We start from the raw sequence: 72,089 nt of genomic DNA on the forward strand, positions 1-72,089 counted from the left end.
CTCCCCTACCTGACTCGCTCCCCGTCTGTTCTGTCCCGGCGCGCGCGGCCCCGCTCCCTAGGGCGCGCGCGCGCCGGGTCTCTGCGATTTAAAGGGCCACTGCGCCGCTGATTGGCGCAGTGGTTCCAATTAGGGTTTTCACCTGTGCACTTCCCTATATTACCTCACTTCCCTTGCACTCCCTTGCCGGATCTTGTTGCCTTAGTGCCAGTGAAAGCGTTCCTTGTGTGTTCCTTGCCAGTGTTTCCAGACCTTCTGCCGTTGCCCCTGACTACGATCCTTGCTGCCTGCCCCGACCTTCTGCTACGTCCGACCTTGCTTCTGCCTACTCCCTTGTACCGCGCCTATCTTCAGCAGCCAGAGAGGTGAGCCGTTGCTAGTGGATACGACCTGGTCACTACCGCCGCAGCAAGACCATCCCGCTTTGCGGCGGGCTCTGGTGAAAACCAGTAGTGGCTTAGAACCGGTCCACTAGCACGGTCCACGCCAATCCCTCTCTGGCACAGAGGGTCCACTACCTGCCAGCCGGCATCGTGACAGCACCTTTATTTACTTTTTTATTACACTTTTAATTTAGCTCACTAGTCTGAATTCCTCTCAAAGGGAGGGGGCGTGGCCTCACTGTGCAGGTCTCCGCCCCCTCCCTCAGTATGCGGTCTGCTCACATCTCCTCTAGCATTAGCAAAACTACAACTCCCAGCTTGTCCTCACTGACAGTAGCAGGACACAAGCTGACAGTGGGAGGATTTTTCCTCCAGCTCTGAGCCCTGCGCTCACATCTGTCAATCAAGGAAGTGTGTCCATGACATAGGTGATGACGCATGGACACAGCAGGACTAGTATGTGTCCAAGCAGACAGGGGGGGCAGTTGTTGGAATGGCTTTTTCAGTATGAAATACTGAAAATATTCTAATGAAAGCAATTACAAAACCTATTGGTTATACATGCTTTACAATATATCAAAAGTTTTTGTATCTGACAGTGCCCATTTAAGGGGTTAAGGCCAAAATGGGCTGGGTCCTTAAGTGGTTAAAAATGAAAGAATTAATCTGATTGGTTGCTATGGGCAACTGCTCCACTCTTCCTCTACACAGGTTTTGATAAATCTCCCACAGTCCCACAACCTAATCACTGTAATCACTGTGAATAGAGAATATAGGGAAAACACAAGTAGTGGGAAAAGTGGAATTCAAACATAGAAGTGTTCCTGCAAAATGAATTCCACCTTGGCAATATAACTCTATATGCAAATGGACATATTTGTCTATCCTGGCAAGGAAGTACAGAAACACAACATAAACATAAATGCACTGGTGTGGTGGATGTAACAATGACATTAGCTAACCCTCAAAACTGATGTAAAATTGAGACATTAGCCAGTATATCCTTATATGAAGGACATACCTGAGCCCGCACACCACGCCAAGGTTTCTCAAGTGATGCGGGACCTAACCTAAACCTGCCTGTGCATGATAAGCAAGAAAACAGGGGCAAATGCGCAATTACAAAAGCTTTTGGTCCGACTTACAGACTGCTCCCAGTGTCAACTCCAGTGTGTGGTCACACAAACAATGGGAGGGAGGAAGCAGGCTATAAGCCCCACCTAAGTAGGCTGATGAGTTGCCGGCCTCACAGGTGCATCTAAATGCTACCTATACATGATAATAAAGGCGCATTGGTATATTCTTACAAAACAAACACAACAAGAACGTGGTCTCAAATGTCAGGAAGTGCTCGAGCCCAAATGCTGGTGTGCATTTATAGGGAATAACAAGTCCTGCACTTGTGGTCCGTTGCTATGGGCAATCCCCAGCAAAAAATGCATACAATGGAGGATGTCTGCAACCAACCACAAGGACCAACATAATTCATCCTTACCCGATGAATGGGTGTGGAGGAAGGAATTCAGAAGCTGCATGTTTATTGTAGAAACTCTTTCTATTCTCTGAATGGAGCTTGCAGAAATTCATGTGTCTGACACTGACGGAAAACAGAGCTATTTTTTCCAAAAACAGCACCACCCCTGTCCTCAGGTTGTGTGTGATATTACAACTTGGCTTCATTTACTTTAATTGAACTGAGCTGCAATATCACCCACAGTCAAAGGTGGTGCTGTTATTTAAAAGAAATTAGCTCTGTTTTACTATTCCATGGATAACCTCTATATAGGGAGAGATTTATCAAAACCTGTCCAGAGGAAAAGTTACTGAGTTGCCCATAGCAACCAATCAGTTCGCTTCTTTCATTTTGCAGAGGCCTTTTCAAAACTGAAAGAAGAGATCTGATTGGTTGCTATGGGCAACTCAGCAACTTTTCCTCTGGACGGGTTTAGATAAATCTCCCCCTATACATAGTAAACCTGTGTTGTATACCGAAATGATTGTGCATTACCAATGTCTCTAAGCAGAATGACGCATCATTAGACAATGAGATGGAAGCTAATTTTAACGAAGCAGGATTATCAAACAGTAAATGCAGTCTGTGTCCTATTACAGCTCATGGAAAACTATTGTGTAATTGTAGAACTACTACTTGCACCTTCTCAAAATACAAGCTATATTTAGAGCTTAGTTGTAATATGCGCTGCTGGCAATTTGCCTTGGACGGGAACAATTCTTCCTGTGCATAGCAGAAGGACGTGTTCCATCACAGAACATGTGAAGTCACATGCTAAAAAAACAAAAAGACATGACACACTTTCCGTTCTTCCCTCCAAAAAGGGGATGTGGAATATAGAATGAGGTTGTGGAGATTTTATAAAAAGAACATCACAGTGATACATTCCATTCAGTGCCTCTCTCAAATAAAGTGGTTACTGTCACAATGACAAATCACTACTGGGGCGTCATCCTCCCCCCCATCCTGCCAAATGCTTCCCTAGGAGAGAATATAATGGAAACAGTGACAACTTAGGCTGCGTTCACATGACGATTTCTCCATCCGACTTGAGTAAATGATCTTATAACTTAAAAATCGTATGAAATTTTATATAAAGTCGGATCCATTGACCTCCATAAAAAAATCGGATCCATTACACACATCCTATTTGATCCGCATCTGATTTCACACGATTTTTGTTCAGCTCTGAAATCGTGTTCAAACCCGATTTTAGACCCGAACAAATATCGTGTGAAATCGGATGCGGATCAAATCGGATGTGTGTAATGGATCCGATTTTTTTATGGAGGTCAATGGATCCGACTTTATATACGATGTCATACGATTTTTAAGTTATAAGATCGTGTACTCAAGTCGGATGGAGAAATCGTGATGTGAACGCAGCCTAAGACTTGTCAATTTTAGATACTGTAGTTGTATTCTAGCACTAGAGGAACCACACATTGAGAACAATATGGTGTAACCCTGTGATACAAACGCCCAATGGTGGAGGTCTGCCACATTTTAACTAAAAGAACTTGGCCCTGATTTCTGCTGGGCATCAAAGGTATCGAAGATTTCTTTGTTAAAGGGGTATTCTGGCTTTATACATCTTATTCCCTGTAAGATGTATAAAGCCGGAATACCCCTTTAAACCCTTTACTCAACAGCCTGTTTTGACCTTAAAGGGGTACGCCGGTGGATTTTTTTTTTTAATCAACCGGTGCCAGAAAGTTAAACAGATTTGTAAATTACTTCTATTAAAAAATCTTAATCCTTCCAGTACTTATTAGCTGCTGAATACTACAGAGGAAATTATTTTCTTTTTGAAACACAGAGCTCTCTTCTGACATCATGACCACAGTGCTCTCTGCTGACATCTCTGTCCTTTTTAAGAACTTTCCAGGGTAGGAGAAAATCCCTATGGCAAAAAATATGCTGCTCTAGACAGTTCCTAAAATGGACAGAGATGTCGGCAGAGAGCACTGTGGTCATGAGGTCAGCAGAGAGCACTGTGTTCCAAAAAGAAAATAATTTCCTCTGTAGTATTCAGCAACTAATAAGTACTGGAAGGATTAAGATTTTTTAATAGAAGTAATTTACAAATCTGGAACAACCAAAGAACATGCAAAGCAGAGACTGTCGGGTATGGAAGTCAGATGACGGGACGCCGGGTCACGGCATAGGTGCTGGTGAAATGTCGTGCTCTGAGCTCCCTCCCTCTGTTGCCCTAATAGACGCTGCGGTCTTAGTGACCGCAGCGCCTACAGGGTTAACCCAGGATTGATCCTGAGTGCCCACGAGTGGCCTCCTCCAATGGGGCCCCCAGTGAAGCAACGGAGAAGAGGAGGAAGGAGGAGACCCGCACCAGATCCCTGCTATTGGTCCGTCTGTACTGACGGACCAATAACAGCAATCGCCGGCTGGGAAACACAGCGATTGGTCCCTGGCCGAGCTCAATAAACTGTCACAGCACCCGGCGGCGCTGTGAAAGTTTATTCTCATCAGATACATGTACGTGGTGTTGCGGGAAGTCGTCCCTAATCACCACGTACATGTACCTGATTTTGCGGGAAGGGATTGAGGTTTAGTATCTATATCTGAAATAGGAATAACAAAAATTGGATAATTTTTCTTTTAATCCCAAATCTACATGTTACTATTCAGGATCTCTATCACTCCGAACCTGAATATTGATATCATAGAATGTCATGGGCCTCTGCTGTAGAGAATCTGTAAGAAAGAGAATTGTGACATGCTCTGTAATCTATCATAGATTCTAGAGTATTATAAAAGCTTTGCTTCTAGTGGAGAATACTGTACCTAGAGGTGAACAAGTCAGTTTGGAATTAATCAAATTTGTTCCAAATTTTACAAAAAATGTTGGATTTGCCTGAATCCGTTTTGACTTTCACTATGTCAAAGACAGTAATCCATGCTCCTGAATTTCCTGTACTTACTCAGCAGTGAGGCATACACTGCGGGCCTGCTGCTTAGTACACATTCCCTGGGCCTGGCTCAGTAAATGTGTGTTGCCTGGAGGAAAATGGTGGTGCTCTGAGCCCTGTGTCCAACCCAGCGAGTGTTCACTAAGCAAGAGGCACTGTATGCCTCCTGTCCAGTACACAGTTTCTATAGCACCTGACACTGTATTGCCTTGCTGCTCAGCTAAACAGCTAGTAAATTAATTAAGCATCAATGGCTGCAAGAACTTCCACTACAGCTGCCAGTTCCAGCCACTAGACTTATTCCGGCTCCATTAACTCACAGAGAAACAGAACATGGCCGCACATCCACAACTTGTCCAGCTCCATTAAGCTTTAGTGACTTCTGGTCACAATTACTACCCCCTAAACTGAGCAGTGTCATATACACCTTGTGCCTTACTGCTTAGAAGGTAGCTTTCAAGGTACTATGGAAACTACGGAGACAGCAGGGACTCCTGTTCCCATTAATTAAATGGAACTGAGCTGCAATACCACATACAAACAGTGGACAAGAGGGGCACTGTTTCTGGAAGAAAGCAGGTATGTTTTCTAATCTTGGATAATCTCTTTAACTCATTATCCTCCCTGCTCCTGTACACTATACGTCAAAGCCACTAAGTTAACATTTAATGGAGCTCTATGAATGTGCGCGCCTGCTGTTTGCATTGCTGCACACTCACTACATTTTTACCAGTGAATGTTGGCTGAGCAGCTGCAACTTCACCAAAGCTTGTTAAATTAGTGGTACGGCATACAGTGTATGTCTCGCTACTTGGTGTACAGGAGAAGGGGCTGCTGACTTTGAAAGGAGTCCTTGCTCCTGTACATATTTTCCTTGGGGTCGGGTGCCACAGAATATACATATAGTAGCAGAGACTCCTTTCAAATACAGGAGTCCCGTATCCTGTACACTGAGTAGCCCGGACATAAATGGTGATGCTGTATGAAATGACACCAGTGGCCGCAGAGGTCACCCGAGAAGGGAAAAAGGCGATAAAGGAAGAGCCAGAGGCTACGGGACCTTATGGTGAGTAGCTTAGATGGCACCCCAATGTTTGATTCACAGCTGAAATCGCTTATTAAAGCTGTATAATGTTTTACATGCTGTTGTTGTTTCTTAAGTTGTACTATAGAGAGAAACCTGTGTGGTTTGCACAGTGTATGGTAGACACCATAGCAGATAGTCTTCACCCACTACCTGAGAGGAAACAGAAAAGTTAAGATGAGCCTGCTGTGGAGAAAACCAGTGAAAATACCATATACAAGTTATATAATGGCCAGAAATATTGCTAATCCTCATGTACACACACTTATTCTGAAAAGTTACCTGAAATGACAGGTTTTCTTATTTGTAGCATCCTTCCATCATACAGTCATACTCGTAAACACAACAGTGACCCCCATGTTATCATGACATCTTATAGTAACTTATGTACCAAGAGAGAGAGAGCTTTTCTGTTCACCCTTCTTGTCACTACATCCTAATGTACAGTACACGGAGTACAGTTCTCCATCCTCTTACAATGTGCAGAGCTGCTGAGTTACAGAGAATGACAGCCAAAACAAACATAAACCTGGCGCTAACCCAGTCTACCCAGCCAACAACCGGCAGCACTGTATGTACTGGAAGCGCAGTACCTCCAGAAACATCAGCACAGGTGAAAGGAACTATTTAAAGAGTTTACAGTGTGAAGTCATCTACATATCTCCCCCTTTGATGAAATTGTATCTATTACTCTCGGAATGTTCTGTGTCACTGTTTGCCATGCCACTATATAATTGCCACATTGTATTAAATGCAGTATGGGTGTAACTTATTATTGCCAGCTTGGAGGAGGAGGAGATGTAAAGTGTGAAGGTGGGCCCACGTAGAGCCTGATGCTGAAGCCCTAGAGCAGTGGTTCTCAACTTTTTGGCGACTGTACTCCCAAAGGATGAAAGTATGTCCGCGAAATTTACGCGTGAGGGGTACCCACGGACAAAAGGCATATATATATTTAAACATACAAAAACCCTCCCTCCGTCCCATACCCATATATTTAACTTTTTTTTCACTTTACCAGTCCTCCTGCGGTCCCGTGTGGCCTGTCCTTGGATTGACGTGTGACGTCCGCCTGCGCTGTGTGGCACCTCCGCACAACATCTCCCTGGCAACCATGCAGCTCCCTTACAGTACAGCGCTGAAAAATATTGGCTAGTGCATGGCCGGTATTTGTTAGCGCATTTGCGTACCCCCAAACAACCGGTGGAGTAAAAGATTTAGGTGCAGTCAAACAATTCCAGAACAATAGGGACGGGTTTCAAAAATCCAACCCACCTAATCCTTCTCTCCACTGACATATCTGTTGGTGGAGAGTTGGCCAAACTTGGCCGGCAATTGTGGCTGACTTTAGTCTACGATGTACGGGCACCTTTACTACTGTGCAGCAGTGCCTAACTGAGAATACTTGTACATCAGCCAAGCAGCTGCTAAAGAGACAGGGAGACTCTGGCAGCCATTTGTCGGGTTGATTTGGACTGTGGAGTTCAGCAACCAGCTGTTACTAAGCAAATGGCAGCCCTGAGGTCTGTTGGTGGCCTGTTTATCCAAGTTCACTTAAAGGGGTACTCCACTGGCCAGCATTCGGAACATTTAGTTCTGAAGGTTCTATGCGCGCTGCGGGGGCTGATCACGCCCCCTCCCATAGACTTGCATTGAGGGGACGTGGCGTGACATCCCAAGGGGGCGTGGTCAACCCCCACAGTGCACACACAGCGTTTGGAACTAAATGTTCCAAACGCTGGCCAGTGGAGTACCCCTTTAAGCGAATGGACTGGTGGGCAATGAGAATTGGTATTGTTATAAGTGATACAAGTTCAAGTTTTAGTGAGTTATCTCTTCTCCTGTGTAACAAAGCGAAGGTTCAAGTGTAACACAGTGTTGTACAAGCAAACATTAGTAATGTGTCTCTTCAGGAATGTGAACTGGCTGCTCCACCTTCTTGTGTCCTGATGGATCTCTGTATAAATGTCACTCATGCTGCAGATGATTTACGGCCGTATGTTATTATAACCTAACAAATCTGTTATTATAACATGGAAGTAGTCAGGGACAGAATGTCACAACCCCTCCTCTAGGTCAAAATCAAGAAGACGTTTGGGACCGCATTGCCTGCTGTAAACCACAAAATGCCTGGAATATCAGCCAGATGGACCCAATCCAGAAGTTCAATTGACAAAGAGTACGACGTCCAGCATTCTTATAAATTAGTCTTGTTTATTGCAACAACGTACAGTGACGTGAAGCAACATTTCAACCCTGACATGTGGGTCTCTGTCAAATCTCCAAAGCTTGTCAGTCCCTCCTGGTGTCAGCTGAACGCTGCAAAATAGCAAAGATATTTTCAGAATGCCACAAAGCAAATCAAGTAAAGATCATTTAACAAAGTGATAAATAATGGCTCCAGTAAGTGGCATTACAACTCTATTTCCTGAGTTGTGTTGATTTTTGATGAAGTATCCCTTAGCCTGCAGATGAACTCCATTGCAAGTCAATAGAAAGGTTAACGCTGGTTACTGAGCCCCAATGGGGGGTTACAATAGGGCCAATTCACAATACCAGCCAGGCACATAGACATTGATGACACTTAGGGTGCTTTCACACTACGATTGTAGTGTACGGTTGCTGGATCCGGTTGGGAGGGGCGAAAACCGGCTGCACCCGTATCCCAGCCGGATCCAGCCCGAACCCCATTCCTTTCAATGAGCCGACCGGAGTCTAACGCTGACTCCGGTTGCCTCATTTTTCCCCGAATACTGTTTTCTGACCGGACCTAGAACCGTGGTATATAACGGTTTTAGGTCCGGCCAGAAAACTGTATACGGGGCAAAAATGAGACAACCGGAGTCAGCGTTCGGGACGGTTTTCGCCCCTCCCAACTGGATCCAGCAACCGTACACTACAAATGTAGTGTGAAAGCACCCTTACTGCAGTGATACAGTGGAGGAGTGGTGCAGCTCAGAGTCCCTCTGTGAACTATGTTTTAGCAGATCATTTTGACTTTGGGTGCATTCTTGTACTTGTACTTTTGTAGACGTAGTCAAATGTGTGACTCTCCCATGCAGAAGCTTTGTATTCTTATTACGTGAGCCAAATGAGTAAGGATTCACATAAAGAAACATGGTCAGACTAAAGGTGAAATATCCAGGCCAGAGCAGCACCTGAAGAGGCCTTATATACCCTCCCTGTGCTGAAGGGCTGAAAGCATTAAAGGGGTTGTCCAGGAATTGAAAAACAGACCTATTTTCCTTCAAAGACCACTCCCTGTCTGTCTCCACTTTGGGTGTGATATTACAACTTGGCTGTATTCACTTCAATGGAACTGAGCTGCAGAACCACACCCAACCTGGAGACAGACAGGGATCGGTCTTTGAAAGAAATTGTCTCTTTTTTCCATTCCTGGACTGTAACCCCTTAAGGACCAAGACAGTTTTCACTGTAGGACTAGAGAGTTTTTTGCACATCTGACCACTGTCACTTTAAGCATTAATAACTCTGGGATGTTTTTACTTTTTATTCTGATTCCGAGAATTGTTATTTGTGACACATTCTACTTTATGTTAGTGGTAAAAATTTTGTCGATACTTGCATCATTTCTTCGTGAAAAATTCAATTTTTTTAATGAAAAATAGAAAATTTAGCATTTTTCTAACTTTGAAGCTCTATGCTTGTAAGGAAAATAGACATTCCAAATAAATTATATTTTGATTCACAAATACAATATGTCTACTTCATGTTTGCATCATAAAGTTGCCATGTTTTTACTTTTGGAAGACATCAGAGGGCTTCAAAGTTCAGCAGCAATTTTCCAATTTTTCACAAAATTTTCAAAATCGGAATTTTTCAGGGACCAGTACTGGTTTTAAGTGCATTTGAAGGGCTTTCTTATTAGAAATACCCCATAAATGATCTCATAATAAAAACTGCACCCATCAAAGTATTCAAAATGACATTCAGTAAGTGTGTTAACCCTTTAGGTGTTTTACAGGAATAGCAGCAAAGTGAAGGAGAAAATTCAAAATCTTTATTTTTTAAAATCGCATGTTCTTGTAGACCCAGTTTTTGAATTTTTACAAGGTAAAAGGAGAAAATCCTCACAAAATTTGTAACACAATTTCTCTCGAGTAAGGAAATACCTCATATGTGTATGTCAAGTGTTCGGCGGGTGCAGTAGAGGGCTCAGAAGGGAAGGAGCGACAATGGGATTTTGGAGAGTGAGTTTTTCTGAAATGGTTTTTGGGGGGCATGTCACATTTAGGAAGCCCCTATGGTGCCAGAACAACAGAAAACCCCCAACATGGCATACCATTTTAGAAACTACACCCCTGAAGGCAAGTTTCAAGGGGTCCAGTGAGCCTTAATACCCCACAGGTGTTTGACGACTTTTCGTTAAATTCGGATGTGTAAATGAAAAAAAAGTTTTTTGCCTAAAGTGCAGTTTTTTCCCCAAATTTACAATTTTTACAAAGGGTAATGGAAGAAAATGCCCCCTAAAATGTGTAACCCCATCTCTTCTGAGTATGCAAATACCCCATGTTAGGACGTAAAATGCTCTGCGGGCGAACTACAATGCTCAGAAGAGGAGCCACATTTGGCTTTTGGAAAGCAAATTTTGCTGAAATGGTTTTTGGGGGGCATGTCGCATTTAGGAAGCCCCTATGGTGCAAGAACAGTAAAAAAAAAAACACATGGCATACTATTTTGGAAACTACACCCCTCAAGGAACGTAACAAGGGGTACAGAGAGCCTTAACACCTCACAGGTGTTTGACAACTTTTTGCTAAAGTTGGATGTGTAAATGAAAATTTTTTTTTTAACTTAAATGCTGTTTTTTCCCCAAATTTTACATTTTTACATGGGGTAATTGGAGAAAATTACCCCCAAAATTTGTAACCCCATTTCTTCTGATGTAAATACGCATGTGTGGACATCAAGTCCTCTGTTGGCACACTACAATGCTCAGAAGAGGAGGAGCGCCATTGAGCTTTTGGGAAGAGAATTTGTTTGGAATGGAAGTCAGGGGCCATGTGTGTTTACAAAGCCCCCCGTGGTGCCAGAACAGTGGACCCCCCCCCCATATGTGACCGCATTTTGGAAACTACACCCCTCACAAAATGTAATAAGGGGTGCAGTGAGTAATTACACCCCACTGGTGTTTGACAGATCTCTGGAACAGTGGGCTGTGCAAATGAAAAATAAAATTTTTCATTTTCACAGACCACTGTTCCAAAAATCTGTCAGACACCTGTGGGGCGTAAATGCTCACTGTACCCCTTATTACATTACATGAGGGGTGTAGTTTCCAAAATGGGGTCACATGTGGGGGAGGTCCATTGTTCAGGCACTATGGGGGCTTTGTAAACACACGTGACCTTCAATTCTGGACAAATTTTCTCTCCAAAAGCTCAATGGCGATTCTTCTCTTCTGAGCATTGTAGTGTGCCAGCAGAGCACTTTACATCCACATATGGGGTATGTTCTTACTCAGAAGAAATGGGGTTACAAATTTTGGGGAGCTTTTTTCCTATTTTCTCTTGTGAAAATGAAAAAGGTTGGGTAACACCAGCATTTTAATGAAAAAAATACCAGTGGGGTGTTAAAGCTAACTGTACCCCTTGTTATGTTCCGTGAGGGGTGTAGTTTCCAAAATGGGTTAACATGTGGGTATTTATTTTTTTGCGCTTATGTCAGTGCTTCTGACTGTAAAATCAGCCACCCCTGTGCAAATCACCAATTTAGGCCTCAAATGTACATGGTGCGCTCTCACTCCTGAGCCTTGTTTTGCACCCGCAGAGCATTTTACGCCCACAGATGTTGCAAAACTACAAATCACAGCATGCCCAACAGCAAACTGCTGATTGGCATGCTAGGAGTTGTAGTTTTGCAAGATCTAGAGGGCCACAGTTTAGAGATCACTACACAGTGATCTCCAAACTGTGACCATCCAGCTGTTGCAAAACTGCAAATCCCAGCATGCCCAAACAGCAAACAGCTGTCTGGGCATGCTGGGAGTTGTAGTTTTGCAACTTATGGAGGACTACAGTTTAGAGACCACTGTATAGTGGTCTCAAACTGTAGCCCTCCAGATGTTGCCAGGCAACTCACTGGCCTCCGTAGGATCCAGGGAGCCGCATCACCGTCCTCTTCTGCCGCCGATCCCCGTGGTCCTCCTCAGTTTCCCCATTCTGCCCCGCCTATTGTGGGTGGGCAGAACGGGGAAACCGAAGGTTTACCCCCCCGCCCCGATCTGCTATTGGTCATCCCTTATAGACGACCAATATCAGGGATAGGAGGGGTGGCACCCCTGCCACCTCACTCCTATCCCTTCAAGGGGATCAAGGGTGTCTTGGAAAACCTTGATCCCCCTTATTTTCTGGCGCAAATCGTCGCAAATCGCTGGTGTGAATTCGCCGACATGGGGGGGTCTAATGATCCCCCTGGGCATTTGCGCGGGGTGCCGTCACGCCCCCTCCCAAAGACTTGCATTGAGGGGGCGGGGCGTGATGTCCAGCGCTTCCGAAGCAGGAACAGGTGGGTGCTGCGTGCTATATTACGGGGTTCCCCAGCGGCGGGACCCCAGCAATCAGACATCTTATCCCCATCCTTTGGATAGGCGATAAGATGTCTAGGGGTGGAGTACCCCTTTAAATCAGCAAACAAAGGGTAGTCAGGTTGAATGCAGGAATCGGGTACACAGGTCAGGTCAGATTATCAGAAGCTAGTGATCAAAATAAACCTCTATCATGGGCACAGGTTCGCAATCCACCTCTGGAAGGTGTGAACACCAGCGCTAAGTTGATTTGTCTGGTGCTCCTATTTCCTGATAGATGGGCCCACACATCACTTATTGACGAAAAGCCCTGCAATGGACAGGGCTGATGACCAGGGAAGCTGTTGGGCATGCCAAGAAGAGAATGGACGCAGTGCTGGTGCCAGACTAGGTACGTCCTATGTCATTAACCCCTTAATGACATAGGACGTAAATGTACGTCCTGATACCCTGGTACTTAACGCACCAGGATGTTCATTTACGTTCTATACATGACACGAGCACTGGAGCTCGCATCATGCATGGCAGGTCCCGGCTTCTCTCAGCGATTGTGCTGATGTCCACCATTAACCCCTCAGATGCCGTGATTAATACAGATCATGGCATCTGCAGCAATGCAAATGTTTAAATGGATGATCGGTTCGCCCGCGGCGGATCCGATCATCTATAATGGCGGACGGAGGTCCCCTCACCTGCGTCCATTCATCTCCTGGGGTCTTCTGCTCTGGTCTGAAATTGAACAGACCAGAGCAGAATATCTCCGATAATACTGTTCAGTGCTATGCCCCATGCATAGCACTGAACAGTATTAGCAATCAAATGCTCTCTGCTGACATCTCCATTTAGGAACTGTCCAGAACAGCATATGTTTGCTATGGGGATTGTCTCCTACTCTGGACAGTTCTTAAAATGGCCAGAGATGTCAGCAGAGAGCACTGGGCTCATGATGTCAGCAGAGAGCTCTGTGTTCCAAAAATAAAAGAATTTCCTCTGTAGTATTCAGCAGCTAATAAGTACTGCAAGGATTAAGATTTTTTAATAGAAGTAATTTACAAATCTGTTTAACTTTCTGGCACCAGTTGATTTAAAAAAAAAAAGTTTTCCACCGGAGTACCCCTTTAAAAAGTTTGCGATTTTTTTTAGCGGTACAATAATAGAAAAGAATGTAGTCATGGGTATCATTTTAATCGTATTGACCCACAAAATAAATAAAACATGTAATTTTTTACCGTACAGTGTACAGCACGAAAACGAGACCTCCCAAAATTGCGGTTATTTTTACATTTCCCCACACAAATAATATTTTTTGGGTTGCGCCATACATTTATGGTAAAATAAGTGATCAGTCATTACAAAGGACAACTGGTCGCACATAAAAACAAGCCCTCCTATGGGCTGTGGATGAAAATATAAAAGAGTTATGACTTTTAGAAGGCGAGGAGGAAAAAACAAAAATGAAAGAATAAAATGGGCTGTGTCCTTAAAGGGGTACTCCACCTCTAGACATCTTATCCCCTATCCAAAGGATAGGGGATAAGATGTCTGATCACGGGGGTCCCACCGCTGGGGACCCCCGCAATATAGCATGCGGCACCCACCTGTTTCTTGTCCCTCAATGCAAGTCTATGGGAGGGGGCGTGACGGCCGTCACGCCCCCTCCCATAAACTTGCATTGAGGGGACGGGGCGTGACGTCACACGGGGGCCGAGTCGTGATGTCACAGACTTCCGTTCCCATGGTCACGACCCAGACCCTCCAGCGCTTGGGGACAAGAAACAGGTGGGTGCCGCATGCTATATTGCGGGGGTCCCCAGTGGCGGGACCCCCGCGATCTGACATCTGATCCCCTATCCTTTGGATAGGGGATAAGATGTCTAGGGGTGGAGTACCCCCTTTAAGGGGTTAAAATTCTGAAGTTCTCGGGATATCACTTTTACATAAGCATTGGTCGCAGGTTATCCCACGACCTACTGCTCAGCTGCTTACATCCTAAAGCCCCAAGTCTTTATGGTAGAATTGCTGCTGACAGACTGTATTTGCACCCTTGTACAGTATTCTAAAGATGCTTTATGCTATTTTTTATGGAAAAACACAAACATTCCTGTCTTCAAGAAAAGATAAAAAATACATTGCACTCCTCTTATGTAAAGGCACATTATTGATCATCATTTGCAGAGAGCAACTGATAGGTACCTATAGAGTTCTGTGAACACATTATGCTGCTTCCCAGGCATTTGTGAAGTGCAGACAAGGCACTTCCTCTGTCCTAATGCCTGCCCTGCATAGCTTTGCCTTGAGAGCCCATTAATCCAACATGTCAATAAAAACATAAAATGCCTTTCTGATTGATCATTATTGCTTACATAAAAATAACTGTTTAGATCCATTAAACAATCCCGAGGTGGTAGAGAAGGCAAAATATTCCAGGGGAGAATTTAATTGAAATAAATATACCATGCAGGTTTGAGCGCTGGAAGTCAAAGTGGTTAAAAGAAGTATGGAGTTACCTGCAGCTAGAGCCGGTGCTACAGGAGTTTTAGCTCAATCCAATGACCTACATATTAAACAAATAGGAACTGCTAGGCTGAATCAATAGCTGTCAGGACACATTACTTATTATCAAAGGATCCTTTCCAAGGATACAGTTAAAGGGGTACTCCGCTGCTCAGCGTTTGGAACAAAACAGTTCCGAAGGCTGGAGGCGGGAGCTCGTGACGTCATAGCCCCACCCACTCATGATGTCATGTCCCACCCCCTCAATGCCAGTCTATGGGAGGGGGTGTGAAAGCCGTCATGCCCCCTCCCATAGACTTGCATCGAGGGGGTGGGTCATGACATCATGAGAGGGCGGGGCTATGACATCATAAGTGCCCGGCTCCAGCCTTCGGAACTGTTTTGTTCCAAACGCTGAGCAGAGGAGTACCCCTTTAATGTAGTTATAAAACAACAAAAAGCAGAATTCTACACTCTATAGATTCTTGTCCTGTGTTGACTCTACAAGCGTTTGTGTTATGGCTGCTTTACCCAGTCATGCTTTATTAACATCCACCATGGTGTGTCAGAATGCAGTTTGTCACGTGAAGAATACAGGATAGAGAAGAACATATTTGACAGCTATCAATTTGTTTCTGTTTCTTTAAAAAATAAAAAATAAAATAGAAGACTAGTCATTAAGATTATGCTAGGCTAAATTTTGGGCAAACATTTTACCTGTATCAGTGGCTCTGTTCAGGAGATATATCATTCTCATTTCATTAGGCAGGCTTGAAAAGTGCCCGTACAACTAAAGGCGTCAGAACCCACTATTGCTGTGGCTTACCCCTCCCCATAGAGAACACATGAACCTTCAGCCGTGCTGAACATTCATCTGTATATGGAGATTGGGAAAAATGTATGTCTCCTATACATAGCAGTTCATTTAAGAGTTAATAAAAGTATATGACCAGCTTAACAACCCCTTCATGCACCACCCCCTTTATGGCTTGTATTTTCTGTACAACTGAGGACGAGGGGGGTGCAGAACATGGTGATACTAGTGGTGGTGTTGTCTGGGGCCCAGGAAAACCAGCAGCCAATACTCATTGCTGGACTTTAATCCAACCATTACCTACAATTGGTACACGAGAGCTATGAAGTTTCATTTATAAAGGGAAAAGTATTTTTTTAATGGGCAATAAGATGCAAACTTAGTTCCCAGTACAGTTCCCTTCTTTTTGCAGGTACCGGTTATTATTCTGTTTTTTACTGCCCCATGAAAATGAAGATTCATTAATGATATAGACAGTTTCGGGCTTTGACCATTTGCCTGTATGAGGCTCGGATATTTTTGATGGCTCTCTTTCATCAGAATGTACATCCTTTCAAAATGTGAAGATTAAAGGGTGTAAAAAAATAAATAAAATTCTGGCGCCTGAAAGTTAAACAGATCTGTAAATTACACTCCAAGGAGAAGAAAAAGAGACTGTGGCACTCACCAAGGATGCTTCAAACGACTTTAATCACCGGGTGACACTGCAGGGAGACAACGGAAAGAACGAACAGGGGTGCTTCTGGACAACGGAACTGTTTCACGTACTCTGACGCTTCAACTGGTCCTGTTCGTTCTTTCCGTTGTCTCCCTGCAGTGTCACCCGGTGATTAAAGTCGTTTGAAGCATCCTTGGTGAGTGCCATGGTCTCTTTTTCTTCTCCTTGGAGTGTGTTCAGACTTTGCTTCAGACCTGTGTTGCACCGCTCTGCTGCGGACTGTTAAGCCGGTGTAGGAATCAGCTGCTTTCTAATTGATTCCTGAGGTGTGTCTGCAGTGCCGAGGTTGTTCTTATGCTGTGAGATTTGTAAATTACTTCTATTAAAAAATCTTAATCCTTCCAGTTCTTATCAGCTGCTGTATACTACAGGGAAAGTTCTTTCCTTTTTGAATTTCTTTTCTGTCTGACCACAGTGCTCTCTGCTGACACATCTGTTCATGTCAGGAACTGTACAGAGCAGGAACAAATGCCCATAGCAAACCTCTCCTGCTCTGGACAGTTCCTGATACAGACAGGGGTGTCAGCAGAGAGCACTGTGGTCAGACTGGAAAGAAACACAAAAAGAAAATAACTTCCTCTGTAGTATACTGCAGCTGATATACTGGAAGGATTAAGATTTTTTAATAGGAGTAATTTACAAATCTGTTTAACTTTCTGGCACCAGTTGCTTTAAATATATATATATATATATATATATATATATGTTTTCCACCAGAGCACCCCTTTAAGTTGATCAGCTGAGCATCCTGGTTCTCACTCCTGACACCCCAAGGACATTTATGGAGAGCTTCAAAAAGACCTGCAATTAGTAAGTAATGTTGTCTCAAAGAAACAGTATTTAGTGAGTAAAATGGTGACATGTTCAATACTTATTTCACTCGCTGTAGGTGGGATTCAGGCAGTCCTCCCCAGTGAGAATATAGTAAAAAAGAAAACTTGAGCTTTTTCTGGGTGCTGGTTCTCCAAAATTGGCAGTGGGACACAGTTTCATGTCCAAAAGATATTTATTGCACTAAAATAATGCGTTTCCGGTCCGGACAGGACACTTCATCAGGTGCTTACCTGAGGAAGGGTCTAGTCCGGACCGGAAACGCGTTGTTTTAGTGCAATAAATATCTTTTGGACATGAAACCGTGTCCCACTGCCTAATTTGGAGAACCAGCGCCCAGAAAAAGCTCTTTTTTTTTTTTTTTAAACTATATTGCTTTTCTATCGGCACAGCGGAGCTAAAGACCAGACGAGCTGAGGCTGCAGGCTCCACATCTCTATCTAGACGTCTTCTGAGGTGTTGTGCTCTGAGCGCAACACCATCTGGTAAGTGGTTTTCCAGTTACCTCCCGCATATTACTGTGACGTACTTCACCAGGGGGCGCGTATCGCTTTTTCTTTTTCTCTCTTGTCTGCTCCCCAGTGAGAAGACAGGAAAACCGGTTGCTGAAATTTCGAATGCCCCCCTAGCTATGTGTGAAGACATGGGCAAGAAAACACCATTGGTCGAATGAAAAGTTTCTATGAACTAGTAAAGGCAGATCATAATGGTATTACAGAAGAAGCCTAAAGTTACTTTGAGGTCAGTTGGGAAGTCTTCATGCAGTCAGCCAGTGTAGATCTGTTAGTTTTACTGCTGTCAGGAGCATCTGTCCTCATACATCACATCCCCAGTGATGCAAGACAGTTTTGTAATAGCACCGAGAGGCTAAACTTAACCCTCCACCACTAATACACTAAGGAAAGTCTCTTCACTTGCATGAAACTAAGCAGCCAAAAGCTTTCCTTACAATATTGACAACACAAATAGTACTGCCTGGAAGCTGGAGGCTCGAGGGTTTCTGCATTTGTCAGAAGCTTTCCTTATACTGACCTCTCTGGTGAGTTTGTGTCATTGCATGATTGAGGTTTCATTTGTACAAGTAGGTGTATTGAGTCAACATAAATCATTATACTTCTGTATGTATAACTTAATACTTCAAGCAGACATAAACTAAGACGTAAACCAAGGATAAACGCTCTCAGATATCAGTATATTTTTACATGAGCAAAAGTCATCCGTGAAGCTAAGATTACTACGACTGCAATGTGAAAATATGTCCTGCAGATATGTGTGTGTATATATATATATATATATATATATATATTTATAATAAAAAAATTGGAGGGCACTGCTTTAATGTCCTTTTGTGTGATGTACTACTGAATATAGGAGGGTAATAGCGGTGTCAGTGGCCGTAGCTGCTATTATTTCCTTTTCCTGCCGGGGTGCTAAGTGATCTAAAGTAGTAGACAATGGTATACTTGCAAACAAGAAAATTCACTTGCACTCACCGGGCTAGTGGAAGTCTGTGTTATGGATGATCCATTGAGCTGGGAGAACGCTGGTTGAGGGTGCTTAAAGGCTAACAGCCGTTTTCGCACACAGCCGTGCGCTTCTTCCGGCCGGAAGAAGCGCACAACGGATCATCCGTACAACGGATCATCCGTAACACAGACTTCCAGTAGACCGGTGAGTGCAAGTGAATTTTCTTGTTTGCAAATACATGTATATATATATATATATGTGTGTGTATATATATATATATATATATGTGCAGAGGAGAGCGCGGGAGATGAGCACCCACCGGCAGTTTTCCAACGCCAGGCCTACTGCGGCCGTACAGAGCCGCCATTCATATAACAGAACCTGAGGAGCATCACAACAGTCGAATGTAAAAGTTTCCTTAGGAGACGAGAATCTTCAAATAAAGAAATAAGAAGTTGTTACCTGCAACCAACCTAGTGCCGGACCTTGTTCTTTCCTTTACAAGTGAGTAGCCGGAGGCGGTACCGGCCGGTCTGCGGCACAGGTGGTGAGGTGGGCGTGCACAAGGTGAGCGACTCACAATCCAGCCTTCTGATATATATATATATATATTTATATATGCAGTCAATACTGTTCACAGATAACAGTATGAGCTAATAGGAAAATCGAATATTAACATGAAAAACAAATAGAAAAATAAAATGGATATATTCTTAAAAGCTAAAGATTATTTTAATTATTACAGCAGTAGATATAATAATAATTTTTGTTGTTGTTATTATTATTATTATTATTATGTGAGATACTGTTAATCTTGAAGAAAAGTTCTTTACTTTGCTAGGGATAGGGTAATAAAAATAAGTACTAAAATATGTACTATACTTTCTGTCCCAAAACTTTAAAGTCAGTTTTTTTGGAATACTGTCACTGCAGTTTTTCAGCCGAAGCCAGAAATGTATTCAAAAGGAATAGGAAATATAAAGGAAGGACTTATACTTCTCCTTCCTTATGGATCCACTTCTGGCATTGACTCAAAAACTGCAATAGCAGATATTCTAAAAAGCTGCCAGGTGGGAACAAAGCATAAATTTTTTGTGGCCTAAAGCCAGTATTGGTACTTTATTTACAGATCAACTAATCTAACCATGGCATAGTAATGCTACATCCACAATCCAGGCATAGTAATGCTACATCCACAACAGCGCTAAGATTCTTTCTCTATGAACCGTCTCATAGACGGCAATGCATTTCCATGCGGACTCGGCAGAAAAAATGAGACATTTAGACATTAGTAATCTATTCTTTCTGCGGACTCCTGGTTCGAGATTTCCATGCCAGAAACATCTGCCATGGAAATTCTGTCCTGTGCACAGTGCAGCAGAATCCTATTGAAATCAATGGGACTCTGCTGCACCGGAATGTCCGTGCAGAATTCATGTGCAGAATTTCAAATGGAAATTCTATCTTTTGAACATGGCCTAAGGGTAGTATAATCCCTGTTCGGCCAATACTCGCCGTATGTAGTAGGGCCCCAAAGGTGTTTTCTGAGATTCACTGTAGTCTAGGCATTCCAATATGATAGAACAGTGGTTCTCTACATGACAGGCATCTTTAACCCCTTAAATGACCTAGGGCATACAGTTACGCCCTGGCTCCCTGGGACTTAAGGACCCAGGGCGTACCTGTACGCCTGTGGGAATTTCGGTACCCGCCACGTGGCGGGGACCATAACGGGATGCCTGCTGAAATCATTTAGCAGGCATCCCGTGACAACGTTGAGGGGTGTCCTGAGAACCCCCACGTTGGCGATTGACGCAGATCGCAGGTGAATTCACACCGGCGATCTGCAGCGATTCCGGTCATACGGGTCACGTGTGACCCAATGACCCGGAATTAGAAGGTGATCGGCGGTGTACTATACACCGCCAAACATCTCCTGCTGCTGGGGGGAGGTGGCGATCCTGTCACCTCCCCAGGAGCACTGCTATAGGTCAGATGATCATCCGACCAATAGCAGCCAGCAGAGGAGGGGTTAATGTCCCCTTCTCTCAGAAAAAATATTTTTATTCCCCCCACCTGACCCCCTAATAGGTCCTCAAGGGTTGCCACAGATTTTGCAGCATGACCCTGGCCCTATTAGGGTTTCAGGGTGCTGCATTTCCCCCCCCCCCTTATTTTTTTTGGGGCCGCAGCGTTTTTTTTTTTTTATAACGGTGTGTGATTTCTAATCACATACCGTTATAAATAAGTTACACATACACTACACACTTCCCCGCAACCCCCAACACAGAAATGTGACACTTGCCCCGATCATCCAGGCCTCTGCATTAAAAACTGCTTCAGGGAGTATCACACTTCCATGCAGTACAAAATTTTCCCTATTCATTTTAATTTCCCATAATTTTACCCCAATGTACCAAGTCCAGAGTACATTCCAAATTTTAATCCCATAAACTACTAAATTGCCCAAAACATCTTTCATAAAAAAAAAAAAAACAAGAAAACAAAAAAAAAAAAAAAACCTGATAAAACCTCTGGGGGTATTTTTTCCAAAAATGGGTCAAGGGTCACTGAGTCGCTATCATCAGGGACTTTTTTATGTTACCTCAAATGCGCAGCGCTCTCTCTCCACCTGAGCGGGGTGCGCATTTGAGGCAACAGGTTAGGGACGGCCACACACATCAGATTCCCAGAATGATGATTCAGAGCATAGGGTTTGGGGTGGGCATATTTTTTAGTTTTGGCTATGCTCTGGGTCAACATTCTGGGAACATAGCCTATTTCATCCTTTTACGGCCCACTGTACCCCACTTTAATAACTTAGTGTACCCAATGTTCCTTATGGGGGGGTCCTGCTGTCCTTGCTCCATGTAAATGCTCAAGGCTTTTGACTGCGCTCCTGCTCTTCCGGGACCTAGTGTGCACCCGCAGAGCTGTTTACATCCCAATATGAGGTATGTCCTTACTCCAAAGAAATGTATTTACAAATTAACGGTGACATTTTTTCCTGTTACCACTTGTGAAAATGACAAATTTGGAGTAACCCCAGCATTTTAGTGGAAATAATCAATTTTTCCTTTTCACATCCTACTTTTATCAAACACCTGTGGGGTATTAAGGCTCACTGTGCCCCTTGTCACGTTCCTTGAAGGGCGTAGTTTCCAAATATGTATGCCAAGGGTTTTTTTTTTTTGCTGTTCTGGCACCATAGGGGCTTCCTAAATGCGAAATGCCCCCTCCATTTCAGCGAAATTTGCAAATGTGACTCCTTCTCTTCTGAGCATTGTAGTGCACCCGCAGTGCACTTGACATCCACACATGAGGTATTTCCATACTCAGAAGAGATGGGATTACACATTTTGGGGGGCATTTTATCCTCTTACCCCTTGTAAAAATGTAAAATTTGGGGAAAAACTAGCATTTTAGTGAAAGAAATAAAATCGTTTACACGTCCAACTTTAACGAAAAGCCGTCAAACACCTGTGGGGTATTAAGGCTCACTGTACCCCTTGTTACATTCCTTGAGGGGTGTAGTTTCCAAAATAGTATGCCATGTGTTTTTTTTTGCTGTTCTGGCACCTTAGGGGCTTCCTAAATGCAACATTCCCCTCCCCCCCAAAAAAAAACAATTTCAGCAAAATTTGCTTTCCAAAAGCCAAATCTGACTCCTTCTCTTCTGAGCATTGTAGTGCGCCCGCAGTGCACTTGATGTCCACACATGGGGTATATCCATACTCAGAAGACATTGGGTTACAAATTTTGGGGGGTATTTTCTCCTATTACCCCTTGTAAAAATGTACAATTTGGGGGGAAACCAACATTTTAGTGAAAAGAAAATTCATTTACACATCCAACTTTAACGAAAAGTTGTCATACACCTGTGGGGTGTTAAGGCTCACTGTACCCCTTGTTATGTTCCTTGAGGGGTGTAGTTTCCAAAATAGTATGCCATGTGAGGTTTTTTGTTTGTTTTTTTGCTGTTCTGGCACCATAGGGGCTTTCTAAATGTGACATGCCCCGCAAAAACCATTTCAGAAAAACTCCCTCTCCAAAATCCCATTGTCCGTTCTAAGCCCTTTACTGCGCCCACCGAACACTTTATATACATATATCAGGTATTTCCTTTTTGGGGGGATTTCTCTCCTTTTACCCCTTGTAAAAATTCAAAAACTGGGTCTACAAGAACATTCCAGTGTAAAAAAATGAAGATTTTGAATTCCCTTCACTTTGCTGCTATTCCTGTGAAACACCTAAAGGGTTAACACACTTACTGAATGTCATTTTGAATACTTTGAGGGGTGTAGTTTTTATAATGGGGTGATTTGTGGGGTATTTCTAATATGAAGGCCCTTCAAATCCACTTCAAAACTGAACAGGTCCATGAAAAATTCCAATTTAGAAAATATAGTGAAAAATTGGAAAATTGCTGCTGAACTTTGAAGCCCTCTGATGTCTTCCAAAAGTTAAAACATGATACAAGCATAAAGTAGACATATTGTATATGTCAATCAATATATAATTTAAGGAAGATGTCCATTTTTCTTATAAGCAGAGAGTTTCAAAGTTACAAAAATGCAAAATTTTCACATTTTTCATCAAATTTTGGAATTTTTCACCAAGAAATTATGCAAGTATCGGCAAAAATTTACCACTAACATAAAAAAAGGATGTTTTCAGATCAACTGGTGCCAAAAAGATCTGTAGATTGCTTCTGTTTGAGAATCTTAATCCAGCCAGTGCTTATTGGCTGCTGTATGCTACACAGGAAGCTCTTTTCTTTTTGAATTTTTGAAAAAAACTATCTCGGAATCAGAATGAAAAGTAAAAGCTTCCCAGAGTTATTAATGTTTAAAGTGACAGTGTTCAGATGTGCTCGGGTCCTTAAAGTGAAAATGGGCTGTGTCCTTAAGGGGTTAAAAGGGTTAATTAGAATCCACACCCTTTCAAAATGTGGTTATTAAAGGGGTACTTTTAAAACAAAAACAAAAAAACTGGCGCCAGAAAGTTAAACAGATTTGTAAATGACTTCTATTAAAAAATCGTAATCCCTCCAGTACTTATCAGCTGCTGTACACTACAGGGGAAGTTCTCTTCTTTTTAATCTATTTTCTGCCTGACCACACTGCTCTCTGCTGACACCTCTGTCCATGTCAGGAACTGTCCAGAGCAGGAACGAATCCCCATAGCAAACCTCTCCTGCTCTGGACAGTGCCCTTTCTGAGCTCTTGCTCATGTATAATATATCACTTCCGGACGAAGCGGGGCAAAACGTGTTGGAGTGTGAGGTGGGGGAACAACGAAGTAAGTCACGCTACTTTCTGTGGTTGGTATCACTTCCTATTGAGCATTATTATTTGTTATTTGCATACTAGTGTGGTGTAAGTTTCTCTAATATCATTTATATTGGCACATGCTTAAGAATTGTGGGGGAGATTTATCGTTGCTTTTAGAGAATTTTTTTGTCTATGTTTTGGCGCAGTTCAGGCGCAAGCAGCATATTTAGCGACTTTTATGCGTCTTTTGATATACACAGTTTCACTCTTTTTGCCTACCCGTAGAACTTTTTCTTTTTGACCATGCAGTGGTCACGTATTTATCATTTGCAACTTTTGTCAAAAGTTGCTATTTTGTGCGCAATGGTACTTTTTTAGGCGCAAAGCTAAACCACCTACCAGTAGGCGTGAGAATCACTTCTACCTTCCGCAATTCAACCTTTAACCTTTTGTGGACGACAGCGTCCCACTCCCCTTCTATGACGCACTCAGGAGCTGAGCGCGGGTCATAGCTGGGTGATCCAGGACCCATCTCTAATGCCAGACATTACCGATCACGGTGATTCCCGGCTTTAACCCCTTAGACACCGCAATCAAATTTGATTCTAGCATCTAAAATGCAAATAAAAATGTCCCGGCAGCTCTGTGAAAGTAAGTAAAGACACCTAACCTGCCAAATTCAGGACCTGGAAAAGTACTTCCCTCCCTCACAAGCGTCTAGAAAAAGTGTATGTGGTAGAGCTTTTCCCACCACAGCAGAACTGCGCAAAATTCATCATCCTGCTGCACCTTCTTGATAAATAAGATGCACGCTAGTCAAACCCACCACCCAAATAAATGTAGGAAAATTGCTTTACTGTAGACATTCATTGATAAATCTGGGCCATTATACTTTGCATATATGCACATCTGCACTTCATCTGGTACCAACGATTTATCTAGTAATTGACTATCTAGTGTTGCCACAGTTTACTATATTGCACATAGGGAGATACCTTATAGGTATCCGTTGTGGGCCTATACTACTTATACATTATTTATATACTCAGTGTTCCCCCACTGCATGTTTTTAATTCTGTCTATGTTTTTAGGGGTGGGATTCTGTTGTTGTTGTTCCTGTATTATCATGTGTATATTTAATTAAATGTATTTTTTGGAATATAATGTGTGCTTATTTTTTCTTCAATTTAAGGGTAAGGTTATTGTAGGTTGATATTGCTTTTGCTTCCTTTGCCTTGGTTAAACTATTTTCATGCATTGGTGGTCATACTATGTAGGTTTTTGTCATGTATAATATAAACTGCTCCTCCCAAAAAAGAGACAATATGATCACAAAAATAATTACACCTTTATTAACCCCTTAAGGACAAAGCGGGTTTGGCCTTGAGAGCACAGCCAATTAAAATTTTAGCATTTATGTTTTTTTTCTACGGCGAAGCAAAATACGATATTATTTTGGGAAGGGGGAACTGAAAAACACAATTTTCTAACTTTTGGGGGGATTCGTTCGAATATTTAATTTATTTCAATACATATTTACACACCTTTTATGAATTTTTTCCTTATATATGATGTGACCAAAAGTTTTAAACATTACACTATTCCCCATATGACATTATGTTGTAATAGTCTGTACATTTTCACACTTATATTAGAGGAGGAACTTTTTTTTTTATATTTAAAAAAACATAATTTTGTATTATTTTATCTACACTTAATGCCCATAGGGTACTTTAGCAATCATTAGCTTTTACTAGCATTACTCAGTGTTATTGGCAATCTCCTGATGGAGCAGGTTAGGGGACCTCTTGGTGGGCGTGGAGGGGGGGGGGCACTTAAACTGATCAGGCAGGGGGAAAGTCATTGCAGCTCTTAGTGCTGTGATCACGGCACTTAAGGGGTTAATAACGGATATCGGTAGGATCGCCAATGTCCATCATTGACTGCGATTGCACTGATGCTTATAGCTGCCTTCACTCACAGTCTATAAAGTAAGACCAACTAAGAGGACTAATTGGTGTAATACATCAATATAACATGGACCAACAAACTTTAAAAAATTAAAACCACTTAAAGAGTTATCCAGGAAAAAACTTTTTTTTATATATATATATATCAACTGGCTTCAGAAAGTTAAACAGATTTGTAATTGACTTCTATTAAAAAATCTTAATCCTTTCAATACTTTTAAGCTGCCTCAGTTGAGTTGTTCTTTTCTGTCTAAGTGCTCTCTGATGACACGTGTCTCTGGAACTGTCCAAAGTAGAAGCAAATCCCCATACCAAAACTCTTCTACTCTGTGCAGTTCCCGAGACAAGCAGAGATGTCAGCAGAGAGCACTGTTGCCTGACAGAAAACAGCAACTCAACTTCAGCAGCTGATAATTATTGGAAGGATTAAGATTTTTTAATAGAAGTCAATTACAAATCTGTTTAACTTTCTGAAGACAGTTGATATATATATATATATAAAAATAAAAAAAAGTTTTTTCCTGGAATACCCCTTTAAAAAGTACAATAAGTATGCCATATTTTCGTATAACCCTAGATGGGTTCAAGACACCCACTCACTGGACTGGACCATTATGTATAACCATACGCAATTGCTTACAAACTAAGATATGACAAAACAATGTGGTCCAGATGAAAGAAGGACTAGTACCGACTTCTACTGAAAGAGAGGAGTGTCGGGTGAAGAAATGATATGTTAGTAACCACATGTTTGCAGAGATGCTGGAGTGGGTTGAGTTTTATAAATTATATTATTTTATTTAAAGGGAATCTGTCAGCTCATAGCAACACCCACACTGTTTGGACTCCTCACATATGGTAACACCTTTACAATGGCTGATATTGTTAATGGGTAAACTCTTTGGCTATCAATGTTTATTGGACATTATTTATGGGGCGTACTGACACTATTTTGTGTGGTCACTCTTTATGTAGTCATGGGCAATCTTTATGGAGCACTCTTGCATCATATTTTGCCAATATTTTTGGGGGGCACTGTCTATTGGGCGATGTGGTATTGATTATGGGGGAGTTGTTGTAATATAGACATGGATAGTACAATACTCTATATCTAAACTTTATAAAAGAATTCTTAAACATTGCTGCAAAGGCATCATTCCAGAAATAAAATCACAGTACTGCGTAGAGTCCTTAAACTCTCGTCTTTGTGGAATATTAAGGCTTTGTTTATACACCACAGACACATGATTCTGCCTTTGTATGTACCGTATATTCCTTTTTAGCCGAAACTGGTCATAGGATTTTTAATCTTTTTTTTTGTATTAATAAAGACCATTTGACTTGATTAAAAATGTATTTTTTTCTGTTGTTCTGTTTCAGTTTATTATGTGATCTCCTTGGCCCCCTGCACGGACCTGGCCTTTCTTCCCATTTAAAACCAAAGTACTGCAATATTTATCATGAAATTATAGAAATATAATTTTTTTTTTACATTTTTCATTATTTTGTATAACAATCTAAAGTCATTGGGGGAGATTTATCAAAACCTGTGCAGAGGAAGAGTGGTGCAGTTGCCCATAGCAACCAATCAGATTGCTTCTTTCATTTTCCACAGGCCTCTTTAGAGGCCTGTGGAAAATGAAAGAAGCAATCTGATTGGTTGCTATGGGCAACTGCACCACTCTTCCTCTGCACAGGTTTTGATAAATCTCCCCCATTGACCTCACTCAGGGTACCATCTCAGTTTATTTGGGAATATTTTTTTATTTCATATTTTTGTATTTTAAACAATAGTCGGCGCCAAGAACCATGAATCTGAATTAGGTATCGGTCAGGTATAAGCAATTTAAATGTTGCTAGAGCTTTCAATTTAAAATAGTCATTGTAACAGATCTTGTACAACTGCGCAAAATATTCTTGTCAGATGAACTGATCACATTTGTAAGTCAATGTGCTCCTCGTCCATCATCTTCCCTTTTTGGGTGATTAATATATATTTGCTTCTTTCCTTGTCTTCTCTTTTTTTTTATGAAAAGGGGGAAACTGATTTCAATTATTTTATAAAAAATCCTAACAGCCCTTGATGTATTATGTGAATTGAAAGACAATTATTTCTACTGCAGCTTGCTAAACACATCTTCTAAAAGCTTTTCATGTACATTAAGTGATTTGATTTGTGATAAACTGGTATAATGCAGGGGAGAAAAAATTGCGGGAGAAAAAGACCAAAATAATTTTAGCATGCAGAGAGAACCTGAGGCGTTGTATTATTTCATTCAGCCTAACACTTGATTTTTTTTTTGTTCTTCAGAGCCCAGATGTTATCGGGAAATATGTAAGTCTCACTATGAGCCAAAAATGTATCTTATTTCATGCATTTAATTGTATATCATAAGATCGAAAAAAATACTTAGAGGCACATTCTCACAATAACTTAATTCTAAATGATTCAGTATAAATAGACTAAAAAGCCAGGGGCCTTTTTAGGATAATAATAGATTATTTTATGTTGAAGTATAATCTAGATATTTTCATTTACTAAAAGGGGTGATACCAGGGGAAGAATATTGGAAATCTAGTCATTGATAAGCTAATAGATCATCACACAATTACATATCAATTAAATCAATTATTGTGTGCATATTATAAATGTATGGTGTTTTTTGTTATTACCTTCCACATACAAAATCCTAAAATATTCCAGTTGTTTACACTGGCAACTACCCTGTTTCCCTGAAAATTAGACATACCCATAAAATGGTAAAAAAGACGGGCAGCCCTTCTTATCTGCCCCATCGTGACCGATGCTATCTCTGTGATTCCGTAAGCCCCATCAACAAGGTCGGCTCCCCCTGTCAGGTCCCGGTTCTTCTGTTCGTGCTGCCAGCCACGGCATAGAGGAAGACAGAAAGTGAAAGTAAAAGTTTCCTCAGTGAAGTGAGGAACAGAAAGTTCTTTGTGGGTCCTTAGGGGGAAAAATAATTCTGTGGCTGCTGTTTTACTCAGCACCAACTCTTACCCAGCACCAACCAGCAGCAGTCTGTGTCTCTCTATTGTTGTACCATACTTAATAAAAATAAGACATTCGCTGAAAACAAGCCATAGCGTGTTTTCTTGAGGAAACATAAATATAAGGCAATGTCTTATTTTCGGGAAAACACATTAAAAATAAGATTTTCTGTAAAATTTTAGCTTTACCTAATAGACTAGGATAGAGTGATCAGTCATCTCATTATCATTAGAGGATCAATGAGTTAAAGGAGCTATTCCATGGTGAAAAACGTATCCCCTATCCGCAGGGTAGGGGATAAGTTTAAGATTGCTGGGGGTCCGGTAGCTGGGCCCCACCGCGATCTCCTGTATGGGGCCCTGGCTCTCCCCAGGAACGCAGCATCACGAACCCTGCCCAAAGCCGGGACCGTCTCGACCCCTCCATATATCTCTATGGGAGAGCCATTCGGACGGGGGTTGTGATGCTGCGTTTCCTGCGGATAGGGGAAAGATTTATCAGCATGAGACTTCTCCTTTAATGATGGCTCTGTTGTACGGCTGGAGGCCTAGATACAGTAGGTTTTTTGTAGCTCATTTGTTATGTGTTTTGTACAGATTGTGACAGAATGAGCAGGGTCTTCTCATTATCATTAGATGGTGGGTAACTTAATAGTATTACTGGAGGCCTGGATAAGGCAGGGTATTAACAGTATACACCCAGATAAGACTCTATGGGGGTCATTTATCAAGGTATTTAGACCCCCTTATTTTTTTTTATTTTTTTGCTTACAAAAGTTGCACAAAAAGTCTCACATGCGCCTAAGCACTTTTTTGTGCAACTTTTGTGAGTAAGCAAAACGTTACTAACAGCCTTACATAAGCAAATTTCAGTTTTCACTTTGCAATGGTCATGTATTTATTATGTGTGAAAGTCGCATGTAGGCAAAAAAAAGTTGCAAACCCCTTACAAAAAGTCGCAAGTCTACTCCAGGTGTGACCTGGAGTACAAAACTCCCGTATGAGAGCAAATTTTGCTAACAAGTCTCACAAGAGCCCCAGCTGCGACTTTTTTGTTTTGCTTATGTGCTCCAAATTTATCAACTGCTTGTGATAGTATGACAAATATGTAGCCCATAAGTAAAACTAAAGCAAAAAATATATAAAATGAATTCAGAACTTGCTTACTAAAGCAAACAAGGATAAATGTCCCCTTATATCTATCTTTCTTGTCCTAACCTGATCTCTAGGAATGGAGCTGTACTTCCTCCCCCCTGGTGAATGTAATAATCCAGGACATTTCAGTATCAGTTGCGTCCCTCACAATCATTATTACCTTTATAGAGTTCTATTAGGGGACAATAACAGCTAAAAGGAAACTACGGTACTTTGTATTTCGAACATACAAAAACAGTACAACAAAGCATAGAATGTATTTTGCATTTGATGTCTGCAAATATATAGAGCAATTTGGGCCTTAAAGAGGTTCTCCGGTGCTTACACATCTTATTCCCTATCCAAAGGATAGGGGATAAGATGCCTGATTGCGGGAGTCCCGCCGCTGGGGACCCCCGTGATCTTACACGCGGCACCCTGTTTATAATCAGTCCCCGGAGCGTGTTCGCTCCGGGTCTGATTACCGGCGACCACAGGGCCGACGGCCTGTGACGTCACTCAATGCAAGCCTATCACGCCCTTCAACGCAAGCCTATCACGCCCCTCCCATAGGCTTGCATTGAGGGGCGGAGCGTGACATCACACGGTGGCGGAGGCGTGACGTCACACGCCGTCGGCCCTGTGGTTGTCGGTAATCAGACCCGGAGCGAACACGCTTCGGGGACTGATTACAAATGGGGTGCCTCGTGCAAGATCACGGGGGTTCCCAGCGGCAGGACTCCCGCGATCAGGCATCTTATCCCCTATCCTTTGCATAGGGGATAAGATGTCTAAGCACTGGAGTACCCCTTTAATAAATAACCTCCCAAGTGCCAAGTATTCCCAAGTATCATACAGGGCAATTATTGACCAAACAAGCCAACAACACCCTGTAAAATAAAGTCAGCGATTGGCCAGCAAATAAGCAAATGCTCGTTCATTAGCTGAGCGGGTAATTTTTCCCTAATAAAAAATATGTGCAGCTGATGACTTATTGTGGCAAAGGGCCGTCCGAACACTCGAACCATGTGATAGACTTGTAAATGAGTTCCAATTCCCAGATCAACACTTGTTAACAGGGAAGCTCAGGCCATCTAATACAGCTAAAAAAGGTTCTAGGAATAGATGGAGTAAGTCTGATCCATCGCAGACTAGCAAACTAACAAGGAAGCTGCGTTTCAAGTCATATCTCTGTGTATAGTGGTGTACAGTCTTATCTAGGCCCCTAGCACTGTACGAAAGTTGTCATTTGCCAATAAATCTCTCATCTTTACTCAGATGATTGCTGACCTTGTCTTAGCAAGGCCAGAATGTGAGCTGCAGAAAACAGGAGTCACTCTATTGTGGTTATGGGGGGTGTAGACATTTTTTTTTTTAAGGGGGGAAAATGCCAAAAAAAATTTACATGGACGATACATTGCATTTTTTCTTACTTAAAAAACACTTATGGACATTTATCAACGGGTTTAGTCAGGTTTTCTTTACTATAATTGTCGCAAAATTGTCGCAACTGCGACTACACGATTTTTCGTGCGACATTTTGACTGGAAAGCGAGAAAAGCAAGTTTTCCTAAAATTTACTATGTAGTAATAATTTTAAAATGGACTACGGGTAGTCAGGTATTTATTAACTGCGACAGTCGCAACTGCGCAAAAAAAAGTCGCAACAGCGTTAAAAATTGACTAAATTTACTCCAGCTCAAACATGGAGCAGAAAAAGCTACTACCAAAGTAAAAAAGGAAAAATTGCTTACGTGAAAGAAAATTATCAACAGGCTGAAAGCAGTTGATAAATACGTCGCACATAAGCAAAAAAAAAGTAAGGAAAAAATTACTAAAAAAAAGAATACATAAGCAAACATTGATAAATGTCCCTCACTGTGTCCAAATGTTAGCTGGGAGGCAGTAGGGAAATACCTATACCTACAATGCTTTTTTGTTACAAAAAGTGTTTTTATCCTTTAGTGGCTATTTTTTGGGTCAGTGGCAGTTTTTCCTAAAATGTGTTTCCTAAAAAGCTATGATGTTTTTTCCCCCTAGTTTGTGGTATATTTTCTCCCACAGACCACCATTAGTTTAAAAAAAAAGTTTAAAAAAAGGCATGTGTAAATTAGTGTTGCTTGCGAATATTCGCAATACGAATTTTATTTGCGAACATCGCATATTCGCGAATTCGCGAATATTCGTGAATATAGCGCTATATATTCGTAATTACGAATATTCGTTTTTTTTTTCTCACAGTACACATCACAGTGATCATCCCTCTCTGCTTCCAGCTTGTGTGGTGTAAAGAAGGGTCTAATACTATTGTGTGAGACTGGCGTGCGAATTTTCACATATGCGAATTTTTGCTTATGCTAATTTTGTATATGCTAATTTTCACATATGTTATTTTCGCATACACGAATTTTCGCATATGCGAAAATAAAACGAGAATATTACGAATATGCGAACATTCGCGAATATATGACGAATATTCGTCCATATATTCACGAATATTCGCGAATTCGAATATGGCCTATGCCGCTCAACACTAGTGTAAATGTGTGCGCATTTTGTGCACCACTTTTTGTGACATTCTTCAGTAGAATTCCTTGAATCACATGATCAATGAATCACATGATTTCTACTGAGAAAAACATTTACTAATACACATTATTTTGGAGAAAATGCCACAAAAACTGGATAATGGAGGACAAATAGTGCATTTTTTTTGTAGTTCTGGCGCTTTTTCTGGGGGGGAAAAAACTAGGTAAAAGGTACAGTATGTGTGAATGTAGTGAGCCAGGGGAGTTGTATGAGGGTTGGAATGATTAGGGTAGTGGTCCCTGATATGTCACTTAGCTAAGTGGTGCTACCCAATGTCCTTTTTCACTGTAGATGTTCCCTTACACTAAGCTCAGGAATTAGACATTTGGTAGCCAAGATTTAAGTGAACAACTTTAGTGGCTTGAAGAGAAGTACAGCAACTGTTGTAAACTTCTCATAATGCTGCTTGGCGATGGTCCTGTAGTAAATTCCAGCCTTTTGTAGGTCTATAGTCTTGTCCATGACATCCTTGTACAGCTTTTTGGTTTTGGCCATGGTGGAGAGCTTGGAATCTAACTGATTGATTGCTTCTGTGGACAGGTGTCTTTTATACAAGTAACAAGCTGAGATTAGAAGCACCCCCTTTAAGAGAGTGCTCCTAATCTCAGCTCGCTACTTGTATAAAAGATTCCTATGAGCCAGAAATCGTGCAGAATAATAGGGGATAAAATACTTATTTCACTGAGTAAACTCTAAATCAATTCATAACATATTCAAAATGTGTTTTTCTGGATTTTTGATGTTGTTATTCTGTCTCTTACTGTTCAAATAAACCAACCATTAAAATTGTCGACTGATAATTCCTTTTGTCAGTGGGAAAATGATCAACACTTAAATACTTTTTTCCTACACTGTAGATAAGTACCTTAATATTATAAATAGTTTTATAACTAGGTGGCTCTACTGCATCTCATAGTTAATGCTGGTATATCTGTAGGGTCGGTGGCTGTTGATCCCCTGTGCCATCAAGGCTTATTAGGAGAACACCAGGAGAGAGTTTATCTCTCTTACTAAGGTTTCCCACATACATAATAAGTATAAAATAAATGTTTAATCGAGCTCAGGTGAATAGATATTACATATCCCTTCATTTCCAGGACATAATGATGTAAAATTAATGACTTTAGCTAGGTATAATCCTCTGACCCATCCATCTATTCACACAATATCACCATAGTTGTATAGCTTAAAATCTTCTGTGACATCTCCATTACAATACTATAAAGCGCAATGGAGAGTGAGAGGTTGTGACTTTGTTAATGACCCTTTAACTGCCAAGTGGAGCTGTCGGTGTTACCAGCAAATGAATGTTCACTGCTTAGCAAAACAATTTTCAGACAATTAGCACTTTGTCTGTTACTTGGTGTATCATAACAAAAAATGCATTTATTACAAGACAAGCTCAGCTTTCAGTCTCTTGGGGAAGTGTAGTCATATGACCATGCCTAATTGTTATACAAGAAATCCTTCTTCCTTTCAGGCATTTGGGCTGTCAGTTCAAGTTTATCCATGTTAGATCATGGACCAAATAAACCTTTTTTACATAAATACATTTGCTTTGTTTCAGCAAGTTTGGGATCATCTGTTGAATCTTGACAGTGGGCTTTAAAAGTAAACAGGGGTGTGTAACTTACACCCAAGAGTCCCCAGAGAGCTAAGATCAGTTATTTCTGTAACATTGTTTATAATATTTTATAGTGTTCAATGGCTGGCATAGAAGCAATAGAACCAAGTAAATATAGAAATGTTGCCGTCAGTTGTAGGAAGTTTATGTGAGATAAAAGGAAAGAGGCTACTTGCGATAGAAAATAAAGTTATATGCAGTAGCCCACATGGTTTTATGGAAGACAAAAGTTGGCAAACAAACCTGGTTTGTATTTAAGAAGAGGCAAGTAAAAAATTGGACAGAGGGGCAGCTACCGAGACATGTTTTCTGTACATTTTCTTAATTTCTTTTTTAATTATTTATAGATATGCGCTACAGCGAGTCCCATGGACAGAGACAAAATAGTCTGGAGCGGGCCCTATTCACAGTGTTGGTAGCATTTTCCAGGCATACTCTGCGACCTGTGCAATCTACAAGGAGGGAGGACTGAGTACTTATCTGTATGCTGGTGTCCCCTTTAACTGTAAACCTATAAGACTGCTGGAAAGTGATATCTACAGAACAGGAAGTGTCAGATTAGTTTTAAGCCTAGTGGCCAGAATAAAAAACACAAGATATCATGATTATTTTAAAATATAGATAGTAAAATAGAAAACCCATCACCAATAATGCTGAAAAATATATTTAAAAACAACACATTCTGATGACACATTCCCTTTAAACTATTCTTCACAATGTGCATGCATTTATGGGGGAATAAAGGGCTTCACCTTTCCATCATTTGCTGAGTTAGAGTGATGCCTTTTTCTAGGTAAATTAATAGATGGGACAGAGACGGAAAATATAATAGATAGAAAGATAACCCACTTAGCACAGTATGCTTAAAGTATATTAGTGACACTCTGATAGCTACAGCCTTGACTCTAATGCATGATAGCTGACTCATTAGCATACTAAGTAGCTTCATTAGCATAGCAATCAACAAGACACAGAGCCCGAGGTAAACAAAAGAGAGGAAGGTCTTGGACTGTGTAGGCTAGGGTTTGATGAAAGGGGATCTGTCAGCTTAAAGGGTTTCTCTACTTTGGCCAGTCACTGCTGGTAAGAAGGATACCCTAAAGTGGTGTCCAGCTAATAAAACTTATAAGTATCTGAACAAGGGGTCCACAATCTCCATAATGGGCAATGTCTCTCACCTCTGAGCGATCCAGCCCCCACCTTCCGAGCCAATCATCAGCTAAGGCAGAACTTCACTGCGCTCGTTGAATGGCTGAGGCGGTCATCACTACCGAGACCAGTTCATCCTGGTAGATGGGGGCCGGAGCACGCAGCGGTAAGAGACAGGGCCATGTTTTGGAGATCCTCGTGATCAGACACTTATCCTCATGTTGTGAATAGGGGATGAATGTTATTATCTGGAAAACCCTTAAACAACAAGCTGATCACAATTTGTCCCTTGCTGGAATTGGCTAGAATAATTTTTCATCTGTAAGAAACCAAGTAGTAAGTGTTCAGTTCACCTGCAGTGCCTCTGCAGTGAAAATTAAGCATTACACAGTGACTATTTGAAGGGTTGTGTGATACAGGACAGGGAGGGTCCTCCAGAGCATGAAATGTTCTTTGTCAACACTCTCTACTTAGACCAGGAGATGAATATCCTGAAAAGACTCACACTCTCCCATAGACTTGCATTGAGGGGGCGTGGCCGTGATATCATGAGGGGCATTGCCGACCTCCGCAGCGCGAAAACAGCGTTCAGAACATTTATTTCCGAACGTTGGCTAGTGAAATACCCCTTTAAAGGGGTACTCCTGTAAAAAACAATGTTTTTAAAATAAACTGGTGCCAGAAAGTTAAACAGATTTGTAAATTACTTCTATTTAAAAATCTTAACCCTTCCAGTACTTATCAGCTGCTGTATGCTACAGAGGACATTATTTTCTTTTTAAATTTATTTTCTGTCTGACCACAGTGCTCTCTGTCCAGAGTAGGAGCACATTCCCATAGCAAACCTCTCCTGCTCTGGACAGTTCCTGAGACTGTGGTCAGACAGAAAATAAATGTAAAAAGAAACAAACTTCCTGTAGCGCATACAGCAGCTGATAGGTGCTGGAAGAGTTAAGATTTTTAAATAGAAGTAATTTACAAATCTGTTTAACTTTCTGGCACCAGTTAATAAAAAAATAAAAATAAAAAATTCACCGGAGTACCCTTTTAAAGTGTCCTTGTCACTGTGAAAAGCTTTTGACATGTCCTTGAGACATCACAAACCGTTTTCTTCGGTCGGACTGTGTGTGTTCAGACCCCATTTATCTAGATACAGCTGGAAGAAGCACTGGTCTGAGCACTTCACTCCCCAGCTCTCTGCAATCTTCTTCTCCCTGCAGGAGACGAGCTCCATAGATTAACAATGGAGGCTGTCTCCAACTTTGAGAAAAGAAGGCAGTGAGCCAGGAGTTTAATGCGCTTATCATTCCCTATACTTGGTCTATGTAAAAGAGCAAATGATCAGCTGATGAACAAGCAAATGCTCATTCCTTTGCTGGTTGGATCTTTTGTGCACCATTTCAATTATGCCTATTGGCAGCACATGGCACCGTGTTAACACATGAACAAGCCAGTAATCATCTACATGATTGATTGAGCCTCGTGAAGGCTCCGCAAATCGAGATTGGTGTTCCTCATCGGCAGCTTGTCAGCCCATGCAAGAGGGTCCTAAGCCGTCATATCCTTTAAGTGCTGGATAGGGAGGCCTGTTTGTAGAGGACACAGTGCTGTTACTTTATGTACCGTAACTGAAACATTTAATAAAACAGACTTGATAGCAGCTGATAAGTCTTTTTCCATAAAGCAAAATGTCTACTTATTCTTAGTTTATGCTTTGCTTTTGGAAAAAGACAGCACATTGCGGAGACACACAAAGTGCTTACAAATCATAAAAATAAAGCTCCATAGAGTCCAATGTTGTGGGATGAGCCCTTATCGGTCCTTCTTTCCTTTCTTCCTCCCCTCTTATCTTCATTTTTAGCTTAGGTGCACTTATAATGTACAAGACAAAGTTATTGGTTATTGTATATTATGTACTGATAGAAGTTTTAGCCTTGAAGTCTTTTTACACCAGTTGATAAGTGCTACTGAGAAGCAACCATGCATCAAATTTATTGGCTCTCAGCTAAATGGCCCTTTACACAGGCCAATGCTTTGTTCTGGCCAACGGATGTGGACCCACTGTGCTAATGAATCGGTTTGACTTTGGGCCACACCCTGGGGTGATGTTTAAATACTCTCTAGATCTTTACAGTGTATCCCACTCCAGCATGTGGAAGCTGGACTTCAGCTGCTAGATAGTTCGAGATCGCTCCACAAGCATGGTCCCATGGTGGGTAGCAGCTGGCCCAGTGGACCAGATGGTACTGGTGTATGGAGCAGGCAAGTAAGTGTAGTCAGCAAACTGAGTCAAACACAGAAGAGGCAGCATGGTAGATTAGTAACAAGCAGAGGAAGAGTCAATAATAGGCCATTCGTTCGAGTCAAGTGGCACAGGTTCAGAGTCAATAATCCAGGTTAGCAACAGGAGAGATAATATGGTTCAGGAGGGATCAGATGGATACAGAAACCAGGAAACAGCTATGGGTCAATACATAGGAAAGCTGGATCAGGAACAGAACACCTTCACTTATCGACATTAGGAATTAGAGGACACATGTTGATTAAACACATCATTTGACATAATTTCCATGAGCGAGTGGGATTGGACGCACAGGTTGCAGGAGCAGGCAGGAGTGGAACAGTCCAGGCATATCGGAGAACTAAATTGTTGTGCTGGAATTCCCCTTTAAATAGATGATGCAGACCTGTAAAGGGAACAGATTTTGGAGATGTGCACTGCCCCTTTAAATCAAAAAGGGCTCCGCACATGTTCCCTAATGGTCGACCCAGGAACTGCAGGAGAGTGTCAGTGGCCCAGAGCAGGACATGGCAGGACTGACTGGAGACAAGATCCCGGCAGGAGCTGACTGCCGGCATCACAATTGTATGGGGGAAAAATGCTATCGGTTATTCCCATGAACAGTTTGCATTATGTTACACAAGAAAATGCTGCCAATCAACAAACAATTTTATGCCACCTAAACAGGATTCTCTATGATAATATGAATGTACTAGGGCCCCTTAATGTTATGTGTCTGTCCCATGTACCCCAATAGATATAATTACCAAATATATAGAACTATACAGTGTATCCTTAAATGGCACTCAATGGGGAGCAAATGGGAATACAAACTAATGCATCCATTTATGTTCCATGCTGCTGTTATATTTTCAATGGGATTGCTGCATTATTTAGGAGGAATCCAGCGAGCCGGTGAGAACACAGTACAGATATTTACTGAGCCACTCAATGGCACAGAGACACATTATGTAGTGCATTGAACTGAACACAAATACATATCTTCAGTCCAGATGGTATTTAATCTTTTCTCGCTCTGTGCGTCTCAGGAACAAAACATTTACACTACCAGGTTATCGACCTACACTGGTTCAATGTCGCCTACGGTTCTCAGAGCTCTACTAGACAAGACTAGTTCCTAACAGAATTAGCCTCCGATGTGTGAGCACTGCTATCTATTCCTGATCCTCCTGGATTGTCGTAACCTAGTTTCTAATAGATGGCTCCCTTGACTCAGCTGGGACTGCCCTAGTTTTCCTCCATCATTATATATAGCCTGGCCTCTTTCAGTGGCGTGCTGTTCAGCTGTCTTTAACGTCACTCAAAGATATTTCCTGCGGGCCAGCAAAACCTGAACAGCTTCTGGCACTTAGCCATCTCCCTGATGTCTCGATGTGTCCTCGGTCACAGACAGCGGCGGCTGATCTGAATTTAATCCCATGTGTTTCAATCAACTTTTAATCCCTTTGTTGACTTTCCATGTGTTGTGTTGGGGATAACAGAGATCACTAAGTGGTAAGCGCAGGCATTAAGCATATTTGCATACTTGCTCGTTCCGATGGGATATGTATTTATCAATACTAACAAACTTTTAATAAACAATAGAATATTGATTCAAAGTCTCCATTTCATTCTAAGCAGAAATAAATACATTATAATCGTTGCAGAGGAAAATGTGTTTAGCCTAGCTCTCTATGCCCCTGTGGAGACCAGTTTACTTACCTGGCACTTTGTGCATGCCCAGGTGGTGTGAATCGCTACCATGTCATAAGCCAAGGATGATAACCATCTATACAGTGACAGAAAATATAAAACATCCTTTATTTATATAGCGCAGGCATATTCCACAGCACTGTACAGAGCTTATCATCATTTAAATTGGTCCCTGCCTCCACTGGGGAACACAATCCAAATTCACAATTCACCTATTATGTTTTGCAGTATATGGGACTGTTAGCTCATGTTTGTAATATAAATTGCCAGATTTGCTATTTTAGTTGATCCCAACTACCATACTTGAACAAACTACAGGTTCAAGTAAGTCATAAGTGCCCCAAAATGGTACAAAGCTTGTCCAACAAAAACCAAACCCTCATACAGCTATTAGACAAATAAAAAAATGACTTCTTAGAATATGGCAAGACAAAAACAAAAGAAGTATTTATACTATGCAAAACTATCTAAACATTAAAAATTGAAAATATTTGGCTGTGATCATACTGGCCCGCGAAATAAAAGTAATGCATTATTTATGCAGCACAGCAAACAGCACACATTTTTAATAAATAAATAAAACAATGACGAAAGGACTGTATTTCTTTCAATTTTTGACAGAAGTTAAAGGAAAACTGTCACATGTTTTCTACCGCACTATCCACAGGTACTAATGAATAGTGCGGGAGACGCTAATTCCAATGAGCCCTACCTTGCCCGGATCCGCCTGGCCGTTCACCCGCAATTGTGGTTTTATTATATGTGGAAATCTTGCTGTAACTGGCATGGGCGGGGTTTCTGCAGGTTAACTGGCACTGACGTCAGCGCCGCTTATGAATATTCATCCCCCCTCCCTCCAGCTCTCCCTCCCTTCGCCGCTCCTAACTGGAGGGAGGGGGGATGAATATTCAAAGCGGTGCTGACGTCAGTGCCAGTAAGCTACAGAAGCCCCGCCCGTGCCAGTTACAGCAAGATTTCCACATATAATAAAACTACAGTTGCGGGCGAACGGCCGGGCGGATCCAGGCAGGGTAGGGCTCCTTAGAATCAGCATCTCCCACACTATCCATCAGTACCTGTGGATGGTAGGGATGTCCTGATACCGATACTAGTATCGGTATCGGGGCCGATACTGGCCATTTCCATGGTATCGGGGACTCGTTCAATGTCCCCGATACCATGTCCAATACCTGCTGCCGCTCCGCTGCCCGGTGTAGTGAAGAAAACTGTGTCTTGAAGCGTTCTGTGTCCCGATCTTCACTAACACCGGTTCCCCCATCTGAATCATGGCGATCAATGGAGGAGCATGTGACACATACGTCACTCCTCCTCCCCTGCGCCCAGCGTAACGCAACAGAGGAAGCAGAGTGACGTGTATGTCACATGCTCCTCCATAGATCACCATGATGCGATGGAAGGACGGAGCAGCGGAGTGGCAGCAGCCGACAGAGGACAGCTGCAGGTGAGCTGTCTACAAGGGTGAGGGCTGCGGTCTACAGGGGGGCCCTACTAATGTCTAAAGGGGTCCCTGCTTTCTAAAGGGGGGTCCCTGCTAGCTGTCTAAAGGGGGGTCCCTGCTTATGTCTAAAGGGGGCCCTGCTAGCTGTCTACAGGGGGTCCGGCTAATGTCTAAAGGGGGGGCCTGGCTAATGTCTAAATGGGGCCCTGCTGTCTAAAGGGGGCCCTGCTGTCTAAAGGGGGGGCCTGCGGTCTAAAGGGGGCCCTGCTGTCTAAAGGGGGCCCTACTATCTAAAGGGGGCCCAACTGTCTAAAGGGGGGCTGCTAATATCTAAAGGGGGGCCCTGCTAATGTCTAAAGTGGGGCCCTGCTGTCTAAAGGGGGGCCTGCTTATGTCTAAAGGGGGCCCTGCTGTCTAAAGAAGGTCCTGCTGTCTAAAGTGGGAGGGGGCTGCTAATGTCTTAAGGGGGACCCTGCTGATGTCTAAAGGGGGAGGGTGCTGCTAACCTCTAAATGGGAGGGGGCTGCTAACGTCTAAAGGGGGGCCCTGCTGATGTCTAAAGGGGGATACTCCCTACTTTTAAGGGCAATCTTACAGCAGAGTCACCTGCACTTACTTCAGTTTATAGGTAGGTAGTGCAGGTGACCCGTTTTCTACTGCTGCTCACCATGTGAACATCAGCACAATTGCTCCGGAGACATCGGTCTCGCCGCCAATGCAAATTCCTTGTTCTGCCCAATGGAGAAGAGAGAAATCTTGGCTCATACTACAGCAGCCGCCTCCATTGTACACAACAAGGACCCACATATCATACGGTAAGCAGAGCCAGAAACCACCTCATCATGCTGTCAGATTCCCTTTAAAATATAAGTACTCGTACTTGGTATCGGCCAGTACTTGAATTAAAGTATCGCTACTTGTACTCGGTCTTAAAAAAAATGGTATCAGGACGTAGCACAGACCATTCAGAAACCAATATGTATAGAAATGAAGACAGCACTCACCCAGGTACGTTGTGCTGGCAGTTTCTTTATTTCATTTCATCCGTAAATTCGTGCAGGGAGGTGCAGTGTCAGGCAGGTGTTAGTGGCAGGAACGCTGGAGCTCCAGCGTTCCTGCCGCTAACACCTGCCTGACACTGCACCTCCCTGCACGAATTTACGGATGAAATGAAATAAAGAAACTGTCAGCACAACGTACCTGGGTGAGTGCTGTCTTCATTTCTATGCATATTGGTTTCTGAATGGTGTGTGCTACTTAGATTGAGCACCCCCGGTATTGTTTGGTTTGCTTTCACACCTGCGCCCACAATCAGCCAGCTTCCACCATAGCAGTGCCGGACTCTGTTTCTACCACACAAATACTTTAAAGAGTACCTATCACCAAATAAACTGTTCTCAATTACCTCAGGCTATGTTCCCTAACTACTCCTAACACCCCTCCAGCCCTTAAAAAAAAATGTCAGCACTTTAAAAAGCTGTGTATCTTACCTTTCTTCTTGCTCACATTCTTCTTGCTCACAAAGTGCAATTTCCCAGTAGGAGAAAGTGGGTGTTTCCCAGCTGGAATGACATCACTGAAGCCTACTGAGGGACCACTTCTGCCCTTACATGGTTGCAGTGCTGTGATGAATAGAAGATCTCAGTCTCTGTGCATGTTTTAGTCTGTGTTGCTATCAATGAGGTTCTCCTGCAGCTTTCAGCCTGTGCAGCTTTTTGTGAGAATCTGTGGAGCTTTCACTTTCTGTGCAGCTGTCAATCAAGCTCCGTGCAGAGAAACACTTCCTGAGTTTGGACTCCTGCCGGGCTGGGAGGAGACCAAACTCACTATTATTTGTGGCAGGGAACAGAACAGTGCCACCTAGTGGCCGTTTTTTATATTACATTATAAACATATTTATGTTGATAATTTTAAAAGCAACTGAATGGAAAAGTGTCTGTTAACTACACAAGGAACACTATATTAAAAGTTTTATTTGGTGACAGGTACTCTTTAAAGAATTTTAAAGTATTGGTGACTTTTTGTATTTTCTTTTTGCTGTCAACAGTGCATTTGGACAGTCTTTTAGACCCATTCACATTTTTTTTTCACATTTTGCTATGTTGCAGTCTTATGCTTAATAAAAAAAAAAAAGATTTTGCCCCATTCCTCTGCACTCAATACACCAAAATAAAAAAGTGAAAACAGAATGCTAGAAATCATTGATAATGTATTGAAAAGTAAAAACTAAGATATTGCTTTGACAAAAGTATTCAGACCCTTTACCTAGTACAATAATATTATCACAGATGAAGCCCCTTGGGTATAAGGCTACAAGGTTTGCACACCTGGTTTTGGGGTTTGTCTGCCATTTTTCTCTGCTGGATGGCAGATGTTCTGTTAGGTTGGATGAGGCCATCAGTGGAAGCCATTTTCAGGTCTTTTCGGAGATGTTCGACTGGGTTCAAGTAAGGACTCTGGCTGGGCAACTCAAGGACATTCACAAAGATGTCCCTAAGCCACTTCCTGTGTTATCTTATCTAGACTGTGTGTTTAGGATCATTGTCTTGTTGGAATGTAAATATTTGGCCCAGTTTTAGGTCCAGAGCACTCTGGATCAGATTTTTATTAAGACTATCTATGTACTTTGATCCTTTTAGTTTACCCTTAACCCTGACCAGTCTAACTGTCTTGGCCGCTGAAAATACCCTGCATAATGATGCCCTCACCCCATGCTTCACTGTAGGGATGGCATTGGGCAGGTGATGAGCAGTAGGGATCGACCGATTATCGGTATGGCCGATATTATCGGCCGATAATCACAATTTTGGGCATTATCGGTATCGGTAATTACCTTGCCGATAAGCCGATAATGCCCCGCACCGCGACCGCCCCCCCCCCCCCCCGACCCACCGCGTCGTACCCCCCACCGTAGTGCTGGGCGGTATACCGGTATGGATTTTTGCCCATACCGCTATACCGGTCGGGCCCCTCCCCCATCCTCCGAGTCAATAAAAAAATAAATAAACTTACACGTAATGGGGGTGGTCCGGGCCATCCATCCTTCCTTCCTGTAGTGTCCGGCGCCATTCCGGGTGGAGGGTGCACTGGTACGGGCTGTCCTTCTCCGGGGGTCCTCTTCTCCACTCCGGGCAGGCTCCGGCCTAGTACGCTGCATAGACGCCGCAAAATCAGACATTTTACCACCGATCCTCTGGATAGGGTATAAGATGGCTAGGGGCAGACTACCCCTTTAATAGAGTCTTACAGTTTTCTGGCATGATGTTCACATTCTACTGGTATTTTTGACAAAACCTGTGACAAGTGCATTCAATGGAGGCTCCAACGCAGATGTGAACCCAGTTTTAGACATTTACACATTCAGGTATATCACTATTCCTGTGCATGTTACCCAATTAATATATTGTCCACTGTAAACATACAATGTAATTTTATAAAGCACTATACAGAAAAAGCCCCTGAAATGGCTTGTGGTATTGTGAAAAGATCTAATAGGCCGTTGCTTTAGTTCTGAGATGCTGGTACAGTGAGAACAGCTGCATTACAAAATAAGAACTGTTTAAATGAATGTAATTCTAACTAATTAAAAGTCTATAAAAGGATAATTAAAGTAACCAAGTCCAAACTACATTAAATGAGTCTACCCGTCATGCTCCGGGCAAGATCATACAGCAGTCAGTGCTCTTTATAATTGTCCCATCTATTGTCTAAACATCATCAAACTATTCATTTGGAAAGTGAGATTTTGGCGTTATTGAACCTCCGGGGCCTTCACTGAGTATATAAAAAAATGGATTCTATTAATTACTGATTCTCCGAGAGAAGCCTTGTGTTTTCTGTAAATGTCAAGTCTGTTCTACCAATTCTACCATCTCTAATACAGATGCTTGTGTCTCATATATGAGATACCTGATCAGAGAGCAGGGACAGATCTGTCTCTGTATAATTTCTGAACCATACTTTGCTATTGGTCTGTGGTCATTGTTGGTTAGTGGCTTTAGTGCAGATTTTATCTTTAAACGAGAGTTTGCTAACTAGCGCCCCTCTTACAAACAGTCATCTATTGTCCCGCCTATAAACAATGGCACCCAGTGCCCCCCCACTATATATGGTAATCTCAAGTTCCCCTATTAACATTGCCAGCGAGTGTTCACTTACAAACTGTCATCTACTGTTCCCTTTATAAATACAGGCCACATGTTCCCCTGGGTTCCCAGGTATATACGGACATGGCATTTTTTCTTCCTATTTCCTTCCTATTCAAGTTTCCTTTTATTTAAGAAAACTTCAAAAAATCTCATCTGCCGATATCATGTTATAGTGCAGGAGGAGCTGAAAAGACGAGAATAACATTTTCTATCTAAAACATTATTATAATTTAAATATAATTTCAAGAGCCCGATCCTTTCTTCTCAGGAAGGTAAGCCGCTATCTGGGGTATGGCTGAGTTTCCAAGTAATAATGAGATGGGGAGAGATGGCTGTCAGCTGAACAAACATTTAGCCAACATCTATCTTATCACTTTCCAGCAGTTTCATCCTTATCATCACAGATAGGATTACAGTGAAAGGTGACCCCAGTATTTAGGTAAGACAGGATCCACCATTCATAATAGGTAATGATCATCTTCATTTCATTGTTCTAACGTCGGGGTTGTCCTTTGGGTGGAGCATGCCACCAGTGCATACCCACATATACACCAATGCCCTATTTTGTAATAAGTTTTGGAATATTCATTTAAGCTTTTCTCACTCCAACAAAGGGTTTTGTGTGCCTTATTTAATTATTTTTTTTATTATTTGTAAAGTATGGGATGTTTCCAGGAATAGGCTACTCTCACACTGCCGCAGCGCCCCGTCCTTAACTGGTAGTAAGCCTCTTTTTTTATTTTTTTTTATTCAGCCTTTAAATGGGCACTGTCACCAAACTTTTTTTTTGATATGTTGTAGTACTTATGTACTACAACATATCTCTAATATAAATCTATTATTTTTTTTTTCTTCATTAAAATAGTTAATTTTAATGTTGAAAACCGGCCACTAGGGGTCTCCCTTCATAGTGGCCTGCTGCAGGCTGGGGTGACGTCACGCATGAATTCGGACTGATGCCGGCCGGACATCGTTCCTAATACATTTAGCCTGCGCTCGCTCCGTGCCTGTCAATCAGACAGGGGGGAGCGAGCGCTGAGAGCGCATTGGCTCCCTGGCTTCACATGCCGGCCCCGCCTCCCGGCATCTACATGCTGCTGCTGCTGCTGCTCTGCACTCGGGTATGGCTGGGGGGGGGGGGGGGGGGAGCGGGGTTCGGGGTAGCACTGCGCCAACTATTGATTTCAATGGGGGGTGGGGGGAGCGGGGTGGGCACACTACCAGGCAGACAAAAAGCCATTTTTAATATAGTAAAAAAAAATGTAAAGGAAGGGAGGGGGTTAGGGATAGATGGGTAATAGGCAGGGACAGAAAAAAAATGGATGGTGGGAGTTACCCTTTAACTGCCGTTATTGGGATGGGGCACAATGGGCAATAACAGGTCCCGATGGATCCCATTTACTATAATGGGATCCTTCGGGCGCCGTTATTTTGTAGTGGGAGAAAAAGACCGCACATGCAGTTATTTTTCTCCCACTATTCCCCCGGGTCCCCTGAAGCTGCCACAGTGCCATGTCCTTACGGCAGTATGAAAGAAGCGATGGTAGGGAGTCTGTTCCTGGCAGTTCTCGGAGAAGAGGAGTCCTGCACATTACCAGTACTAAAAAGAATAGGACCAACCAGAGTAGAACCCCAAACATGTGCTAAGGAATGATGGCTGTCAGGCTTCCCTGTTCAGTCATTTTACAGTGATTAAAGCGACCGAGATGGGAACAGCCAACATACATAATACATTTTGTAAGTGTTATTATTCAGCTAAGCAATCTGTGATCATTCATTATGTGCTTATAACATATTCAGACAAATATAGCAACAGCAGGAAACAAAGTTTATTTATAAACATATAAGGGAAGTGAAAGAGAAGTCACCGATATCGTTCAGACAACCAAAGTGATGTCAGAAGGATCCCATGTGGATGATTCAGTGTGTGGTCATAGCCACCAATCAACCCTGAGTTAGGCTGGGTTCACAGCACGTTTTTCAAATACGGTAACCGTATACGGTTTTCTGCAAAAAAACGTATACGACCGTATCCGAAACCATATGCATAGATAATGCATTGTAAACCGTATTCCAAATGTTGTGTACGGTTGCATCCGTTTTGCCTCGGATACGGTTTTGCCGATTTTTCAACCGTAGGCAAAAACGCTATCGACCACGTTTTTGTCTCCGGTTGGAAAACCGTATGCGAACCGTATGCGGTTCTTTTAACATTGTTGTCTATGAGAACCGTACACAGAATTTCAGAATACGGTTGCACGCGGTTTTTCTAATCCGTTTTTGGAGTTGACACATGCGCAGATTGGAATTTCAATAGAACAATAGTAACTTTATTAAATTGCTGGAAAACTAATTCCAACAAAATAGCAAAACCGTCGGCAAAAACTGAGGCAAACGGATAGAACCGTACGTACGTTTTGGAACCGTATACGGGGGGAAAATCGTATACGTTTTTATTTGGAGTCATACGGTTGTATACGGTTGCATACGGTTTTTGGCATACGGTTTTTAGCGGAAAACCGTATACGGTAACCGTATTTGAAAAACGTGGTGTGAACCCAGTCTTACATTGGGGACATTCATGAAAACCTGTGCAGAGGAAAAGTCAACCAGTTGCCCATAGCAACCAATCAGATCGCTTCTTTCATTTTTGAAAATCTGATCTGATTGGTTGCTATGGGCAGCTGATCAACTATTTCTCTGGACAGGTCTTGATGAATCTCCCCCATTATTCCTGTGAATTGACTAAAAACTATATAGACAGTATATATACTTATATCTTTAGTAACAAGGCCTACCCAGAAGGTATGAGTTCACATTGTCCCATCAACCAGTGGGATTCTAAGTATTCTTCTTTACTCTCACAGCTGTTTTTAAAGATCAATGTTTAGACCAGTGGTCTCAAACTGTGGCCCTCCAGATGTTGCAAAACTTCAACTCCCAGCATGCCCGGACAGCCGTTGGCTGTCCGGGCATGCTGGGAGTTGAAGTTTTGCAACATCTGGAGGGCCACAGTTTGAGACCACTGGTTTAAACTAAACATCCTTCATTTAAACAATAATTGCACTTCTACTATATTAGATCCAAATAAATGTACCAGACAATATCAATATAGCATTAAAGGGGTAGTCCAGTGGTGAACAACTTATCCCCTATCCTAAGGATAGGGGATAAGTTTGAGATCGCGGGGGGTCCGACCGCTGGGGCCCCCTGTGATCTCTCTGTACGGGGGCCAGGCTCTCCGGCCAGATAGCGGGTGTCGACCTCCGCACGAAGCGGCGGCCGACACGCCCCCTCAATACATCTCTATGTCAGAGCCGGAGATTGCCGAAGGCAGCGCTTCGGCTCTGCCATAGAGTTGTATTGAGGGGGCGTGTCGACCGCCGCTTCGTGCGGAGGTCGACACGCCCCCTTCCCGCGGGCTGTCGGGGCTCCGTACAGGAGATCGCAGGGGGCCCCAGCGGTCGGACCCCCCGCGATCTCAAACTTATCCCCTATCCTTAGGATAGGGGATAAGTTGTTCACCACTGGACTACTCCTTTAAATAAATCTACCAAATATGGCCCAGCACACACACTTATAAACACATGTGGCAAACGTTGCAGGTAGAGATGAGCGAACTTACAGTAAATTCGATTCGTCACGAACTTCTCGGCTCCGCGGTTGCTGACTTTTCCTGCATAAATTAGTTCAGCTTTACGGTGCTCCGGTGGGCTGGAAAAGGTGGATACAGTCCTAGGAAAGAGTCTCCTAGGACTGTATCCACCTTTTCCAGCCCACTGGAGCACCGGAAAGCTGAACTAATTTATGCAGGAAAAGTCATCAACTGCCGAGCCGAGAAGTTCGTGACGAATCGAATTTACTGTAAGTTCGCTCATCTCTAGTTGCAGGGTTTATCAAAATCTGTCCAGAGGAAAAGTTGCTGAGTTGCCCATAGCAACCAATCAGATCGCTTCTTTCATTTTTCAGAGGCCACAGTGTCCCTATAACCTCCCAGCCATTGGCTGTCCGGGCATGCTGGGAATTGTAGTTTTGCGACAGCTGGAGACACACTGTTTGGAAATCATTGAGTTATGCGTTTTCAGTGTATCTCATGCTGCGCAGCAGGAAATACGCTGTATATTGTCCTATGAGCACACTCACTGTGTGTTCAGTAAGGAGGAGGATACGCAGAGTATTTTCCGCTGAAATACACAGCATATACGCAATGTGTGACCCTACCCTCAGTTAGAATAACAGGAACAGCACAATCAGGGGTGTAACTATAGGGGGTGCAGAGATAGCAGAGCCCTGGTGCCTAAGGGGGCCGCAAAGCACATGTGCCCCATAAGAGTTACACCTCTGAGCACAATGCAGAGTAGAGCCCGTGCGGGACTGTTTTTTAATCCCGCTCCCGGCCGCTCTTGGTGAATTTTTGTCCATTCCCACCGGCTCCTGCAGGGTGTTTTCTCCACTCCCACCAGCTCCCGCAATATTTTTGTCCAATCCCACCCACTCCCGCTAACATTATCCATAGCTATACACATGGGGATATGTGCATGCAGAGCATTACACCCTAGTGTCTGTAGTCCAGAAACTAGGGTGCAATGCTCTGCACATACCCCCATGTGTATAGCAGGGGTGTAGGTGGGCTGAATGGGGGTAACAGGGGTGACAGAGGGCTGAATGGGGGGGGAACAGGGATGAAGACAGGAGTGACAGAGGGCTGAGTGTGCGTGTGTGTGTGTGTGTGTGTGTGGGGGGGGGGGGGGGGTGACGACAGGAGTAACAAAGAGGAGGACAAGTCACAGGGGGGACTGGGGTACCTGAAGCTGAGCTGTGGTTCCAGAGCAGCATCCCCCTCCCGGCCTGCACCCCAGGGGGAGGCTGGGTGCGCACACACACTCAATGTGTACACAGACTTCCCTTCCCCCCTGCGGCGCCGTAAGTCACAGGCGTGCAGGCTGTGGTGGGAAATAAAAATATATATATTTTCTTTTGTGGGCGCCAGGCATCTTTCCCTTTTTGCCAGCACCCCGACTGCGGCAGTGTGGGATTTGCGGGACCCGCAGGCATAGCGTCTGACCGCCCGCTCCCACCCGCAGCAGCCTCCTGACTGCCCACGCCCGCACATTTTGGGGTGGGTCCCGCGGTATCCCAATCCCAATGCAGGGCTCTAATGCAGAGTTCTAAGACAAGATGCCCCCAATTTTTTTTTTTTTTTTATATAGGCAATAGAAGTATAGTATTTACATAGAACAAAGCTAACAATCCTACATGCCATTACTAAGACTTGATAATGCAATTATTCTTTTTATTCTGGGTAATAATTTGGAAAAACAAGCATGAGGGTAAATTCCCATAACTATACAAACACAGTATTGTTGTTGTGCTTTATGTTTTTTTACTCTCTTGTTTTCACTTTTAACTTGGGTTAAGGAGTTAATTATAAGAAAATCACTGAATCCACAAGTGTCTGTTTTTTTATTGCACATCAATATGTGTAATTATCTGGCAATGCTGTAATTAACAAGTCTAGACAAAAACCTAGGCTTAGGGGACCGCATTACCTGCCAGGTATAATGTGTCTAACATCATTTGCCCGATTTCACATGACAGTTGTTTACAAAGGCTGAGCTACAGAATTTGGCCAAAATAGTGTAAATTGTGACCAAAATTATAATTTGCTTTCTTACTGTAGGTTCAAATTGTACAAATTCTGAACTGAAAATGTTATTGGTCGACCTCTTTTTTTGGTACAAAAAGCCACTAACTGCCAAGATTAAACTTTTGGTCTTCATTAAAATAAAATAAAAATATGCATTTTAAATTATACAAACATAATTTAGTTTCCTAAAGGAAAACTGTCACAATACACTGGGTTATAGTGTGGGTGAACTGAAGTCCAACGAGGGGTCACTTACTTAAAGGGGTACTCCGCCCCTAGACATCTTATCCCCTATCCAAAGGATAGGGGATAAGATGTCAGATCGCGAGGACCCCCGGGATCTACCATGCAGCACCCTCCTTTAGCGTCCATCTCGACCACGAGGACGGAGCATAGTGACCTCATGGCTCTGCCCCGTGTGACGTCACGCTCCGCCCCCTCAATGCAAGTCTATTGGAGGGGCGTGACATCAAACGGGGGCGGAGCCGTGACGTCACTATGCTCCATCCCCGTGATCGCCAGTAATCAGACCCGGAGCGAACGCGCTCCGGGGACTGATTCTAATGGGGTGCGGCATAGAAGATCACGGGGGTCCCCAGCGGCAGGATCTCCGCGATCAGGCATCTTATCCCCTATCCTTTGGATAAGGGATAAGATGTCTAAGCGCCGGAGTACCCCTATAAATACATTCCTTAGGTCCAGAGATATGTCTCCCAGAAGGCCTTCTTCTATATTCCATTAATTGCGCGCTGGAGGCGGAGCCCCATGACTCAATTTACATATTCATCTCCTGTGACTCCACGTACTAGTGATGTGGAGTCGCTGGTCACCTGAGCGCACTGCTCTTTGCATAGAGTGCATGCACCGGCTGAGCGCTCAGACGACCAGAGACTTCACGTAACTAGGACGCCTCCAGCACCTCCAGCACAAAATTAATGGAATATAGAAGAGGATCTTTTGGGAGACATATCTCCGGGCCTAAGGAACATATTTTAGTAAGTGACCCCTCGTCGTATTCCCATTCACCCACACTATAACAAAAGTGTATTGGGTTTAGTGTAGACTTGCATAGCAGGAGCAGGGGGTGATGTCACACGGGGGCGGAGTCGTGACATCACTATTCTCCAGCCCCGTGATCACCACCCGGCTGTTTTTGAGCTGGCACCGCGGCATGCAGCTCAAACAGGGGGGTAGCGAATACAAGATTGCCTTTGGATAGGGCATAAGATGTCACAGGGCCGGAGTACCCCTTTAAGGACTCAGCGAATGTTATTTTTGCATTTTCGTTTTTTCCTCCTCGCCTTCTAAAAATCGTAACTGTTTAATATTTTTTTGCACGACCAGTTGTCCTTTGTAATGATAAAATACTATTTGTGAGGGGTAATTTATATGAAAACCTCTATTTAGTAAATGTTGGAAGGTTTCATGTTCACGCTGCACAATTTATGGTAAAAATTACGCTTTCTTTAATTTGTGGGTCAATACGCTTAACCCCTTAAGGACCGGAGGTTTTTCCGTTTTTGCATTTTCGTTTTTTGCTCCTTGCCTTTAAAAAATCATAACTCTTTCAAATTTACACCTAAAAATCCATATGATGGCTTATTTTTTGCGCCACCAATTCTACTTTGTAATGACGTCAGTCATTTTGCCCAAAATCTATGGTGAAGCGGGAAAAAAAATCATTGTGCGACAAAATTGAAAAAAAAACGCTGTTTTGTAACTTTTGGGGGCTTCCGTTTCTACGTAGTACATTTTTCGGTAAAAATGACACCTGATATGTATTCTGTAGGTCCATACGATTAAAATGATACCCTACTTATATAGGTTTGATTTTGTCGGATTTCTGGAAAAAATCATAACTACATGCAGGAAAATTAATACATTTAAAATTGTCATCTTCTGACCCCTATAACTTTTTTATTTTTCCGTGTATGGGGCGGTATGCGCGCTCATTTTTTGCGCCGTGATCTGAAGTTTTTAACGGTACCATTTTTGCATTGATAGGACTTATTGATCATTTTTAAATGATATAAAAAGTGACCAAAAATGCACTATTTTGGACTTTGGAATTTTTTTTGCGCGCACGCCATTGACCGAGCGGTTTAATTAATGATATATTTTTATAATTCGGACATTTCCGCACGCGGTGATACCACATATGTTTATTTTTATTTTTATTTACACTGTGTTTTTTTTTTCATTGGAAAAGGGGGGTGATTCAAACTTTTAATAGGGGAGGAGTTAAATGATCTTTATTCACTTTTTTTTTTCACTTTTTTTTTTGCAGTGTTATAGGTCCCATAGGGACCTATAACACTGCACACACTGATCTCCTATGCTGATCACTGGTTTCTCATAAGAAACCAGTGATCAACGATTCTGCCGGATGACTGCTCATGCCTGGATCTCAGGCACTGATCAGTCATTCGGCGATCGGACAGCGAGGAGGCAGGAAGGGGCCCTCCCGCTGTCCTGTCAGCTGTTCGGGATGCCGCGATTAGCCGCGGCTATCTCGAACAGCCCGACTGAGCTAGCCGGGAACTTTCACTTTCACTTTTAGCCGCGCGGCTCAGCTTTGAGCGCGCGGCTAAAGGGTTAATAGCGCGCGGCGCCGCGATCGGCGCTGCGCGCTATTAGAGGCGGGTCCCGGCTTCACTATGACGCCGGGCCCGCCATGATATGACGCGGGGTTACTATGTAACCCCGCGTTATATCAGAAGAGCAGGACCAAGGACGTACCGGTACGTCCTTGGTCCTTAAGGGGTTAAAATGATACCCATGATAACATACTTTTCTATTGTTGTACGGCTTTAAAAAAAATCTCAAACTTTTTAACCAAATTAGTACATTTAAAATCCCTCTAGTTTGAAAACCTATAACTTTTTAATTTTTCCATATAAGCAGCGGTATGAGGCCTCATTTTTTGCGCCGTGATCTTTTATTGGTACCACATTTGCATATATGAAACTTTTAGTAAATTTTTTATTAATTTGTTTTGGAATATGATGGGGAAAAAAGCAATTTTGGACTTTTTATTTTTTTTTACGTTTACGCCATTCACCGTACGGGATCATTAACATATTTTGATAGTTCGGACATTTATGCATGTGGCGATACCAAATATGTTTATTAATTATTATTTACAATTTACATTTTTATTGGGAGAGGGGATTTTTCTCATTTTTTTTACTTTTATTTTTAACTTTTTTTTAACTTTTATTTTACACTTTTCATGCCCCCATAGGGGATTATATATTGCAGTCATTTGATTGCAGATACTGAACAGTGTTATGCATGTATCCGATCATCCACTTCCTGTTGGACCACGGACCACGTACATTTACATCCTTCATCTTTAAGGGGTTAAAGGTGTATACCTAGCATTTGGGGTCAGAAATTTTGTAGCATTTGTAGTAATTTGACAGATCATTTTGCAGTGTCCTGGTACTGTCTCTTAGCTATTGAAGAGAATATTTTGGCCCAAATATCAACTAATACCTCATGTTTATCATATGGAGTATATATTTTTCATGATGTGGTCTGGCCTTGTGATGCTAGGGGAACTCGGGTGTCAGTGCTCTATGGGGTGTACATATACTGTAAGATAGAACAGTATGGGCGTCAACCAGCATGGTGCACTACACGTTATCATGTTACTGGTACGGTGTATATCCCTTATCTGTGTGCAACCATAATAGGCAACTACCCCCCTCATCAATAGTAGGTATGTGTAATTATTCATTAGTATTTTGCACCTGTGTGGCCTCCCCCATTTAGCATTGTGACTGACCTGCATTATGGTGGGAATAGGTGCCTAACCCAATTTTTCTCGAGTAAGGAAATATCTTATATGTGGTGCACTAGAGGGCTCAGAAGGTTAAGAGCGACATTGGGCTTTTGGAGAGCAAATATTGCTGAAATGTTTTTTTGGGGGGCATGTCGCATTTAGGAAACCCCCATTGTGCCAGAACAGCAAAAAAAAAACACATGGAACATTATTTGGAAAACTACACCCCTTAAGTAACGTAACAAAGTGTACAGTGAGCCTTAACACCCCACAGGTGATTGACAAACTTTCGTTAAAGTGGAGCATGAAAATGAAAAATTTTTGAATTTTTTTTTCACTAAAATGCTTGTGTTCTGGAGTATGGAAAAAAAAACTAAATGTGTATGTAAAGTGCTCTGCGGGCGCACTACAGGGCTCAGAAGAGAATTTCAATTACAGACAAATTTTCCTCCTTGTAGTGCGCCCACAGAGCACTTTACATCCACATACGGGGTATTTCCTTACTCAAAAGAAATGGGGTTACACATTTTGGGGGGCTTTTCTCCTATTACCCCTTGTGAAAATGAAAAATTTGGGGTAACACCAGCATTTTAGCAAAAAGAAAAAACATCAAATTTTTCATCTTCACGTCCAACTTTAACGGAAATTTGTCAATCACCTGTGGGGTGTTAAGGCTCACTCACTGTACCTCTTTTTACATTCCATGAGAGGTATAGTTTCCAAAACGGGGTCACATGTGGGTGATTTTTTTTTTGCGTTTATGTCAGAACCGCTATAACTCAGCCACCCCTGTGCAAATCACCAATTTAGGCCTCAAATGTACATGGCACACTCTGACTTTTGAGCCATGCTGTGCGTCCGCAGATCACTTTACGTCCCCATATGGGGTATTTCTGTATTGCGTTACAAATTTTGGGGATCTTTTTCTTCTTTTACATCTTGTGGAAATGAAAAGTATGGGGCAACACCAGCATTTTAGTGTAAAAAATGTAATCATTTTATACTAACAGGCTGGTGTAGACCTCAACTTTTCCTTTTCATAAGGGGTAAAAGGGGAAAAAGCCCCCAAAAATTTGTAACACGATTTCTAAATTAAGGATTTGCACAGGGAAAGACCCGGATGAAAAAAAAACTACAGTGTTTCCCAAACAGGTTGCCTCTCGCTGTTGCAAAACTCCCATCATTCCTGGACAGTCAATGGCCATTTGGCAATGCCGGGAGTTATTTTGCAACAGCTGTAGGCTCCATTTTGGAAACAGTGCCGTACGAGAAGATTTTAATCTTTTTTTTTGGGGGGGGGGGTAACTGTGTAAGGGTGTGTGTGTATATATGTAATGTTTTACTCTTTATTTTGTGTAGTGTAGTGTTTTTAGGGTACATTCACATGGACGGGGGTTCACAAGGAGTTAGAGCTGCGGTGGAAAATTTGCTGCAGCTCAAACTTGTATTGGGGAAATCACTGTAAACCTCCGCCTGTGTGACTGTACCCTGTACATTCACATGGAAGGGGGGGGGGGGGGTGCAAACCTCTAGCTGTTGCAAAACTCCAACTCTCAGCATGAACTGACAAACCGTGCATGCTGAGAGTTGTAGTTTTGCCACAGCTGGAGGAACACTGGTGGGGAAACACCGAATTAGGTAACAGACTAACTCAGTGTTCCCACACCAATGTGCCTTTGTAGCAAAACTACAAATCCCAACATGCACGGTCTGTCAGTCTGGAGGCACACGAGTTGGGAACCACTGAGTTAGGTAACAGAACCTAACTCAGTGCTTTCCAACCAGTGTGCCTTCAGCTGTTGCAAAGCTATTACTCCCAGCTTGTACTGACAGCCGTAGGGCATGCCGGGAGTTATAGTTATGAAACAGCTGGAAGCACACAACTATAACTCCCAGCATGCCCAGATAGTCGTTTGCTGTCTGGGCATGCTGGGAGTTGTAGTTTTGCAAAATCTGGATGGCCACAGTTTAGAGACCTCTGTACGACCTCCGCCCGCCGCAGCCCGATCATCACCGTTCCCCCCGCTCTGCCCGTGCTTCCATGGGTGGGCAGAGAGGGGGAAATTAACTTTAACCCCCCCGTTCCCCATCTGCCATTGGTCGGTCAGTCTTGACAGACTGATGGCAGGGAATAGGAGGAGGTGGCACTCCTGCCACCTCACTCCTATCCTCCAGGGTGATCGTGCTTTCTCTGAGCAGAGAGAGACCCGATTTGCCTGGAAAATACATGATTCGAAGGTCAGAATTTACCGTTATAGGCGATGTGCCGGGATGGTTGCTGATAGATATAAGCAGTCATCCCGTTCCGATCACCGCCCAGTGAGCGCCAGTGACCAGAAATGCCAAGGGCATACAAGTACACCCATGGCCCTTAACTACCGGGATGCAAGGGCATACCTGTACACCCTTTGGCCCCAACAAGTTAAAGGCTGCTGTGAGTTAATTCTAGTTCTGGAGTTTGTTGCAGTGATCATGGCACTATGGGGCATTAGGTAGGTTTTATAGTCTCCAGCCAACAAAAATTAAAGCAATTCCTCTCAAGTATCCTGTTCCAGCTCCAAGAAAAATAATAATCATAATTATAAAAATAATCATCCAGACAGGAGAAGGAATAGCTGAGCAATTACTCTTCTGCAAACACTTAACTCTTCGTGGGCTTTCTAGCTGGAGTTGGTGCCACATGGCTAGCATATCACGATTATCTGTATCTTATGGCCTGCAATAAAGAACTGTATTACCTGCACTTGAGTGAGTACAAGTTCTCTTAAGTATATCTACAGCACATTTAGCCAATCTGTAGAATAATCTACATAGGATGGTGTTTCTATTATTACTAGCATGACTAAAGTGTGTTCGGCATATCTAGGGACTTTTCCTCTCAGTATTACTATTATCAAAGCACAAAAAGGGAACTGTGACCAATTTCCACACATCCATCCAAACTACTTCCACTCTGTAACCCTGTGATGTGAATGTGAGGAGAATATACTGTTTTCATTGTGAATAGTGGGCTGCAGTAAAATTTACTCCCATTTGCAAGTTATTTGTATGTCTGGAGTATTCCTATTTCACATGCCATCACGGGTACACCCCTCCAGACCCTCCAGGGTCAAGGACTACCACCTATTGTGCAGACCCCCAGTTACAAAGGTTACAAGGGCTCACAGGGGGATCTATAGGATTAGGCAGCCACATAGCTCTCTGTGACTACACTTAAGACTCTTCCCAAGTGACTACTAGCCTTGATTACTCCACCCATCCTCATCGTGTACACCACAACTTCTTCGATGTACATCAATACCAAGGGTTCTTTGGCCATGTCCCCAAATGCCAGTAAAAAACATGCCGCCATGTGTTCACAGATGGCGGTGCAATGATACTCCATTAATTACTACAAAGTCAATTTGTTATGGTTTTTTGTTTAATCGCATCATTTTGTTTTTATTCCCTCAGTGGATCAAGCTTAAATATTTCTAAGTTTAGAAAAATTATTTACTTACGATGTTTAAGGCTAAAGGCGCAAGAAAAAATGTATGTGGGTGGGCAGGGCACAAAAAATGTAGCCGACAATAATAAAAATGTAGTGTGCATGTGTCTTTCACTTAAAAAAAAATATTTTTTAGGTAGTACTACTACTCCCAGCATGGAACACACAGTTCCATGATGGGAGTAGTAGTTCCTGTACTAAAAGACAGATCGCCCTGGGTGTCACTCCTGACACCCGATGCATTCGTCCATAATATAACAGAGATGCGGAGCGGCTCTATACAGCACTCGCATCTCTGCACTATACTCTGGACTGGCCAGTGATGGGAATAGAAATTCCCATCACTCATTCATATTTTCCACCCAGAGTTGGGATTGGCCGGATGGTGGCCGCCAATCCCCGCTATCTGCATGAAATATGAATGCTGAGTAGCCAGCCGGAGTACAAAGCAGAGATGCGGAGCGCAGGAGAAAGCCGCTCTGCATCTCAGGGATGAAGGATGATCTCAGTGCGTGTCAGGAGGGACAACCGCTGTGATCTGTCCTTAGCTGCAGGTACTACTGCTCCCAGTGGCCGGCCGCTCTTCTATGGTCCCCTGCACTGACGTATATATACACCTACTCATATTTCCCACAGAGAGTTTTGATTGGCTGGAACCATCTGACCAATCACAGCTCTCTGTGGGAAATATGAATAGGTGTATATATACGACAGTCCAGGGGACCATAGAAGAGCGCCTACCATTATTGTCGGCTAAATTTTTAGTGCCCTGCACGCCGACATAAATTGATCCCTGTTTAATAATTAATTAAAATTTTGTTATAAAAAGAAAAATTTTGTTAAATACAATGTGTCTTTTTAATATATTTTTTAATGGTACCCTATGAAATTTTATTAGAAAAAGGTATCTCCATCACCAAAAAAGAATAAAAACCGCTTGCAAAAATGCCAAAGTTAAAACCCACATGTCGTTTTTCTTGGTGTTTTTTTACTCCCATAGACCTCTATGGGACAAAAACGCCACAATTTCAGAGAAAAAAAACGCCATAGGCTCAACATGCTATTCAAAACTATGCAAAACCGCCAAGGAGTTTAAAAAGAGTGAAAAAGCCAAAAGGATTAAAGAAAAACCCAAACTAAAAAACGCAAGGCGGAAAAATAATTTTGCGATTTCTCATTGATTTACAGTTAACATCTGGCCACAGCGTTTTTTTCAATGAAAAACGCCATGAGGGCTGATTTGGGGTTGTTTTTTTTTGGTGGGGGGGGGGAACGCACACAAAAAAACAAGTGGAAGCTTATATTTATATTCATCCTAAAAATCTATCACATATAATAATTATTTTGAGATTATTGTCCCTTGTACGTCATGTCAACAAATCTGAGAAGGTGTGCAATATACGTAAATGTGCACTTATCAGAAGTGATTGTATGGTAAGAGCAGGGCGAGTGGAAAAGGAAGAAATTCATGATCTTAAGTTATTACTCTGGAGCTGTGGGGTACCCAATATATTAAAGCAGCCAATTCATGGCGAGCAGCAGGAGGGGGAGATAATTAATACAGGCGTCTGGCAGCCTCTGTCAGCCTCAGTGTGCGCAGTATCTGCGAATGAAAAAACTACGAGCCATGTCTGGTGTGTGAATGTCCCTGTTAACTAAACACCTGCAATAAAAAAAAAAAAAAAGAAGTTGCCCGTCTTTTCCACATGATAGAATGTGTTCAGTACCCACAGATACCAGGCTAGGAAAATAAAGACCCATTGTAGGATGGTACGGACAAGGACATCTTTGCATCTCTTTGAGCCTTTGTTTTCCTGTTATTTTTTCATCAATTACTATTCGGCTGTATGGTCCTATAGATCCTATTTTCTACATCCATTAGACAATTTTCTATACTACAACATTTATGTGGGCTCCTGCCGAGCACTAATTCTGTTTGATACTCACCATTTCTTTCTTGATCAATAAAAGATGAGTGCAAGGATTTTACTTTTTTTATTATGTTAATGGTATTGTATTTTTTGACAAATGAGTGAGATTGAATGCATTGCTTGTGTGGAAAGAAAACCTGGAAAGTATAAATGTGATAGTGTTTACTTTACTACATGACAAAAATAACTGATATAATCCTATTGGTTACGAGGAGCAACATCTAAATTTTTTGCAGTATTTTCACTAGTTAGATGCAAAAGTGAGCCCATATTGCAGCCATCTTTACCCCTTCCAGCTCTATGACGAATATATCTATCATTGTGGGAAGTTAAAGGGTTTGTCCAGTGGAATTTTTTTATTTTAGTACTGTCCCGAGCCTGCCTAATGAAATAATAAAAACTTAAACTCCCCTTTCTCCGATCCGTTACAGGACGTCCCTTCTCTGGCTGGTCTCTGCTGACAAGTCTGCTACCCCGAAGCTGACTGGGGCTGTAGACGTGACGTCACAGTGCCACTCAGCCAATTACTGTGGTGTCCTGCCTCAGCAGTGATTTGTGAGCTGCACTGTCAACTCTCCCTGCTGTAGATCCTACACTTTGCAGTGCAGGGGGAGGCAGTGTCAATGACCACAGACAGAGCATCCTGAAACGGGAGGCTACGAGGGAACCGAAGAAGGTGAGTTAAAGTTTTTATTATTTTATTAGGCAGGCTGGGGACAGTAAGAAAATAAAAAATTCCACCAGCCAACCCATTTCACAGAAATATCTATCTTGGATCAGGATCAGCACCAGCCGGCTGTCATACATAGCCAGGTTCCTGCTGCAGGTAAAGGAAATCTGTCATCAGTGTCACCTGCATTAACCTTTCAGCACAAACAGGTAGTGCAAGTGACACTGATGACAACCATGCTTACCTGATCCTGTTCCGTGCTGTGGTTCTTCCACAGTCTTCCTCTGTATCTTCCGTTCTGGGGCTGACTTAGTGCATGGGTGGAGCTTTGTGACGTCACTTCGACCCAGCTAGCAAACATCAGCGGTCACGTCACTAAGCTCTGCCCATGCTCCAAGTCGGCCCTGGAATGGAAGATACAGAGGAAGACTGCAGAAGAACCACAGCACGGAACGGGACCAGGTAAGTACGGTTGTCATTAGTGTCATCTGCACTACACACCTGTACCGACTGGTTAGTGCAGGTGACACCGATGACTAGAGCTGCAAACATTAATCGATAAAATTGATTACATTCGATAACAGGATTCGTTGTCGACGAATCCCGTTATTGAATAATCACCCGATTCGTTGTCTGCGGCGGCAGTGAATGAATGAAACTGACATGTAGGTTTCATTCATTCACCACCGCTGCCTGACATGTCCCTGCTGCTACTCTACTCCTAGCGCAATTAGCACACCGCCGGGACATGTCTATTCTTTGCTGCACATTTCTGTACCCGACGGAGATGAGCAGCAAAGAATAGACATGTCCCGGCGGTGCGCTAATTGCGCTAGGAGTAGAGCAGCAGCAGGGACATGGTGAATGGCTGCAGTGAATGGAAGTATAGGGCCAATACTAGCAATTTGCATGGTATCGGGGACTCGTTCAGTGTCCCTGGTACCAAAACCGATACCTGCTTCTCCCGTTCTCCCGTCCGCATCCCGTCCCATGGAGGAGCATGTGACACACACGTCACTCCACCTCCTCCCCCGCACCCAGCGTAAGGCTACGGAGGAAGCAGAGTGACGTGTATGCTCCTCCATAGGACGACATGATGCGGACGGGAGAACGAGGAACGAGGCAGAGGACAGCCGCAGGTGAGTGCTGTCTACAAGGGTCTGGGCTGCAGTCTACTGGAGGGGCTGCTACTAATGTATACGTGGAGCCCTGCTGTCTAAAGTGGGGTGGACCTCGTGCCTAAAGTCTGGTTGGCCTGCTGTCTAAAGTGGAGTGGCCCTGCTGTCTAAAGTGGGGTGGCCCTGCTGTCTAAAGTGGGGTGGCCCTGCTGTCTAAAGTGGGGTGGCCCTGCTGTCTAAAGTGGGGTGGCCCTGCTGTCTAAAGTGGGATGGCCCTGCTGTCTAAAGTCTGGTGGCCCTGCTGTCTAAAGTGGGGTGGCCCTGCTGTCTAAAGTGGAGTGGCCCTGTTGTCTAAAGTGGAGTGGCCCTGCTGTCTAAAGGGAGTGGCCCTGCTGTCTAAAGGGGGTAGCCCTGCTGTCTAAAGAGTGTGGCCCTGCTGTGTAAAGGGGGTGGCCCTGTTGTCTAAAGTGGGGGCCCTGCTGTCTAAAGTGGGGGGCCTGCTGCCAAAAGGGGGGAACAAGGGTACAATGCTCTGCACATACCCCCATCTGTATAGGAATATACATACACTGCTATACACATGGGGGGTGGGGGTATGTGCAGACTGCATAGCATTGCACCCTAGGGTCTGTAAAATCAATGCAGTCTACACATACCCCCATCTGTATAGGAGTGCTATATAAAGAAAAGCAACAAAAAATTATGTAAATTAACCCCAATAAAAAGTAGCTCCCCCTTTTCCTATTGCTATGCAAAAAAAGTAAAATAACTTTATCTTTTACATATTTGATACTGCTGCATGGCTAACTGTCTGAACTATTAAAATATTAGTGAACCATAAAAATTTTAATTTAATAGTTCAGACAGTTACCCATACGACAATATCAAATTTACGCTGGTTTCTGTACAGGATCATTAATAATGACAGCAACTGGCGTAAACGTTAAAAAAAAAAATCCCAAATTGCTGCTGTTTGGTCACATCACATGCTATAAACGTTCATATGGCCATTGTACATCATTTTCAATCTAGAATCAGCTTAACCACTTTTTTTTTGGTGTTTTGACATTTTTTCTGATTAATCGATGAAATAATCAACAACTGATCGATTATTAAAATAATCGTTAGCTGCAGCCCTACTGATGACAGATATCCTTTAACCTTGTATATGCCATGGTCAGTAACATTGTTGAATCTACAGGATTGACAGGGGAGGGAGCTAACCACAAGGCCATTGGCAACCTCAGAATGCCATTGTGGGGCTGTGATGGTTACTATTGCAGCCAGAGGCCAAGCCTTTGGTGTGCCGGCTACAGAAGCACGTCCACAAGCTGCGCCTCACAGGCTGTCAGTGTAGTACTAACAGACTATAGTACACAGCAGTACAGATAATCACAGCTTCAATAAAATATAGAAAGATTATCATAATAATGGATGTTTAGTTTAGAAAAAAAAGATATTAAAAGATATTAATATATAAAAGAGCAAGAGCAATACAGAGATCTCTGATGATGTATTTATCTCAAGGACTGAACCTATAAGAGGACATCTTTACTTCTAGGGAGAAAAATAAATAAAGAAAGAAAAATATTCTTTCACAAAGGGTTTTTGCATTACTCTGGATCCACACTGTATGAGAACAGACTGAACTGGATGGACTTATGTCTATTTTCAACCCTACAAAGTATTACTTTATGAGAACTCTGAAGGATAGTGTTCCTATGTCTTCTCTCTTGATGGAGTTATGAGTGCTGCCGTGGAGTGGAGTTCAGAGTTCACTCGCTGAAGAGCTGTCACTGATTCATCTGACTATATATTGTTTTGACTAAAACGACTTTGTCACGAGCCGTGGCGGTGACAGGAGATATTATATCCAAGAAGGAACAAGAGCGCAATTAAAATACTAAGAAGATACTCAGGGTTATAGGAAATGTGTGCGGATTGACGCTCTGAAAAGGTCCTTCCTGGAACAATGGCTTAACCATCAGTGTGAAGACAACAATTGGCATTAAAAAGGCCATACACAGTGTGACCACAAGGGTAGAAGGTCCACACCAATACATTATAATAAATGATCCATATATGCTTTCTCCGTTATATGTACGTTATTCCTAGTATCTTATATATAAATTAACATGATCCAGATTACAGGGAATTCGATCAATTTCATTGCAATTGTATCTTTTAAATGGCCAAGTGGAATACAAACAAGACTAAAAACCCATGAACCAATACACCACCAATGCTGTTTCAATAATGTTCTATCAAGAAAGCTCAGTCGGCACTGCTACCAACGTCCTCAATAACACACCTAGCCTCGACTTAACCCGTATATGCAAGGGATCAACAGTCTATGGCATGACGGTATACCGGTGCTCTGTGAGAACGTGCGGAGACAGTATGCATAACAACTTGTATAGAGACTTGAAGAAAAACTCACGGCACTCGATGTTCATGCTTCATTTAATTCCCACAAGAGGTAAGTTCACATGTCGGGAGGGGGAGAGGAGACGGGACGACGTCCGTTTCGCGGCTGCACGCCGCGAAACGGACGTCGTCCCGTCTCTTCTCCCCCTCCCGACATGTGAACTTACCTCTTGTGGGAATTAAATGGATGAAGCATGAACATCGAGTGCCGTGAGTTTTTCTTCAAGACTCTACACAAGCTGTTTCAATAATGCTGATAAGCCCTTCCTGCTTGTGTCTGGACATATAGGAAATACCTGCTCAACTATTCAATATTACCAGTGGTTGCTGAGCAGTCATCTCCCATGTTTCAAAATAGCAATAACTGTTCAGCAGTGGGGACCGACAATGGTGGGGGATTGGTGGCAGGTTAGTTACAGGTGAGTACATAGAGTTTTTATTTTGTTTTTAATTCCATACTTAGCCCATCTAAATATAAAAAACATTCTCCGGAATACCCCTTTAAATCAAGTCATTGAACTGAGAAAGTGGGCTTAGTTTCAGGGCTGGTCCCATAGTCAAATTGTCAATGTTCTACTACAGTGCCCTAACCCAAAAGTGGTAGATGCAAAGGCAATTATTCTAAACCACAATTTCACTAAGCTATGGACTTATACACACAGAAACCCAAAAAACATGTCCTGGGGCTGGCAGAAAATGATTATCTGGGCCTAAAATATATATTGTTTTCACTGTTTAAGGCCAGAGCCTACTGTGCTTGTATGATATACAGTACATTAAGGATCAAGAGGAGTAACTTTCTTGGACCACAATGTTTTATAATTGAAGACATTTGCAGAGTCTAATTCCAGCAAACAAGCAACCTGCAGATGGGTGAGCCCTACCCAAATAGAAAGTTCCTTCCTGCCAACAAAAACAATGGCACTGATTGGGAGACAGCTGAGAAAGAACCGAAAGAGAAGAATTAATTGCAGAAGATGGGAAAATGTTCTCACAGTTCTACAATGTGATATTTTAGTCTGACACAGTGTTTTCCACAAAATCAAGAAGATGTATAAGGAATCTTATGGGAAAGTTTAACTTTAATTCACATTCCAAAATAAATTTTAGACACAGATGTAACAAGATCAACAGAACAACAGACTTAAAGAATTCAGTTTGATTTACTAAGAGTCAGAACTAATACACCACAATGCAAATCATGTTTTCTTCACCATCATGCATTGCATAGTTTACATTGAGGGGTCATAAGAGAAAGAAAGTGCTGGTGCCAGTATTAAATGGACTTAGACTGCTACCTCCCTGATGAAGGAAACTGTTTCTGAAATGTGTCGGAGTAATTTTTAACCCTTCTAGGCTTCCATAGTGACATCACAAACCCGGGAGCGACTTTTTAACAGCACTGCTTGGTTGAGACACCACCGTCTGGGGCTGTCTCCCACAGAAAGAGTGCTGTCCAAATGGAGGACTTACTGCTGTAACAACGTTGGATCTAATTTCTTCATCTGATGACACATCGATAGCAGGTACTATTCCCTCCATTTGGGAACACTATCCACATTCAGGATAGCTGCTTTTTACACATAACCAGTGACCTTCCACATTTATGACTTCTAAGCTTGGTTGCTTAAGAACTACTAGTCCAATAGCGGTATACACCAGAATAGGGTGTTTTCCATCTCGGTAAGGGTGAATAAGTAACCTTGCGCCAGTGTATCCTACATACAGTATTAAATGGTTCATGCTTGGTGGGGGACTTTGACAGATTAAGCATTGAAGTCCAGGAGCTTCACGTTCTGCCACATTATACAATAAAGTTTCTACATCTATGTACATACTATAAGTCAATACTTCAAGAACTTTGCACAAACTGTATTCATTTGTTGCATCTGAAACATTAGTAAAATATTATGTCATGTCCATTTCAGGAAGTTATTAGAAACTCGTGGCCACCCACACCGTCCATGAGCCATAACACACATTGTCATTAGCCGTATGTTGTGTAGCTTTGGCAGGCTGCAGACCACACTCTTATAGGTGGGTGGTCCCATGTTCCCACAGCCATGGACCTCACTACAGGTTGCTGGTAGCTGTCTATCCAAGCTTTTCCTCATTGAGGTCACCAGCTTAAAGTTACTGCCAAGCCTCATTCTTGGCTTGGCTACCAGATATACCGGATGGTCCTTGTTCCTCCCTAGAACCGCTGGAGATATTTTTAGTAGGTTCTTTCCCACAGTTAATATTAAATCAAATGTTATGTCATCTATGTGGATTGTTTGATATCTTAAATAGGGAAGGTACGATCAAATGGTCTGTTATTGCAAATGCCAAAATGTTTTAATCATGGCAAGATGCTATAATTTAACTGCACTATACTAATATTTAACTGCACTGTGTGAATAGACTCAAATAGAGAATTTGTTGACAACACATATGGCAACTCAGGTTGTGTAAACAACCCATGGCTTATGGTTCACTCTAAGTTTCACAATGCATTTGATATTTAAACTTTTCGACTCATGTCTGTGGCAGACACAATTTAGGAAGGTGTGGGCAGGGCCTGTAGAATGTACCATGGGCTCCTGAATTGACAATAGGGCTGAATGAAATCGCCATGGCTTCATAACAATCCACCCTCAAGGATGATGTCCCAATTATAAAACAAGCATGGCAGAGTATGTGGCCACAAGATAGGACCTGTTCTCTCACTGGGGTGGTAGGAAGGTACTCATTATTTATTTTTCACATTAATGTGCCAGAGGGCTTACACTCCCTTTTTCTGGATGTAGAGGCTACTCACACCCATAATGCCTGATAGCAGAATTTGCTTTCCCCTTATTTTCTTCAAGAGATTTTAATATCTCAATTGCCTTATGCTAGGAAGCATCAGGACCCTGTATGAGACAGTCGCTTCACTTATAAAGTCCTGAGGCTGACTCGCATCCTCTAGTGTACCTCATACAGCCACGAGGGCTGCTGACTCCCTCACAAATCCCAAACTTTCTGTGAGACTGTTCTCTTTTCAACCTCCTTCCAGGGGCAGACTGCCCGAGTACCGGTTCCATGGGGGGGGGCGCTGCTGCCAGCTTTTCCTTTTTTTGTCTCCCCCCCATCAACTAGCCGTCCGCTGCACACACACCCCCAATCATCTAGCTGTCCACTCCACACAACTCCCCCACCCCTCGCTGCAAACCCAAAACTACAACTTGCGTGCCACTCGTAGGCACGTATCAGAGCATGTTGGGTGTTGCCGTTACTGCAACTCCCAGCATTCTTTGAAAACTACAAGTCTTAGTATGTTGCACCATGACCTAAACTGTACTACTATATAGTGCAACATGCTGTAAAGAATTGAAAGACTTATGGCTATTTAAGGGGTACTCCTGTGTTAAACGATATACATATGGGTGGGTGCACGGGGGCCCCATAAGTCTTTATTGCCCAGGGCACAATGAGTTGTCAGTCCACCCCTCCTCCTTCTCCTCCTAAAGACTGTGGGCTCCCTTGGGTCGCCTGCAGCTCCTAAGAGGCATAATGTCAAATATGAAGAGAAGGGAAGAGATACGGAGGTGGGTTGTCACCTGCATTACTGTGTATGGGTATACAAGCTGATATTTTTTGGGGGCACAGCAGTTTGGTCTGGAACTTGTAGATGTTAAGTGGAGTAATCCATGGACAGAATAATTAAAAGGGGTATGCATTAGTATAGGGGTTTGTATTCGTTTAGAGGGTCTGTATTAGTTTAGGGGTCTGGGCTGGGATTTATATTAGCTTAGGGGTTCTGTTTTGCAGGCTTAGCTTATGGGCTAGGTCCGGTCTTAGATTCGCATTCATTTATGGGTCTATTTTCCACTGCGCTGGTCTAGAGTCTGTATTTTTAGAAGGTTAGGTCTTGGGTCTGTATCTTTTTAGGGGGTCGAATCTGGGGTTTGAATTTATCAGTGTTCCTATAGAGACTGAGATCACTACGGTAATGAGGACCACAGAGTTTTCAGAAGAAAACTCTAGACTGGTAGTCATCTTGACAGACTGGGCTGAATGGATATCACCGGATTGAAGGTCACTGATGTGTATTATAGTAAATCCTTGTATTGCCCGTGAAATAATTGTGGAGCATATTTACTTTGAGCTCAGTATTTTGATGTTCCACTGTTCTTACTACTAGAAATGTATACAGTAGGCCTGCCCTACATGAAGGTTCTTTGTGACTCTGTAGTTAATATTAATGGGGTATTCCAGCACTTTTTAAGTCCTACAAAAAAACTTTGGTGAAGTTAAATCTGGCAATTTTTTCCATCAATATAATAGTCATACAATAGTCATATATTGTTTAGCAAGAACAAATATTACAGTATGGTCTAGGCACCAAGTCAAGCCAATGTGTTAAAGAGTACCTGTCATGATCTTATTAAATGTTATAATCCTCCCAGTTCTCTGCCCCATCATGATAAACCACCCCTTGCCTTTATTTTTCTTATTTTTTTCGTTTTCTACCTTGATATTGCTCTGTATTTTCTGCTTAGTCTCAGTCAGATTCGCAGACTGGAAAGGGGTATTCCCCAGCAGGCGTGACATCATCTGAAGCCATACAGGGGAGAACTTCATCCCTCACTCTGCTACACACAGCCCAGAGCAGTTCAGTGTGAGATGAGCTATGATTGGCTAAGGCTGCACACACACCCTCAGCACTCCAGACTGCCTTTCCTGATTTTGGAATTCTGCCAGGCCAGCAAGAGTCCAAAGTCTGTGCAAGAGATGGGGGAAATGTGCTCTGAACAAGTAGGGAGACACCTCGTGGCAGCTTTTTTAAGCACAATAAAACAAAGAAAACGTAATTTTCTTTTTGAACAAAGTACATTACAAAGATTTTTTTTTATTTACCGTAAGGAGTGAATAGCAAAAATGAGTTTTAATGACAGTGCCCATTTAAGTTCTTTACTATATGTGCTGATTCATGCTTTTATTTTTCCATGTATTTCTAAATATTAACATTGTCAGTGGTTTTTGGGGTAAGTAATTACTAGATAAATGTAATCCTACAACCAATAAAAAGCAACAATGCCTCAATGACACAATCTGCCTGTGTTTGAAATCCAAGTTTGGTGAGGAATGGCAGGTCTATTCACCAAAGTAAAGCACGGCATAATCGCATGTTTTCTCCCCTAGTTTGCACGTTTTCTATTATCCTTTACATGTGCCTGGAACAAGAATGAAGATCCTGGACCTGTATTTAGATGTCTTATAAGCTACTCGCTGCATTATAGAAATGAAAGTTTAAAACACAGCTGGTTGGATTCCAAGTTCTAGAGGTTATGTAAACTTCACTGAAGAAACGATTATTACAGGAATGATTGTCTGGCTGCAAAACCTGTAGAGCGAGTTAATAGCATTCTGCCTCCAGTAAAATATCAACCAGGAAAGGCACGCTTACCTTTCTGTACTGTACTCAGTCCTGTACATAGGGAATGTATTATGTACAGTATTTAATGATCATGCCATTAACAAAGCGCTACAGTCATGTTTTAATTTATTGTGCAGCCCAATATATCCAAATCATATAGTATTTCCCTTATTTAGTTATTTCTTTCTAGTAGAAAAAATTCCTGGAATTGTTGCGTTCCTTTGGGTCATGTGATCTTGTGGTGACCCTTAGGAATGCTATGTGCTTGTGTGTTCTCAATGGGGTCATCAACTAATAGTTCATGTTTGATGAAACTGCATGGACTGCTCCACACAATTTTTTTCCTAAACACTTGCAGTCACTGATGATGACTATATACAGGGGTGGAAACAAAAGGAGGGTCTTAGAGGCTAACTTGTGTAGGAATGACCACAGACAATGAACAGGACAATGTGACTTTATTTTTACATAACAAGGAGACAACGCGTTTTGGCACAAACTTGATGACTATACAGCTTCTGTCACATAGTTATAATAAAGAATGCGGGGACAAAGAACAGACAGAAGCCGCACTCACCATCCAGGTCTTTATTGCGATCCGGTCATGTTAGCGGTGGTAACAGGCGGGGGAGCTGGGTGGAAGACGGGGACCCGGAACAAGCTGTTTCGTGTGTTTGAGCGCACTTCCTGTAGCCCAGGGGTCTGCAACCTTTAAGACAAAAAGAGCCACTTGGACCCGTTTCCGAAGGAAAAAAAAAACTGTGAGCTGCAAATCCATTGCAACATTTAAAACAAATATAACACTGCATATATTGTTTCTTACCTTAATGCTATATATACAGGATCGTGCAGTCAGCTGTCAATCTGAAGAAAAAAAGGACTTTCACTTAACAATGTAAAATATATTTTTGCAAATTAATAGCTAATTAAAATATTTTATTTAGGCCCAGGCCTGGGGTGGGCTTTTGTATTTAGGCCCAGGCCTGGGGTGGGCTTTTTTATTTAGGCCCAGGCCTGGGGTGGGCTTTTTTATTTAGGCCCAGGCCTGGGGTGGGCTTTTTTATTTAGGCCCAGGCCTGGGGTGGGCTTTTTTAATTGGGCCCAGGCCTGGGGTGGGCTTTATTAATTAGGCCCAGGCCTGGGGTGGGCTTTTTTAGTTAGGCCCAGGCCTGGGGTGGGCTTTTTCATTTAGGCCCAGGCCTGGGGTGGGCTTTTTTTTATTTAGGCCCAGGCCTGGGGTGGGCTTTTTTAATTAGGCCCAGGCCTGGGGTGGGCTTTTTTTTAGGCCCAGGCCTGGGGTGGGCTGGGGAGAGGGGGGTTAACGCTGCCGCTGCCATGGGGTGAGCCTGGTGAGGGGTTAAGTTACCCCTCACCACATGGCAGCGGTAGGCCTCTCACCCCGCGGCAGCGATAACGCTGCTGCTGCCATGGGGTGAGGGGTTAAGTTACCCCTCACCCCATGGCAGCGGTAACGTTAACCCCTCACCCCGCAGCAGCATTAACGCTGCCGCAGGGTGAAGGGTTAAGCAAGTGAGTAATGGTACTCACCAGCTCCTCGCGAGGCGTCTTCCTCTCCCGGTGGCGCTCCTCGACTGAGCGAGCAGGCCGGCGACGTCACTGTCATGTGACGTTACATTGTCACATGACAGTGAGAATCCGCGTGGCCCCGGAAGAAGAGACTCTGCTCCGATGGCACCAGGGCAGGTGAGTAAATGTAAAGGTAAGGGTGACCGAGACCGGGACAGACTCGCGGAGCCGCAGCAAAGGCTTAAAAGAGCCGCATGCGGTTCCGGAGCCGCGGATTGCCGACCCCTGCTCTAGTCGGAAACTAATTCCGGCTAGAGGAAGTGCGCTCAGACGCACGAAAAAGCTTGTTCCAGGTCCCCGTCCTCCACCCAGCTCCCCCGCCTGTTACCACCGCTAACATGACCGGATCGCAATAAAGACCTGGATGGTGAGTGCAGCTTCTGTCTGTTCTTTGCCCCCGCATTGTGCTTTCTGTTTGGCTACACACCTCCGCTACAGGCTACATGTGAGTCTCGTCCTGTGTGTTGCTACACGTATCATTGGCTGCCTAGTTCCGTATGTGTCGGCACTCTATCCCTCTTCTGCTCACGGTTATAATAAAGAAGATCACAGTTCAGCCTCCCTCCCTGACTGTTTACTTACAGTCTTTTAGCTTATTTAGTTTGGGTCATGTGATCTTGCGGTGACCTTTGGGAATCATGTGCATGTGTGCTCTCAAGGTCATCAACTAGCAGCTCATGTTTGATGAAACTGCATGGACTGCTCGACACAATTTATTTGCTAGACACTTCTGTCGCAGTTACTTATGATGACTGTTTACAGAGGGTGGGAACAAAAGTAGGGTCTTAGAGTTGTTGCTGCAAAACCAATAGAGAGGTGACCACAGACAATGCACATGAAAAATTGACTTTATTTTTACATAACAATGGGACAACATGGTTCGGCACAAACTTGATGATGACTATACA

General features: G+C 42.8%; 1 long non-coding RNA gene across 1 annotated transcript; it reads right to left on the reverse strand.

Moving 5' to 3' along the window:
• Positions 1 to 7,824: 7,824 nt before the first annotated feature.
• On the reverse strand, positions 7,825 to 48,033 carry LOC130272536 (uncharacterized). The gene is made up of 3 exons (XR_008843602.1): positions 47,925 to 48,033; positions 39,529 to 39,595; positions 7,825 to 8,226 (listed from the first exon to the last, which is right to left on the reverse strand). It is a non-coding gene; the product is annotated as an uncharacterized LOC130272536 (long non-coding RNA).
• Between the last annotated feature and the right edge of the window lie 24,056 nt (positions 48,034 to 72,089).

This window comes from Hyla sarda, chromosome 5 (assembly GCF_029499605.1).
Source record: "Hyla sarda isolate aHylSar1 chromosome 5, aHylSar1.hap1, whole genome shotgun sequence".
Classification (NCBI taxonomy): domain Eukaryota; kingdom Metazoa; phylum Chordata; class Amphibia; order Anura; family Hylidae; genus Hyla; species Hyla sarda.